The sequence below is a fragment of the Salvia splendens genome, chromosome 4 (assembly GCF_004379255.2).
Source record: "Salvia splendens isolate huo1 chromosome 4, SspV2, whole genome shotgun sequence".
NCBI classification, from domain to species: Eukaryota; Viridiplantae; Streptophyta; class Magnoliopsida; order Lamiales; family Lamiaceae; genus Salvia; species Salvia splendens.
The window spans coordinates 12,249,552-12,321,640 of record NC_056035.1 but is presented as its reverse complement, the minus strand read 5'-3'; the positions used below and the strand labels follow the sequence as shown (position 1 = coordinate 12,321,640).

Genomic DNA, 72,089 nt, shown 5'->3' with positions numbered 1-72,089 from the left:
ACTAAAATATATACGCTTTAGGTATCAATTAAACAGAAACACTATTCAAAATTCAAATGGAGTACATAAAAAGATAGGTTGATTTTTAGCATAAAATCAGATTATTAATTTTTAAAAAAAAGAGGTGATAAGAGTGAAATAAGTATGGCATCTTGCATCAACTGCTCCGGGCTGTATTCATAGTTTCATACCTACCTACGAAGTGCAGAAAATATCATTAGCATCTGCTGTCGTCTATTTATAGCTACGTGAATATATTAAATTCTTCTATTAATGCTCCAGGTGTTTATAAGGGTGTCTTCATTTATTTATAATACTCCATATTTTTGCAGAAATTATTAGAACTAAATTAAAGAGTAGTATTATGCAATAAAAAAATATTTAAAATTATTTTTTCACTGGGAATCAATATGGGCCGTAACTATTCGTGTGGAGAAGGAAATTGGAGAGAGGGATAAAATGAAAAAACAATGAAATGAGAGAGAGGGAGAGAATAAATATTGATAGTTAAGTTGGGAATGTAGAAATAATTATGAGTAGTTGCAATTTTAGAGAGAAGGAAATGGGAGAAAACTGAATAAACCAGGAAGGTGGGAGAAAACTGAATAAACCAGGAAGGTCATCCACAACGCTGGCTCTTATTCGTCTCTTAATCGTCTCATTTCTTCACTATTCATGGATCTCACGGTACTTTTCATCTCATCTCTTAACTAAGAGACAGCACCTGCAACCCTCCATCTTTTAACCATCTCATCCCTTAACTATTCATTCAATTTCATTTTTTATTTTTATTTCCAACAAATTCAATTAATAAAAACATAATTCATTAAATAAAATAAAATTACAACTTAAAATTTACAAAAAATAAAAAATCACATTAATAAAATCCTAAAAAAATGGATCCATGAATGGATTAAATTTGGGAGAAAAATGTAGAGTGTTTGAGTGAGAATAGAGAGTTTTTTTTTGTGGATTAATTTGCGGGAATGATTTGATATTTATAGAAGTGATTGAGGGCTTAAAAAATATATAAAAAATAAAAAATTTGTAAAAAACGGCTATAAACAGCTAGTATAATCTTGGAATATTTTTTTTTTTAATTTTTTTTAAAAAAATACATTTTCAACGGGAATAAACGACGCCTACTCGCGGGCCGGCGAGTGGGCGTCACGGACGAACCACAGCTCGCCACGTCGCCAACGCGCGTGGCGAGCTGTCTCGCGGACTGTCTCTCCGCGACGAGACACGCCACGGGATGGGGACGAGCTGGGGACGAGACGGTTCCCGCAACGCCGTCTCGTCTCTCCGAGACGAGAAAGGGACCGCTACGAGACGCGTTGCGAATGCCCTTATGAAACTGAAATACACGGACCTATAAATCCAATTCAGAATAACTGCAAGGATGCCTATGATTAATTAATTATTTATTTAATACTATTATTAAGTTAAATGAAATAAATTTATCAACGAATGCCAATGGAACGTGAATAAGGTACTACCAAAAACGCTTGTATTTGAATACTCTCTCCGACTATAAAAATAATTTCATATTTATATTTTAATATGTGCATCAAAATTAGTTTCATCTTTTAAATAAAAAGTTGCTTCCTTACTCTAAATATCAATATGTATTTCATTTTTTGTTTTATACTTTATCTATTTATCTTTTTCTTTCTTGTACTTCACCAATTTAGTAGTATTAAATTTGTTTTATACTTTATCCATTTATCTTTTTCTTTCTTGTACTATACCAATTTAGTAGTATTAAAACTCATATTATTTACTAATAGAATTTTTTAGTAGACGAATGGAATATAAAATTATCTATAACAAATTTATTAAGTAGTAGTATATAACTTGTATTCAGATCATATATAAATACCTTATATTATGACACAAATTTCCGCCGAAAGGAAATTGGTTGTGATGAAATATTTTGGATGAATTTATTTATCTTACTCTGTGTTTGAATAAATGTTTTTATTTATAAAATCTTGACCAATTCTATAAAAATGAATAATACGTAGTATTTAATTGAATTATGAATTCCGCTCAAATTCTAATTAATTCTATAAAAATTGAAAATAAAATGAGTATTAAATTATTACGTATAAAGTTTCAATTTTTTCAATTGTCATTTAATCATACAAAATGTCTTTCGTGAACCCTGGAAATGATGTTTATTGAATCTAATATATTTGTTTCTTCTTTTACAAAATGCATACTGTATTTGGCGAGAAAGAAGATTATCTTTGTAAAAATTTCATTCTAAGTGCTTTATATGATAGTGTGTACAATGTATACTCCGTTGTAACCACATTAAAAGAAATGTGGAAAAACCTAGAAAAGAAGTATAGTATCGACAATGCAGGTACTGAGAATTTTGTAGTAGCTAAATTTTTGGACTACAAAATGGTCGACTCTCGACCCGTCATGGAACAAGTTCAAGAGTTCCAAATGCTCATCCACACACTTGTGGCTGAAGGGATGACCTTGCCCGACAATTTCACAAGGTGCACGATCATTGAGAAGCTTCCTCCTAGTTGGAAGGACTTCAAGAGCTACCTCAAACACAAGCGAAAGAGGATGACTCTCGAAGACTTGATCGTGAAACTGCGCATTGAAGCTGATGTGCGCAAAAGCGATCAAAAGGCTAAGGGCTTTAGCCTACTTGAAGCAAAAGCCAACCTGTTGGAGCGGGGTGGTCCCTCCAACAAACGCCCTCACCCAAGTCAAAAGGACAAAGGGAAAGGAAAACAGCCTGCAAAGAAGTTTGAAGGCGATTGCTACAAATGTGACAAACCTGGCCACTTTGCCAAGGACTGCCGCAGTAATAAAAAGAAGCCGGCTGCCCACGTCGTTGAGAAGGAGTTCAAGGACTGGGATGAAAGTGACATCATTGTTGTGGTCACCGAATAAGTGAACCTTGTAGATAACAAGGGTGACTGGTACATTGACACTGGCGCTACTGCTCATGTCTGCTCCGACAAAATCAAGTTTGCCTCCTACACTGCTGTTGAAGGGAGGAAGATCAACATGTGGAAATTAAGTATCGTCCGAAGTCCTCGGCATTGGCAACATGATTCTCATAATGACGTCCGGGGTCTCAGTCACTTTGAAGAATGTGCTGCACGTCCCGGACATCCGCAAGAACCTAGTGTCAGGATCAATACTAGTTAAAAAGGGTTTAAACTTGTATTTGAGTGTAACAGGTTTGCATTGTACAAGTTCAGAAAGTCACTCAGAAAAGGTTATGTAACCGATGGACTTTTCAAGTTTAGTGTGGCTACACGCCTTGTCCCAAATCCATTGGCTAATAATAATAAAGCATCTACTTCCTCTTTTACTTAACTGAGTGTTCAAATTTATGGGACGAAAAATGAGATGCGAATGGATTGATCAAGTTATATGGAAGATAACCGATCGGATGGATCAGTTAGCAAATGTCGTTGCCACTTGATCAAGGCGTTCTCGCTCTCGCTCGCCACCAACGTAATTTATAACTCCCAAACTCGCACTACTTTAACAGTAAAGCGGCAAGAACGGGGTCGATCCCACAGAGAAACCGGTGTATCGAGTGTGTGAGTAGTGAACAGGGTTCGGCTGCTGCCACGCTTTAGTTTGGGAGTTTCTAAGCTACTGGATTTACGCTAGGAAAAATGTAAGCTATCTACTTGATCAAGCTACTTATCATGCTGACACAATTAATGGATCAAGTAAGCGACAGACGAATTAAGATCTTAACTACCTAAGCATGCTACGAAAAAAAACACAAACACTTTGTCATTCAATATAATAAAGATTCAGACAATTAATCGAAGACTTAAAAGCCAAACTAAACTGGAATAGTGAACAAGATGACGAAAACAAACAACTTCGACTTTTATAGCTCAGAACAGTGCGGTGAAGATGCGGAATACAAAAAGGTCGATTCTTTAACTACGGAATTAAACTAAGCTATCAACTTCGGAAAATAAGAAAGCGAGTAAGGCCGAGGGGCTCTCGGCTGGAAACTTGGGACGACGGCGAACAAATATTGAGTATTCTGTCGCGCTCCCTTCGGTCGCTCTCTCTCTCTAACTATTTCTTTAACTACGCTACCTTCGGAACTGGAGAGCTAAACTAAGGGAAAACTAAACTAAAAGTAGAAGGAAGAAGCTAAAAAGGAAGATCCTGATTATGGTGGCACATCGTCTATTTATAAGCTCGCGCCATGACCCCCAGCTGTATAACGATCTTGGAAGAGGATATTCGCTCACGCTGTGATCGAGCGTCTCATCGATTGATACGTGCCTTCCTTCTAGAATGACGCCGCTCCTCAATAACAGAATGATGACTCTGCCCCGTCCTTGCTTCTTGCGTTTCAGTACGTGTCTCATCCTAGAATGTCGTCCTTGATAACAGAATGATGATCACCATCCAGCTCATTAGCCTCACGTGTCCTTCTTTTAGAAACCAGTGGTCCCCGCCTTACTACTTGATCACCCCCTTTGTCATTTCACCCGATTTTTGGACTTTTTCGTCTTTTGTACCAACTTGATCAGCTTGGCCTTGTTGCCTTGGTCAAGTGGCATTCCTGCACAATTAACACTTGCTTTGTGCGATAAACTGATCAAGTAGCATATATTTTAACCCTAAACCGATGCATGAAATAGGCCTTATCAAGAATCAACTTGGTTGTAAAATCAAAACGATTCGAAGTGATAGAGGAGGCGAATATGTAGCCCCGTTTGAGAAGTTATGCAATGCAAGTGGTATAATTCATCAAACAACTGCTCCATACTCACTACAATCTAATGGTGTTGCAGAACGCAAAAATCGAACTCTAAAAGAGATGATTAATGCGCTGCTACTTAGTTCAGGATTGCCCCATAACATGTGGGGGGAGGCTATCTTGACAGCCAACTATATCCTAAACAAAATCCCACTCAAAGGAAATGACATCACTCCTTATGAGTTGTGGAAAGGAAGGAAACCATCCTACAAATACCTCAAAATGTGGGGGTGTTTGGCGAAGGTGATGGTTCCCCGCCCAAAGAAGTTACAATTAGCCCTAAAATAGTTGATTGTATCTTCATTAGATATGCACTTAACAGTAATGCATATCGATTTGTTGTTCACAAGTCTGAAATACCGACTATAACTGTAGGAACAACAATCGAGTCAAGGAATATCGTATTTCTTAAAAATACATTTCCTTGCAAAGACAAAGAAGAAGTCACAACCAATTCTGAGACAAGAATTGAAGATGAAGCCACTAATTCTAAATCAGTGGATGAAGAACTTGAATCACGCAAGCGTGCAAGGTCCGATCCAAATGATACAGTACTAAGACGTGGTAGTAGGGTCAGAACACCAAAAATATTTGGTCCCGACTACATTGCTGTTATGTTTGATGAAGAACCAACATCAATAAAAGTAGCATGTGATGGCCCAGATGGGCTACATTGGAGAGAAGTTGTTCAAAGCGAAATTGATTCAATTTTGCTAAACCACACTTGGGTGTTGGTTGATCTACCTGAAGGTGCGAAACCTTTAGGATGCAAATGAGTCCTTAAAAGGAAATTTAAGGTCGATGGAACAGTTGATAAGTATAAAACCCGACTTGTAGTAAAGGGTTTTAAACAAAAGGAATGACACGACTTCTTCGATACTTATTCACCTGTAATGAGCTATGAGAGAACTCATGGGATTAATTAAAAGTTAATTACCCCACATTGAAAGTAACAAGCTTATTAAACAAGTATTTAACAAGTGGAGGACTAAGATGGGCTGTAGAGCCCACACGCGCGCGCCGCCGCCCGCCACGCTGCGAGCCGCGTGCCGCGAGCCTCAAGCCCGAGCCTGAGCCCGTGCCTGTGTCCTTGTCCTTGGACTTGGACTTGGACTTGGATCTTGGCAATTGGTCTTTGGGTGGTCTTTGGACTGTTCTTTGGGCCTGGTCGTGGGGCTCGGTGCTTGGGTTTGACCCAAGGTTGGTTAGTGTAGTTCTTTTTAGAGCACCAACGTTTCCACGTCAGCGAGCCAAGCGGGATGACACCTCATCAATATGACTCGGTAAAGCCTACATGGCTGACACGTGATGAAGTCCACGTCGTGAACGAACCTAGACGCGCAGCGTGTCTCGATACGTCCGTCCAAGGTCAGCCTCTCCAGCTCTCGTAACGGTTTGTAACTCCTTGTAACGGTCGGCGGTTACAGCCATCATGGCTGGTTGACCCGTGCAGTGTACTGAGCCTATAAATAGGCTAGCCATTCCATGTATCTGTACACCAATTCACAAGCATACACAGCATAAGCTCTCTCCCTCTTTGCATTGTCTTTTTTGTCGAAGCTCTGCCCTCTCCTCCATCCAGTTCGCCAGAGCTCTACTGATAGCGGTGCTGCTTCACTAGAGACGTAGCCGTTTTATCTTTGGGGATGAAACGTCAGTCCGAGAGCACTACCAGGGCGTATCTCGTCTTGTGGAAAGAGGACTCCTCGACTCGGCTAACTACTGTTCACGGTTTAATTGTTTCGAATTTCATTGTAATTCAGTTTCAGTTTTCCATTATGTATTCCTTCTTTTGGGTTGTATTAAGCCCGGTTTATATCTTGTAATCTAGAAACCAACAAGAGGAATATTGAAATTGCGTGATTTGGTATTCTGTTCAGATTTCATGGAATTGACTAGAATTTGACCGAATTTCTATTTAATGATACTTTATTTTTGTTTTCATTTTTTTACTTTATCCATAGTGTTCTTCTTTTCTCCTTCACACTTTACCAAATGCAGACATCTATCAATGAAACTATTTTTTCATGTACGAATGCTATTCATTTCTCCCAATTCAAAATAACAAAATTTTTTTCCGAACGTTGCACTCAAATGGATACATTTCCTGAAATGGAATTACTACTCATATTTTATCTAATTTCTACTTTACTATATGTAAACTTGCAAAAAAGCATTACCTATATATGGAAAATGTCATGGTTTTGATATAGGCATAACTAATTCTTAGTGCCGAATCATTGAACCAAAACATAGTTCTTATTAGATAACACATAGTTCATTTTAAGATTATTTTAGTTCAGTCTTTTCGCAGTGAAGTAAAACGATCTAATATTTAATAATGAAGTTCACATAAATAAAGTAAAATAATCTAAGAATGATTCATTTGCTTGATTTATTTTATCCACTAGATTAGAAAAATGGATAGCTAAATGGATAGCTGATATTTAGCCTCTAATTCAGTTTTTAAAATTAGTTATGCAATGCTTTTTTGAAAGTTTTCAGGAATAAAGTTTTTTTTTTTCATCCGAGGAATAAAGTTTATTCAGCTAGAGTTAACGCAAGGAGTATTTTGGTGGCCAAAACATAAAATGTATTCACCTTGACATCTTATATAGTAGTAGTAACATATTTCTATATTGTTAAATTTTCATTTCAGAGTTTTTCCTCAACACTTAGGATCTGCTTGCTCATCGTTGTCACTGTCCACCGTCCCTTCCCTTCCCTTCTTGTTTCATCCACTGCACATCGTCACTTGCGCCTCAATCACCCTCCCATTTCATGTGTGGATATTGAGATTGATTTTATAATAAAATATGAGTATAATGAGTTAGGTGAATAATGAGTCTCCTTACCTAAAATAAAAAAAAAGGTAAATGAGACTTTAAATCACGGACATACGAAAAATAGCAAATTGAGACATTATTTCACAAACTGATGGAGTAATAATTTTTTGAATCATCTAATATTTTTTGAGAACATTGATAAGGCTTTTCATGCATTGGTTAGGAGGATAAACTCATGCATTTACGGGGTCTAACGCATTTTTTAAGCCAGGTGTGTGGAAGATATCGCCAGGCCAAGGAAGAAAGGAAGACAATTGCCTGACGAAGGAAATTTGGATATAAAGTGAGCATTATGAAGGAAAAATAGCCAGACGGAGGAGATCGCTAAGCTGAAGGGTAGAAAAGAGATTTCAAGTGAAGGCTTCTAGAATATCACCTCCGCATCTATATAAGAGAGAGCATGCAATTTACAAGGGAGGAAAATTTTTTCTTTTGGCTCTCAGCTCATTCGCACACACTTCTACACACTTGGGTTTCAGAATTTGAGAGGGGTTCGGGTTTCACTTTCGGTTTGATGTTGCGTACCACCGTCCTCACGTAGGGCGAAGAAACAATTTACTGTTTTCATTTCAGTTTCTGCTGTGAATTTCATCGACGGTGTCTTCGTTGTTCGAAGCTCGGCTTTTGCTGACTGTTGAAGTACTATTGATCCTTCTATGCAATTTCTATTTTCCGTTATGATGATGTTGATTTCGAGTATGGATGATGTTTATTTTTGAGTTTGTAGTTGTTTACTTGAATGGATGTTTTCCGCACTTGATCTGTTGAATTGGAGTAGAATCGTGGTTGGTTTGTCGTTGATCGGAGCAGATTTGTTGAATCGGTGTTTATGGAGTTGTTTTTGGTTGTAGTTGAGTCCGGATTGCTTGGATCCGGAGTGGATTGAGCGTCCGACGTGTGGATCTGAAGCATAGTTGTTTGATTGTGCATGAATTTGATGACTCGTTTATGTGTTTTTGTTTCCATTCGTCTAGTATATGTAGATCTTTTCTGTTTCCGGTTAATCGCCAGTTTCCGACGTCCGAATTATTATATTCTGTTTGAATCTAGTTATTTGCTATGTTTTCTCCATGTTCGTGTTTGAATCAGGTAACGAGATGCAGGTTGTTGTTAGTTAAATTCATAGTTGTTATCTGCAGCTTTTGATCCGTACTTTACCGTTTCTGGGAAATGGTCCCCACTGCATGTTTACTTTCTGTTTAGCCAAATTAGGTAGCAGTTTACTAGATCAAGGAAGTTTGTTCGAAGTATTGAAGTTAAGAATGTGTTCGATGTTTTCATGTTGTTCTCTGTTTCCTAGGTCTAGTGTTAGATTTTATTCCTAAGTCTAGTAATAGCTCTCCTCAACCCAAAATTTGCATTGCAGCAGCCAATCACTTTTCCAGAATCACCTAAATGCCTTCATACGCATCCATCTTCGTGGGATCGATCCCTACTTCCCTGTACTAATTTATAGTATAGCGGGTTGAGGGTTTTGAACGCGGAATTTGTGTGTCCGACGACCGAGACTTCCAGGATCCTCCGAGTTCCTAGACCTTGTGATCTAGCGGATTCTCTGGATTTGAGAAGCTTGACCTAGCACAAAAGTACACACAGTTCTTACGCACACACAGACAGTTCAAACATCTTAAACTATTTACACTAATTCAATTCCATTTTAATGTAAGTATTAATTTTACTTCAAACATTTATATTAAACTCAAACTTTAAAGTTTATTCTCTATTCATTTGTTCTTTTTTACTTATAAATTTGAAAAAAATATAAAAAAATGATTTGAATTTGTTTTAATGTAAATAAAAAAGTGAATGTATTTACGTAAAAAAACCTAAAACGATATGGATTTTGGAGTATCTATTGAAGCTATTTTCGAGTATCATTGGAGATGGTGTGGTATGTACTTCAGCCGTCCCATAAGAGTATGCGCTCTTTATTTTTTAGTTCATCTTATAAGACTTTGTTATAATCTCTACTTTATTCAATTTAACCATTTTTTTTAAAATTCTGTGTCACTTAAGAATGTGAATATCTTGATTGAGACGGAGAGAATAATCATATAGACTAGAACATATGAGTAACTTTAATCAAAACGAAGACTAACTTTGTGTTATTAAAATCTGCTATTCTACTTGAATTTACTTGAATGAAATCCCAAGAATTACATATCCAAAATTAGCATGTACAGACTGTCCAATAAAAACCCAACACGTAAACAAAGCGTAGTTTATTATCGTACGCCTTGTTTAGTTTGATTATCGTGGCTTATCCGGGATATGGGCCCACAATTAGGGACATCGTTGACTCTCCTACCTACTATCGTGCAGCTAAAATTACAACATTTTTTTATATTTATAGAGCATATATATTTCCAATTAATTACGATTAAAAAAAATTAAAATATTTAATATTTTTGTAATTGTACTTGATTGAGTACACTAAATGAAAATACATCTGAATTATTATGCTTTTACTCTATAATTAACAAAAAATAATTTTTTTGTTTTATATTCTCATAGCATTGCATGGACTTTTTTCTTAACTGTGATCCTCCTATGTTCACGATTGACGAATTAAATTAGTAAAAATTTAAATAAAATCTAGTATACTATCCTTTAGTGAATTGGTTAATTTTGAACTATTGCTAAAAGCAAATGGGTAGTAATAAACATCGAATAGGCAGTGATAAACGTACATAATTATATATATATATATATATATATATATAGGGTTTTGATCTATGCAAAACTAGATTTAAATACAGAAACGCAGAACAATATCATAATTAGGGCACTTTTAGGTCATAATTAGGTAATTTTTAGGTCATGCTAACAAAGCATGACCTAAAACGATCTTAGCATGACATTAAACACAAATATTATAATATGACCTAAAATTGCTTAATTATGACCTTCCGTGTTTTTGGTTAATTATTGACCATTAGATCATCTAATCCCAGGGCCAAGATTTGGTCTGCATTTCTGGATTTAAACACATACTTATTTTGATCATCTCCCTATATATAGGGTATATATATATATATATATATATATATATATATATATATATATATAGGTATTTGATCAAAACAAAAATGTACTTAAAACAAGAATTACAGACCAAATAATGTCCGTTGGATTATTAAATCTAATCTTAAGATGAGAGTAATTAACGGCCTGATTTATTGTTGAGATATTAATATTTTAATCATTTTTAATCGATGAAGGCTAAATAAGTAAATTTCATTTATAGGTAGTTATACTAAATCCTAATTTCATGCATCGTATTCTCTCCTCTAACTGCTCTCTTGTTGATTTTAATAGCCCTTAATTTATTATGCTTCAATACTCCGTTTAAACTGAATGTAGTTATGCATATTCTGTTCAGTTGAAGATTAGCAAAAATTCTTCGTCGATGTAATCATTTTGGCGTCGTCTTATTCATTGTCAACATTTTTGTCTCAAGTCCAAAAACTAGATGCTTGCCATTTCCTTTTAAATTGTTATCTTCCATTCAATTATTCAATTTGAGGTGCTTGTATCGCTGTGGAATATATACGGTGAGTTTTTGCAATCTACTTCAGTTGTGTAACTCATTTTTATTGTATGGTTGCAATTTTTATGTTGACGTATGAATTTATTTTTATGAAATTTCATTGATATTGTGTAATCTTTTAAGAATAAGTTTTGATATATTTTGTTACGATATAGACAGCCGGGAATGGATTATGAAACACCATCTACTTCGCATGTAGAAAATCAGTTACACGTAGATGACATTGTGGAGAATACAGGTTATCCTTTAAAACATCCTTTGAAGACTTATACTTTTAATCCTTCATTTTATTCTTGCTTATGTATCAATATTAGTAACGATGTAAACTTGGCGTGTGACTATGACATTTTAGTGCAGGCTGTTAGTATATAATTTGTATCAGCTGTTTATGATTTGCTTATAGGTGTGTTTAGTATGACCCATATATGTATATGATAGTTGTAGCACTTCTATGAAGCGATTTCAATCTATTATGACATATAATAATAGGAATTACCCTTTTGAATCTATACATTTAATTTATTATTTTCTTTATAGTAGTATCAATTATGAACCGTTTTTATTTTATTATTACCTATAAGCATACTAGTTCCAGTTAAGGATTATTGTAATTTTCTTATTGAATTTTTGGTATTTTCTCATTTTGAATTATTTCAGATTTAAATATTCCAGAATGCCCAATAGAATTTAAACCATTTGTTGGTCGTAGCTTCCCTACTTTGGACAACGCAATTGAGTTCTACGAGAACTATGGGCGACGCGTTGGATTTGATTCAAGGAAAAACGGTTCAAAGAAGGTTGATGATATCACCTTATGGTTTTACATGGTGTGTAACAGAGAGGGTGAACAGAAGTTTAATGATCAACAACCCAAACGACGACGAAAATCTAAAAAATGTGGATGTAATGCTTCTGTTGCTTTCAAATTTGATTCAGATCGTGGTTACGTAATTAAACATTTTAACGAAGAACACAACCATCCCATGGTTGAGGTACAACACCACAAGTTTATGAGGCTAAATCGTCGACTTGAACCAGTGCATCAAAAATTTATTTCAGATTGTGCTGGAGCTAATATCGGGCCATCTCTAACTTTCAAGCTGCTTACTGAGTTGATGGGCGGTTATGAGTCTGTTGGTTGTACTGTGTTGGACATTCGTAACTATACACGAGATATCAGAAGATACGCTGAAGGATGTGACGCCCAAATGATCATAGATGAGTTGAAGAATAAGAAGCAAAATTGTGATGCCTTCATGTACGAGTATGAAGTTGATTCTCAGAGTCGTTTGAATCATTTGTTTTGGTGCGATACTATAGCCAAGTTGAATTTCTTGCAATTTGGTGACATTGTTTCTTTCGATACTACGTACTCAACTAACAGGTAAATTTATGTAGGTATATTTTATGCTTTTTTTTGGTTTGTTATGACATGTTATGTTGATATACCAGTATGTTCGATTAAATCGTTTAATATCCCATTTTTTTTGCTCGAAGGTACTCCATGATATTTGCTCCGTTTACTGGTAAGGATAACCATGGTCGTGCAGTGTCATTTGGAGCTGGTTTGCTTTGTAGTGAGAGTGCGGATTCGTTCTCTTGGCTTTTTAATCAGTTTGTGAAATGCATGGGCAATCATCCGAAGTTGATAATTACTGATCAAGACTTGGGCATGAAAGTAGCTGTTGAAAAAGTTCTGGTGAATACTCGACACAGATGGTGTATGTGGCACATCATGGCAAAGGTAGCTGAAAAGGTTCCTAAGTCACTTCTTGGTAATAATGATTTCAAAAAGGATTTGAATTCATGCGTTTGGTCTGAGTTGATTGAACCTACTGAGTTTGAAGACAAGTGGAAGAATGTGATGGTGACTTATGATCTTGTTGACTCTGAATGGTTTGTCTCTATGTTTGAATCAAGAAGGTATTGGGTTCCAGCCTACTTTAGGGACTTTCCTAATAGTTCGTTGATAAAGACGACATCTGTTTCGGAGTCGCAGAATAGTTTTTTCAAGAGGTACACTCAGTCTAGGGCGAACCTGGTTGTTTTTTTAATGAATTTCAATAATGCAGTTGATGCCCAAAGAAACTATTCTGCAAAGCTGGATTATATGGATTTTAATACAACTGCAAAGTTGAAGACAGAATGGTCGATTGAGAAGCACGCATCCACAATATTTACTGATGGGGCGTTCATGGAAATTCAAGAACAGATTATGGAGGCTTATAACCATTGTAGTCTGGTTTCTATTTCCAATGACTCAAGTACAGAGATTTATAAGGTTTTAGATCATTTTTCAAACACCTGGACGGTCACATTATCTGCGCAGGATTCGATTTGTGTATGTGGTTGTAAGATGTTTTTGAGGACTGCTCTTGTATGCTGCCACATCTTCTTGGTGTTGAAGAACAAAAAATATCGATTGATTCCGGAGTATCTGATTGGTGGTCGATGGTTGAAATCTTCTTTGCTTAAGGCTGTTCATGGCGTCCAAAACTCAGATGTTGCCACCCATGTTTATGTTGATGAAAAGAAGAAGGCTCAAGCAATTTTATTGGGAGAGATGTTGGGTCTGTACCAAGCGGTGTCTGTTGATATTGACCAAATTCATGAGCTGACATTGATAGTGCGTGAAGCTCGACAACAAATTTTTGCCGATGGGGTTGTGACGTCTACAGCACAGAAGAAGAAAATAATGGAGGAATTTTATGGGGCTGAGGCACCTCAGGAAGTGGAGGTTCAACCACCTGAAGTTGTCAGCACCAAGGGATCCGGTAGTAGACTCCCTTCTAGAGTTGAGAAGGCTTTGAAGCTTAAGAACAAGCCTATGCGTCAATGCAAGAAATGTCAGGAGTGGGGTCACCATGATTCTAGGAATTGCGACAAATTTAAAGAGAAAGAAATGATGCGCTCCAGAAGAAATGCTGATGTTTGATACAAGTTTTTTAGTTTTTAAATGTGATGTTTGTTTAATTCATTTAGTTTGAACATTTCGTTTGCAAAGTTAAGATTATAGGAATGAAAGGGGTTTAATTTTTAAATTTTTGTGGCTTTCTTTTTTGGCCATAGGTATACGGTTTGGATAAATTTTGTAATTATTATGCTTAATGTTACATTATTATGATCATGACCTATTTTTTGTTTGTTATGACACATTAGAATACATTCATCTTTTGAGTTATAAAATATAATCATGTGTTACGATTTCAATGTAGTTATAGTTTCACCCTTTTTTAACATACTCTTGTTATGACACATAACATCACCTAATATGACCAAAATGGTTGTCTATTATTCTACATAATTTTTGTGGATTGCTTGACATCTTTTCCACTTAAAAAAATGCATGGTTGTTGTACTGCATTTGTTACACACCAAATTATTTTTGTGTTGATCGTACTGTTGTTTAGGTAAGTCGTTTGGGTCACAACAGTGTTAGATTTTGATTTATGGTGTTATTATTATTATGACACATTGTTTACTCCAATTGTTATGACCTTTTTATGCACTCTATTATGCCTTAATATATGGTTTACTGTTTACAGCCTTAAACGTTTCGAAAAAACAACCATTAATGAGAAGACCGTATGATGGAATTACTCTTAAGACACATTATATTACCATGACCTATTTTTTGTTTGTTATGACCCATTAGAAGATATTCATCTTTTTAGTTATAAAACATAATCATGTGTTATACATTGAATGTAGTTATAGGTTCACACTATTTTAACATACTCTTGTTATGACATATAACATTAATTAGTATGACCCAATTGGACGTCTATTATTCTACATAATTTTTGTGGATTACTTGAAATCTATTTCACTTAACAAAATGTATGGTTGTTGTACTGCATTTGTTACAAACCTGATTATTTTTACGCGGATCGTTCTGTTGTTTTGGTACTTCGTTTGGGTCATAATAGTGTTAGATATTGATTTATGGGGTTATTATTATTATGACACATTGTATACTACAAAAGTTATGACCTACTTATGCATTCTTTTATGTCTCAATATATGGTTTACTGTTTACAACACCACTTTCGAAAAAATACTTTTAATAAGAAAACCGCAAGAAGGAATTACTCTAAAAAAATTCATAACTTATAGGAGAACCAGACTGACGTTGTGTTTGATATCCGTGAGATGTGTAAAACACAATTCCAAAAAAAGGGTAACAGTGTCATCAAAGAAACGAACAAAATGAAAAACTTATTTAACCTACGAAATATACATTTGCACCGATCCGTAGTTCGCTATCATGTGTTCTACGTTGATCTTGGTTTTCTTGTTTTCCTTCGCATAATGTTTATATGCCGCTTCTTTATTGAGTAACGCGCTGTGATTAATTCCTGCCAACATCAACACACGGTTGTATTTAGCTCTTAAAAACTGTAGCACACCTTTGTTCTTTGTTGTTAGCCCACAATTCCATTGGCCCTCCCTTTCACCCATGTAGACTTCAAGGTGTCTAAGCAAATAAACGCCACTGTCTTCTGCATTGTCTCTTGTTCTCCAACTCATCTTCATCCTCTGAATAGGAGCATTTATAACTGATTTGCATTGATTGTGACATCCTATTCTTGATAAATACTTACAAAAGAATGTCCTCTGTAATGCATGTAAAGTGTTAGTTTCAGTAATTATGTTGTAGTAATGTGAGTTGTAATTTGAATTCGTACCAATGCCTCTGGAATACTTCCGTAGGTGAATCGCATGTCATTGTCTTCTCCATCTTTACAAGCATCTATAATCACCACTGATTTTCGTTTGAAACAAAAGCACACAGTGTAGTACCTTTTTGAAATGCAGAATGCAAAGAATACCTATTTTGTGTAATGTGTTAGTACTGAATGGTAGAATGAGTGATTTTTTTGTTCATAGTAACGTAGTAGAATGATTATGACTATGCAGCAACATACCATGTCTATGTCACCCCATGCGAAGTGTGGTATTTCGCTGACCTCTTTGTCAATGTTTGAGGCAAATTCATCTAGTTTGTCTGCATCATCATCCCGTCCATTACTCATAACAACCGTGTATAGCTGCACATATTTGTATCAGAAGTGTTAGTTTTTATGCTTAGGTTAAAAAAGCATCGAATGGGGTAACTCACGGCAGGGTAGGTTGTGAAAAATAGTCGTTTTGGAGAGGTGACAGATTTCAATGCTTCCATATGGTTCAGTACGGAGCAGAATGAGCTAATTACTCCACTTGAAACCTCATGATGTGGCAGTAGCGAACAGAACTCCAAAAGCATGACCTCAACTACTCGGTCATTGTAGATAATTTGTTCTCTGTACTTATTACAATTATATATTTGAATGAATTCAGGGTAAAAAAAAAACAAAATCCTTGAAGATATCAAAACGCTTACTCATTCCCGTGGTGAGTGGTCATCAACCAGTAATACATTACTCGTTCATCTGGTGTAAGCTTTCGTGACACAGACACTGCTCTCTCAAGAAATGGTGATCGCAGTGCATTAGAACATCTCATGTCTGTCTTGGTGCGAATGTTCATATTAAATGTTTGTTGCCTGTCATTTGGCTAACAGTAGAAGGTTTTAATCAGGGGTATATGATTTAGATACAATATGATTGGTTGGATTAGGAGGTATGCGTCATACCACATACGTCTACATTGCTAATTACAACAAAGCTTACTTTTTTGTTTGACTTGATTACCAAAGCTTCGCCCACTTTTGGTTCTGATTTATTAGTGAAAGGTGTGACAAAATCTGCATCATCCTCATCACATTCCATGTATGCTTCTACTGCAGATTTTACTATGGCCTCCACATCGAGTTCCTCACCCTACATAAAGTTAACAAATCCGTATATATTACGTAATATTAAATATCAACAAACATCATAATAATTTTGACAAGTCACATACATTAGTTTCATCATTTATCCTAAGCTGATTATCCAATCTTGGTGTCGTTTTCGTTGCTGATGCCTCCGTACAAAATTCGTCTGCAGCGTCATCACCACCGCCATCCATGTAGTCAGCCATTGCTGATTTTACAATCTCTTCAACATTGATAGTCACTTCCTGTTTATGTAGCAGTGTGTATTAGGCAGTGTAATAATATGCGGATGATGAATTTATGCCTGATATATTGTTAATAATGGGTCCATACAAGAATATGTAGCCATCTAGTTTGTACCTGTTCTTTACCCTTCTGCTTCGATGCAACGCTACTACCGTTAAACGATGTTCCAATCATGTTGTTGCGTTCCTGTGTATCACTCTGGGCGGAATAAATTTCAATACATAAATAGGAACTCAACAAGCTTTGCAGTTCACATAGTGTTCTAAATTCATTTTAAATTTGGATATTTACCTTTGATGAACACAAAAGTGCTTCTTCAGATCCAACACTTATAATTGTTTTTTCTGTATTCGAGCTCTGAATCATTCCCACAGATGTGAAGCTACTAATCTCCACGACAGACTACATTATATAATAATATTACTGGATGTGTATGTATGTCAATGATGTACAGAATCATTTGGTTAATATTATACGTACGGGTCAGCTTAGAAACAATTTTGTAGCATTAACCAATAAAGCCAAATGTTAGTACAATAGGATTACCTTGTTCACTCCATTATGTGGTGTAACATCACAATTTTGAATTACATTTACGTTTGTAATATCAACTTGTTTCACACCGCGTCTTCTTGCGATTCCACCCTGCAATTCATTATGGTCATAATAAGCTTTGAACACGTATTACAATATAATTAATTAAATGGATACGTCAGGGTATGAAAATGCAATAATCGAAGTTATAATAACATATGGATGTGGCCATAGTAAGTAGTAAAGTCGTCTGAGGCTTAATATAAATATTTAATTGATCACTGCTGGGTCGTAATAGTGATACAATATAAACATTTAAATGGACACGCCAGGGTTTGAAAATACAATAATCGAAGTCATAATAAATTGTGGATGTGGCCATAATAAGGAATTAAGTTGTTTAAGGCTTACAATATAAATATTTAATTGATCACCGCTGGGTCATAATAGTGAAACAACCGGAGTCATAATAACATATTCGGCCAGAACAAGCATTTACTTAGTAATGCATTTTTTGTATACACAATTTAACAACTAAATACATATCCACTACACGCTAGTTAAATGTATAATAAAATATAGTTAAAATTTTGGTCATTGTAAGCGTCTAATACGCCAGATGAGTAGTACAAATAATAGTTACATGAACACCTTAGGTAAGAATATGCAGTAATTTAGTTCATAATAATATATAGTCGAGTTTGGTCATGGTAAATTTTTATCAGCTCTTAAGATTAAAATATAGCTCGCGTATAAAAAAGGCATATTATTCGTCTTACTCGTATACCGTAAATACTTAAATGATCAGTTTTGTGTCATGTTATGCGCCATACCAAGTCATAATAACATGGTGTCAATCTTGGTCGTGGTTCGATTTTAATGTCATAATAATAAATAATAATAATAATAATATTACAATGAACATTTTAATGTCAAAATATACGCTAACATATGTCATAATAACGTATAAACACGATAGGTAACATTTAGCATGAAACTATTAATACGCTTATAATACACATGCTTCAATCTTGGTCATGGTACGATTTATATATGTCATATGAGTAAGTAATAATAATAATAATATTAAAATGGACACTTTGACTTCAAAATATGCGCTAATATATGTCATAATAACATATAACCATGTTAGTTCATAATAAGAATGAAACTATTAGTACGCTTATAATATACATGCTTCACTAAATAGATACATAACAATTTTTGGGATGTGGTTGTCGGAGTTGCTCAAGTCTATTGTGATCTAGCTCATAATGTAGAATAATAAACTAAATCAAACTCGAGCCTGGGTCATATTTATCACATAATTGGCTCATAGATAAAAAAAAGGTTATAGAATGTGACAATTAAGATGGTCCTGGGGTTCACAGTGTCAATTGTAGCAGTACAAATCACGCAGGTCTTGTGCACTAAACTGTCCAAAATTATAGTACAGACCAAAATCGTTCACCATCCTAAATAAGTTTCGGGTTTGAGTTAGCTTTTAACTTACATTCTTTTGTTGAAATGAAGGATGGATGTCGAAGGGTGGCCCTTCATCAGCGAGCTTTGTAAGCCTGGTTGTGACTTTGATCATGTTCTTCACAGCTTCTACAAGTTCGTGTGAATTGAATTTCTCCTTCGCCAACGCTGCCTCCAGAGATGTCACGGTTTCTTTCTCATCCACCGTCGTCTCAGTAATGACCCCAATCATATTGCATGCAGTTGAACCTGCAATCTTCATGGATTCAAAATTCTGGATCATGCATGTCAGATCAGTCATACTTAACATCAAATTTTGAAGGCCCCTCGCAGCATCTTCACTAGCTGTTGCAAAACCCTCGATTGCAACTTCCAATTTATCCTTTTCTGTTGTCTCTGTCTCTTTGAATACAATTATGGTCGAAGGACGAGGCAGCTTGTCAGGGTCACCTCTTTCTACTAAGCTTCCCCTCCCGAAATTATGTGACGATTGAAGCTCCATCTTCTCTCTTAGCCTTAGCTTCTCGCTTGTCCACCCAAAAACTGTTGGGAAAACGCGCGAAACCAACATTTTTTGGTGGAAAACCCGATCCACATAAAAGGCCTGATTTAGATGTTCAACAGATTAATAGTAAATGACAATGATGAAAGATGTGTAATATAATATGTAATTTTCGTACGTGTAATATAGAATTATATTAACATAATGCTTCCGTAAAGGTTTATGCATCGCTTACCACCAAGAATGATATGGGTCCTGTAAACGGTGTATTTTTGGAGGACCTCCAGCTCTTTACTGCAACAGATAGTGTCTCCAGCACATATGCACACCAGTTGTACTCCTTCACCACCGAAATATCTCTGAACAAATGGTCAATATGTGTCCTACACTTACCATCACCACAAGGATTGATGAGTACTGTGTCAACTATTAGGAGGAAAACCTTCCGAAACCACTCGCCCCCAGTTTTATACTTTAATGCCTCCTTCATCAGATCATCTGGTAGAATTCGCTCGACATGCTTCCCAACCCGTCGACCCACCTCATCAACGAATGGCTTCTTCTTTTGTCTGTTTATGCGGTTGATCAAAGTTCCACCGATAGGCAGCCCTAAAGTAACGTACACATCTTCTGGGTATATTGACAGAAGTTGGTTTTCCAACTGTAGTGTCCAATCTACGTCGTTGAATCTTTTCACCAGGTCATAAGCCAATTTCCCCGGGACCTCAGTTATTCCAAAATGTTGTAGCGCACCAAAACCCATATCAACCACTTCATTCAACTGTACTTCGTTAAGCGATTGAAACAACTCGATTATTTTCCTAGGGCTGGTTTTCAGCTTCAAAGCTCCATGTATGACATTTTCCTCATCTGTCTCTCCCTTCTCTACCCCCTCCCCTACTTTCTCCTTCTCTTTGTTCAACTTAACTTTGGCAACCTTCTTTGATGCAGCGACCTTTCTAGATTTTTCAGCAGGCTGTATTCCAGCTTGTTGGTCTGCTTCTGGTTCGTGTATTCCAGAAACAGATCCTTTCATGCGCTTCGACCCTGTAAAAATAAAACCAAATCTCATTATATTATGCATAAGTGGTAATATTAGTTGGTGTAGAGTATTGGCATACCTTTGGTCTTATCAGGCGTATTCTTAACTGCATCATTGTCTGGGACATGGCATGTATCTGCATTCACATTACCAGTCGTTTCCAGATTCATTCTTTTTAAGCTTTCCTGTGCACGGGCTCTTTTCCTAATAATCAGTTCATTGGCTTTGTTCAAGGACAATCCAGTCCTTCCTACAGCTAGACATTGTGATACATTTTCAAAAACATGATCAAGTTAGTTCTATTGTATTCCCCAATCATAACAAACATAGACAACGAAGTTTGAATATGAAATTGAGACATAAGCATCATAACAATTAAAATATTATATAACACAAATCACTTCAAATACTGCAAGACATCTTAAGTTTAGTATTGTTCTCACCTTTTCCAGATTGAGATACGGGTTCAGCCGTGTCTCCAGCATGTTTAACCAATACTGCAACGTTTTTGGGTGTAGTCCTAGCATCTGAAACTGTAATCATGATTAGTGCTAATTGTACATAAATATTCTGCCAACACTACATACAATGACATTCTTATAAACACATAGTATCCATCTCTGAAATCGCCAAATCAGAGTCAGTTACCAGGATTTGTTGGTTTTGCAACAGCCGCTTGCCCTTTTGTCGATAGAGGTGTTGTTTTGTGTTGCAATACAACCCCTGATACATAATCACAATAGCTGTGAACATTAAATTTTAAAATTCACATAACAAAAAACTAGGTACCCAAGCAATAATTTTTCTGTTCTGTATCTCTTTCTTTTGAATTTTTAAGAGTGAAGCGGCACAAAAATAAAACAATTTAAGCATAATAATATAGATTTATGTCATGCATACACTCACAGACCAATATGTTGTTGGGTTTGTTGCAGAATGGGGTTTTGGTTATGACAAATAACACAATTACATACGCTGCTTCCAAAATTGATATGTTATTAACGCATTAAATATACAAGAAGGGGAAAACAATTTACCTGTTTGAGATTTGGGGATCTGTGGTGGCTTATTTTTAGTGTTCCTCCGTTCATATACTAGTTGAACAAAAAATACTTTTAGTGTTGATGTATTTGAAAGCGGTATAGGCTATGGGATACTACAAACATCTAACCTTTTCCGTCGGTCGTTGCAGATCCAGAAGCTCGAGTATTCACCATTTTCGTGGCTGATTGTCTGATTTTCCCTGCGTTGCTTGGTGGTTCGGGAAAGATTGTATGTGCTGGAGCGTGTATTGTGGCTGGCTGATGTCGGTGAACTATCAGACGCCTCTTCGACTGACCCAAGAGTGGTGGGAGCTAGTAAATGCTGTGCCGCTTCAGAAATTCTAGAAGTAATGGTTGATTTTGGTGATTAGGGTTTTTTGTGGCGTTAGATATATTTTGGGGGGAGAGACGCAATGAATAGGCGGGAACCGAACAATCCGCGTAATGGCGTGTGGAGTGGTGATTCCATTAAATCCGCGAAGATAAACGGATCGTCTGGGTTTTATTTCCCATTTTTACCCTTTTATGCCTCCATTATACCTTATTATGACATACATTTATAATGTTCAAGAGCAAATCATGGCCGCCCATAGTCAGATCTAACGCTTCAGATTTAGTCTGTATTTTTGGACTTAAGGGTGTATTTTGGTAGATTAAGACCCTATATATATATATATATATATATATATATATATATAAAATTTGAACTTTTAAAAATATTTTACATTAAAAATCAATTTATAAATATTTATTAATTTAAAATAAATTACATACTAATCATGTTGCAACAATTTTAAAAAATTAAACTTTTAACTTAAGTATTTACATATTTAAGATTTGTTTTACTAAATACTCCGTATTATATAATTAATTCGAATCAAACTCGAAATCATATTAAGATTTAGCATAAAGTTTGTATGTCATTCCTTTCTTATTGCTAAATAATAATATACTCCCTTTGTCCGCGAATAGTAGTCCCGTTTTTCCATTTTAGTCCGTCCGCGAATAGGAGTCCCGGTTCACTTTTACCATAAATGGTAATAGGGTCTCACCTTGCACTAACTCATTCCACTCACATTTCATTTAAAATTAATATATACAAGTGGCCCCCTATTCCACTAACTTTTTTTCACCCACTTTTCTTAACATTTCTTAAAACCCGTGCCGCCCATAAATGGGACTCCTAATAGCGGACGGAGGGAGTAACAAATAATAAAATTAATCTTTAACTAAATTCAATTAAATCAAAGCAAATATATAAGTGTACTTTCAGTTATAAAATTTAGTTATAGAATACGTGTTTAGTATGAGTGTACTAATAGTGTTATTACTTTATGAAAATAGTTTGTTGAAAAACGAACTCTAAGTACCACACTTTCATACTTTAAGTTACTGGAAATATCACTTTTTATATACTAGTACTATTTTCTTATACAACTTCCGTCCTTCACTAATTGTTCACTTTTACTATTTTCGTTCGTTCCCCATTAATTGTTTATTTTTGTCATTTTCATATGTCCCCCATTAATTGTCCACTTTCACTTTTACCATAAACAAAAAATAGGCCTCATATTCCACTAACTCATTTCATTCATATTTTATTAGTATAAAACTAATATAAACTCATATTCTACTAATTTTTTCAACCCATTTTCCTTTACATTTCTTAACACCCATGTTGGAATCAAAGCGGACAATTATTGAGGTACGGAGTGAGTTAAACTAAAATTGCATAGTTATTTCAGTTTGTGAGATTTAATCATTTAACTCAGCTGAAGCTGATGAACCATGCGTGACTATGAATCATGCAAACAAGCTTTATTTGAAAATAAAACTATTTTTTCTAATGAATTCATTGAGTAGTATGCCGTCAGTTTTGTATATATTTCTAGTAAAATTTCCAATTTTAAAAGTCAATTCACTTATATAGATAAAAGGGTATTTCTGAAATTATATTAATGACAAAAAGACCCCTCTGGCTTATTCTTACTAGTTTTAAAAAGGAAAATAAAACGCAGACTGTTTAAATAAACATGCTACTATGAATTTATCTAATAGCTTGCACTTATCACTACTTTACTATGGTAGTCAATATAATTACTTTACTATGTTAATTAATGCCTTTATAACTTAATCTACCAAACTTAGACGAAAAAAGAAACTAAGAGATATGATATGGTTGCTCAAGTCAAGCGAGTAGTGGAGAAATATTGATGTTTAATAGTATTATCTAATGATACCACTAACACCATTATCCATTGAATAAACTCGGATTAAGATTCACACATTTACATGTGTGATTTGACTGTTAACTTTTACTCCCACTCACCCCCAAATCATTTTACCAACTTTTTATTCCATTCAAATGAATTGTGCCATGTATGATTGATTGATTGCATTTAGAAAGATACTAGTATTATACTAGTAGTTATTTTTAGCTGTTATGAATATGAGAATAATGTCTATATTGAAATCATAAGACTAAAATTAAATATCTTTAAATAGTGTGTACAAGTATTCACAAAGAACTCCACTAATATAAAAGTAGAACATGAATAGCAAATCATTCTTGAAAGTATGCCCCCTCAAAAAATGTTTTTTCCTCCTTGAGACTAAGCTAGAGAATTCGTTCTTGAGCCCAATTCTACAATTTCCAATCTCAATGCATGCATTTTCCAACGGAAAGATATCTTTTATTACAACAATTTAAATGAATAATTAGGAAAAAAGCAAGAATTTAACGTACTTTGAAGGCCAACAAATTACTTTTTGCATGCCATAAAGCATATAAAGGCAAATCTGCTTTTAGGGATCCGTTCAAGAAATTATTGATTTAACATATTTGCCTTTTATGATTATAACTATACACATACCAAATCCTCAACCCACCTCGAGTATACTATTAAGATGACATTATTAGGTCAAGTGAAAAATAGAAAATCAAATGGGAAGGGAGCTAGTTCAGTTATCTCACATTATTTAGGTTCAATACTTAGAATTTATAAAAAAAACATTTAATACTATTTTAAAAGGTTGTGTGGAAGAATAACTTATCATGCGACGTGAAGATTAATTTAGGATCCACACTCATATATCAGTGGCATTACAAATATGTCATTTAATTATAATTCTGTTACAAATCTTCATACATCTCATGGTAATTTATCTCATGGAGTATAAAAGATTCTCCATTTTTATACTATTATTTTAAATAAAAAGAAAAACCAAATTCTTATTGTGAATTAGGTTAGTCTTGGTCCTACCTCATCATGCCCTACCCCACACATGACACAAGACACAACAATCTTTCGATTTGAATTAGTGGAGTGGTGATTCGAGCTACACCCTCTTTTCTATTTACTTATTTATTTTCCATCATTTTTTTAATGTAAAACGGATGAAGCATTTTTATTTTTTTTCTTTCATAGAAATTTGAAATTTTGTACTGGATTTGTTATAGTTGATGCGTGTTTATTAAACTTGAAAAATGTTTTGGACTTAAAACTTGTGCTCTGTATACTCTAAATACATGTTCCAAACATTCAAGAATAATTAAGATTACCCAAAATGAAGTTCACAATTGTGATTGTGATCAGTATTATAGCTTCTAGAGATTCGTTTGATATTAGACATGTTTGAAGATATAGTAATTGTATAGTAGTAATAGACTAGTACATCATTTAGTTAGGATTGCCATGAATCATTCAAAACCCTAATTTGTGAGTCAAGAAGAGAGTGTGTGTGTGACAACACAGAGAGAGAGTGTTTTTTTCTTGTTTCACTTTACTAGTCATTCTGTGTGTCGCCCCACAATATTTCTGGGCAAAGAAAAGGACTTGATGATGCAAAATTCTTACATTTTAGGACAAATCAGACATGCAACTGTGTTTCTACAACACCACCTAAACATTTTGTCACACTTATTCAATCAAATCTGTACAAACTGACTATGACGTATTCCACTAAATTATGTTATAACTGCCTACACAATATCATCACCCACCAATCCAAAATTTGAATTTTAGCAACATTCAAATAACACCAAATCTTCAACTTCAAAAGACACTAACAAGTTTATTTTTCTGTTGAAACTAACATAGGTGATGGAAAAAGAGTAGTAATTGTTTTCTATGTCACCTTCCTTTCTTGGATGATTGTACATCCATTTGTCCTTTTCCACCAACCTCGGATATATCCGTTGCACAAAATGCAAACAACGTGAATGGAACCGCAAACACGGAAACTTAATTGATGCTTGCAAATGATGAGAAAAACAGAAAGGAAATAAGCGAACAAGTAAGTTAGAATGATCAATCAACATTTCCATAAGAATCAGCAAGTAGAAAATGAAAAATACCAGTAAACATCTTGTTATTTGATGGAGTATGTAAAATTTGATTTCAATCTGGAGAATAGGTGAAAAGCATAATCTAACCACAGCACAATATGTATAATGTATAATGTATAATGTATTAGTCTAGTAAGCTATGTCAACATCTGAACTAAAATCTTTTTGACAGAGTAAGTAAACTAAAATTACAAGAACAAGGTTCAGTTAGTGATTATGTAAGGCTCAGTTATTTACTGAATTAGAAAATAGTACTCCATCAAGTTGTTGCAGTTTTTTTTCACTTTGTATATTATTTGAGCTTTATGTATATAGTAAATTCACTATCTTATAGTATCCCTTCCCTAGTGCAAGACAATGCAATAACTCCACAATTCCTCAAACAAGGCATGCCAATCTCCTAAGATCAACAACCACAAAATCACCTAAACTGGTGTATGGTAAATTTATGAATCATGGTGAAGTAGTTTCTGAAAATTGAAGAATTTCAACTATATATTTAGAGAAGCTTGTTAACATTGACATCGCTGGTAAGTTTCGTTCTTAGTATTGAGTTACAACCAAATAAATGTCTGAGATGTGTGAAGAGTAATGCACATATAAATTGTACAACTACAAGGGTACTGCAGTTGTTGTCCAGTATTCGAGATAGCATCATGTTAAGTCACAACAAACAATTCATAGAGGACAGAACAACCATCAGTAATAGCAGGCATATATGAAGAATAAGCATATCAAACTTAAAATATAGTTGTACTAAGAATTTATCTAGCGTTACTTAAAACATTTGACTTTTTTTTACTATTGCCTAATCCTAAAATAACCATGAAATGACATGAATAAGAACAATGAAACTTCCACTTGACCCTCTAAAATCCACCTACACCAACACAATAGCACATTAAAAGCCCATCTTAGGTTCCCAGTTTCTTCTTTATCTAGTCCCTTTCCATACAAAATGACTCGCGCATACGGAAAAAAATCATGTAGCAGTCTGGAAGATAAGTATTGGGAGGGATTATGTGAACTTCAATGCAAATGATGCCTTCAGGTCCATTAGCCATCATAGTGAAGAAATTGAAGCAGTGACTTAATACATTCAGATTTTGCAGGAGAAAGGGTAACAGAATGTGTATCATGCAACTATTCACATGGTCCAAATTGATGTCAGGCAGGTAGAAGCATAGAAGTTGAGATATATAATTGGAATGCAAATTGTTAAGCAAGTGAAAATATGCAACTTAGCTTGCACAGAAAGTGGCCGAGTTCAGAATAACTTTTCTGATCGGAGATTATTTCATTCAAAAGAGAGTGAAGATGTGTTACTAATTCCCTTGTTAATGAATCATAAGTCATTAAATAATTTAATACTACAATTTATAATGTGTAATTAACATACATTAATTACTAATTTCAGCCTTAATTTCATAACAAAATTTGTTTAGATATAAAGCTCGGTACAATGCCAATTGCAAAACAACTAGTATCATAATAATATTAATATACAATGTAAATAATTGATAGTATTACTTTAAATAGGTACTATAGCTGAGTGCAACCAAACAGAAAAAAAAACATAAGAAAAGATGATGTTTCCTTAGATGTCAGCCTAACCAAACAGACCTGAAAGAATACAAGTCTTCAATGTCAACACACAAAAAAGACACCATCTCAAATGAAAGAAGAAAAAATTGCTTTTTCAGCAGTCGCAAATATGAAATGACCATAATTATGTCAAAGTCCAGTGTAATGTACTGTAATAAAAAACACAAAGAGGAACAAAAAATGCAAGTTTCGCAACCTACATGAGTGCAATCTTGTAATAATAATATAAAACACAGGTAATTCAAATCCCTAAAACATGCCAAATTTACTCCTCGCTCCTCATCTTACAAATGACATTCTCATAGTGACCTTGCTCCTAAATTCCAAAGTGCCGTGCTCGTGAAAGGCATCTCTTGTGGGGAAAACTGAGGCACGAGCGTCTAAGAATCAGGAGCCCTGCGAGCATAGCCCAACACCATCACAAAATCCCTAGCTGATGAGCCGATTGTGGCTTTCACTCTGTCTATACTAGCTGTTTTAAGCCACAGATCAACCAGATTGTTCAGCGTTAGCGTGGGGATGATGGTCTGCCCCATGCACTTGATGTCAACCTGGAGTTTGACAATATCACACAAACTGATCACAGCTGTAAACTCTTTTTTTTTTTTGCAATCTAAATGCTTGTTTGCGTTTGCGAGCATACTGAAGCTTCTCAAACTAGAATGCTAAGTCAAAGATATATAGTTCCATGCACATAGTTATACAAAAACGGGAAACTAGGCTCCAGCAGAAGTGAGTGTGAAATGACTATAGAAATGAGGTTACCTCAACATCATTTGTAAGATCTAACTTCCTCTTGAGGTACTTTTGAATGAATGAAACTGGTATGCTTCCGTCCCTGTGAAAAATAAGCTTCAGTTATTTGAGACACAACACAGAATAGAAATAATACGGTGAATTATGTACTACTCCTATTATGCAAGTATAACACCAGTGATCCGTTATAAATTATAAAATCTTCTGGCAGAGGGTAATTACTCAGAAGAAACAGCAATAAAATGAAAATGAAGACTGAAAATATTTGTAAGTTAAAGCACTACAAATTCTGCAGGCTGCTATCAACAATCAAACGTATCTTAATTCACTAGAGAAAATTAAGTCCAGAGCCCCCCAAATTATTTCAACTGTAATTTTCTACAGACTATGATAATAATTCAAGAAGGACCAATAACTATCAAATGTGATGCACCAGTCACACAATCAGCAGGTTTTTCATTGCACCAAGCATAAAATGACCACTGACATAGAGGATGAATGGGGAAAGAGGGTGCCCAGAAAAGCATTAGGATAAAGGCCAAGCATAGAGGGTGCACAAAAACACATGAGGAAATTACATGATTTGATGATTTGGTTTCAACATGGATATTGATAAAATAATGCAATCAGCAGATATTTCATGAGAGGTAAAGGCAACTTGTTGTACTGCATTTGTTACAAACCTGATTATTTTTACGCGGATCGTTCTGTTGTTTTGGTACTTCGTTTGGGTCATAATAGTGTTAGATATTGATTTATGGGGTTATTATTATTATGACACATTGTATACTACAAAAGTTATGACCTACTTATGCATTCTTTTATGTCTCAATATATGGTTTACTGTTTACAACACCACTTTCGAAAAAATACTTTTAATAAGAAAACCGCAAGAAGGAATTACTCTAAAAAAATTCATAACTTATAGGAGAACCAGACTGACGTTGTGTTTGATATCCGTGAGATGTGTAAAACACAATTCCAAAAAAAGGGTAACAGTGTCATCAAAGAAACGAACAAAATGAAAAACTTATTTAACCTACGAAATATACATTTGCACCGATCCGTAGTTCGCTATCATGTGTTCTACGTTGATCTTGGTTTTCTTGTTTTCCTTCGCATAATGTTTATATGCCGCTTCTTTATTGAGTAACGCGCTGTGATTAATTCCTGCCAACATCAACACACGGTTGTATTTAGCTCTTAAAAACTGTAGCACACCTTTGTTCTTTGTTGTTAGCCCACAATTCCATTGGCCCTCCCTTTCACCCATGTAGACTTCAAGGTGTCTAAGCAAATAAACGCCACTGTCTTCTGCATTGTCTCTTGTTCTCCAACTCATCTTCATCCTCTGAATAGGAGCATTTATAACTGATTTGCATTGATTGTGACATCCTATTCTTGATAAATACTTACAAAAGAATGTCCTCTGTAATGCATGTAAAGTGTTAGTTTCAGTAATTATGTTGTAGTAATGTGAGTTGTAATTTGAATTCGTACCAATGCCTCTGGAATACTTCCGTAGGTGAATCGCATGTCATTGTCTTCTCCATCTTTACAAGCATCTATAATCACCACTGATTTTCGTTTGAAACAAAAGCACACAGTGTAGTACCTTTTTGAAATGCAGAATGCAAAGAATACCTATTTTGTGTAATGTGTTAGTACTGAATGGTAGAATGAGTGATTTTTTTGTTCATAGTAACGTAGTAGAATGATTATGACTATGCAGCAACATACCATGTCTATGTCACCCCATGCGAAGTGTGGTATTTCGCTGACCTCTTTGTCAATGTTTGAGGCAAATTCATCTAGTTTGTCTGCATCATCATCCCGTCCATTACTCATAACAACCGTGTATAGCTGCACATATTTGTATCAGAAGTGTTAGTTTTTATGCTTAGGTTAAAAAAGCATCGAATGGGGTAACTCACGGCAGGGTAGGTTGTGAAAAATAGTCGTTTTGGAGAGGTGACAGATTTCAATGCTTCCATATGGTTCAGTACGGAGCAGAATGAGCTAATTACTCCACTTGAAACCTCATGATGTGGCAGTAGCGAACAGAACTCCAAAAGCATGACCTCAACTACTCGGTCATTGTAGATAATTTGTTCTCTGTACTTATTACAATTATATATTTGAATGAATTCAGGGTAAAAAAAAACAAAATCCTTGAAGATATCAAAACGCTTACTCATTCCCGTGGTGAGTGGTCATCAACCAGTAATACATTACTCGTTCATCTGGTGTAAGCTTTCGTGACACAGACACTGCTCTCTCAAGAAATGGTGATCGCAGTGCATTAGAACATCTCATGTCTGTCTTGGTGCGAATGTTCATATTAAATGTTTGTTGCCTGTCATTTGGCTAACAGTAGAAGGTTTTAATCAGGGGTATATGATTTAGATACAATATGATTGGTTGGATTAGGAGGTATGCGTCATACCACATACGTCTACATTGCTAATTACAACAAAGCTTACTTTTTTGTTTGACTTGATTACCAAAGCTTCGCCCACTTTTGGTTCTGATTTATTAGTGAAAGGTGTGACAAAATCTGCATCATCCTCATCACATTCCATGTATGCTTCTACTGCAGATTTTACTATGGCCTCCACATCGAGTTCCTCACCCTACATAAAGTTAACAAATCCGTATATATTACGTAATATTAAATATCAACAAACATCATAATAATTTTGACAAGTCACATACATTAGTTTCATCATTTATCCTAAGCTGATTATCCAATCTTGGTGTCGTTTTCGTTGCTGATGCCTCCGTACAAAATTCGTCTGCAGCGTCATCACCACCGCCATCCATGTAGTCAGCCATTGCTGATTTTACAATCTCTTCAACATTGATAGTCACTTCCTGTTTATGTAGCAGTGTGTATTAGGCAGTGTAATAATATGCGGATGATGAATTTATGCCTGATATATTGTTAATAATGGGTCCATACAAGAATATGTAGCCATCTAGTTTGTACCTGTTCTTTACCCTTCTGCTTCGATGCAACGCTACTACCGTTAAACGATGTTCCAATCATGTTGTTGCGTTCCTGTGTATCACTCTGGGCGGAATAAATTTCAATACATAAATAGGAACTCAACAAGCTTTGCAGTTCACATAGTGTTCTAAATTCATTTTAAATTTGGATATTTACCTTTGATGAACACAAAAGTGCTTCTTCAGATCCAACACTTATAATTGTTTTTTCTGTATTCGAGCTCTGAATCATTCCCACAGATGTGAAGCTACTAATCTCCACGACAGACTACATTATATAATAATATTACTGGATGTGTATGTATGTCAATGATGTACAGAATCATTTGGTTAATATTATACGTACGGGTCAGCTTAGAAACAATTTTGTAGCATTAACCAATAAAGCCAAATGTTAGTACAATAGGATTACCTTGTTCACTCCATTATGTGGTGTAACATCACAATTTTGAATTACATTTACGTTTGTAATATCAACTTGTTTCACACCGCGTCTTCTTGCGATTCCACCCTGCAATTCATTATGGTCATAATAAGCTTTGAACACGTATTACAATATAATTAATTAAATGGATACGTCAGGGTATGAAAATGCAATAATCGAAGTTATAATAACATATGGATGTGGCCATAGTAAGTAGTAAAGTCGTCTGAGGCTTAATATAAATATTTAATTGATCACTGCTGGGTCGTAATAGTGATACAATATAAACATTTAAATGGACACGCCAGGGTTTGAAAATACAATAATCGAAGTCATAATAAATTGTGGATGTGGCCATAATAAGGAATTAAGTTGTTTAAGGCTTACAATATAAATATTTAATTGATCACCGCTGGGTCATAATAGTGAAACAACCGGAGTCATAATAACATATTCGGCCAGAACAAGCATTTACTTAGTAATGCATTTTTTGTATACACAATTTAACAACTAAATACATATCCACTACACGCTAGTTAAATGTATAATAAAATATAGTTAAAATTTTGGTCATTGTAAGCGTCTAATACGCCAGATGAGTAGTACAAATAATAGTTACATGAACACCTTAGGTAAGAATATGCAGTAATTTAGTTCATAATAATATATAGTCGAGTTTGGTCATGGTAAATTTTTATCAGCTCTTAAGATTAAAATATAGCTCGCGTATAAAAAAGGCATATTATTCGTCTTACTCGTATACCGTAAATACTTAAATGATCAGTTTTGTGTCATGTTATGCGCCATACCAAGTCATAATAACATGGTGTCAATCTTGGTCGTGGTTCGATTTTAATGTCATAATAATAAATAATAATAATAATAATATTACAATGAACATTTTAATGTCAAAATATACGCTAACATATGTCATAATAACGTATAAACACGATAGGTAACATTTAGCATGAAACTATTAATACGCTTATAATACACATGCTTCAATCTTGGTCATGGTACGATTTATATATGTCATATGAGTAAGTAATAATAATAATAATATTAAAATGGACACTTTGACTTCAAAATATGCGCTAATATATGTCATAATAACATATAACCATGTTAGTTCATAATAAGAATGAAACTATTAGTACGCTTATAATATACATGCTTCACTAAATAGATACATAACAATTTTTGGGATGTGGTTGTCGGAGTTGCTCAAGTCTATTGTGATCTAGCTCATAATGTAGAATAATAAACTAAATCAAACTCGAGCCTGGGTCATATTTATCACATAATTGGCTCATAGATAAAAAAAAGGTTATAGAATGTGACAATTAAGATGGTCCTGGGGTTCACAGTGTCAATTGTAGCAGTACAAATCACGCAGGTCTTGTGCACTAAACTGTCCAAAATTATAGTACAGACCAAAATCGTTCACCATCCTAAATAAGTTTCGGGTTTGAGTTAGCTTTTAACTTACATTCTTTTGTTGAAATGAAGGATGGATGTCGAAGGGTGGCCCTTCATCAGCGAGCTTTGTAAGCCTGGTTGTGACTTTGATCATGTTCTTCACAGCTTCTACAAGTTCGTGTGAATTGAATTTCTCCTTCGCCAACGCTGCCTCCAGAGATGTCACGGTTTCTTTCTCATCCACCGTCGTCTCAGTAATGACCCCAATCATATTGCATGCAGTTGAACCTGCAATCTTCATGGATTCAAAATTCTGGATCATGCATGTCAGATCAGTCATACTTAACATCAAATTTTGAAGGCCCCTCGCAGCATCTTCACTAGCTGTTGCAAAACCCTCGATTGCAACTTCCAATTTATCCTTTTCTGTTGTCTCTGTCTCTTTGAATACAATTATGGTCGAAGGACGAGGCAGCTTGTCAGGGTCACCTCTTTCTACTAAGCTTCCCCTCCCGAAATTATGTGACGATTGAAGCTCCATCTTCTCTCTTAGCCTTAGCTTCTCGCTTGTCCACCCAAAAACTGTTGGGAAAACGCGCGAAACCAACATTTTTTGGTGGAAAACCCGATCCACATAAAAGGCCTGATTTAGATGTTCAACAGATTAATAGTAAATGACAATGATGAAAGATGTGTAATATAATATGTAATTTTCGTACGTGTAATATAGAATTATATTAACATAATGCTTCCGTAAAGGTTTATGCATCGCTTACCACCAAGAATGATATGGGTCCTGTAAACGGTGTATTTTTGGAGGACCTCCAGCTCTTTACTGCAACAGATAGTGTCTCCAGCACATATGCACACCAGTTGTACTCCTTCACCACCGAAATATCTCTGAACAAATGGTCAATATGTGTCCTACACTTACCATCACCACAAGGATTGATGAGTACTGTGTCAACTATTAGGAGGAAAACCTTCCGAAACCACTCGCCCCCAGTTTTATACTTTAATGCCTCCTTCATCAGATCATCTGGTAGAATTCGCTCGACATGCTTCCCAACCCGTCGACCCACCTCATCAACGAATGGCTTCTTCTTTTGTCTGTTTATGCGGTTGATCAAAGTTCCACCGATAGGCAGCCCTAAAGTAACGTACACATCTTCTGGGTATATTGACAGAAGTTGGTTTTCCAACTGTAGTGTCCAATCTACGTCGTTGAATCTTTTCACCAGGTCATAAGCCAATTTCCCCGGGACCTCAGTTATTCCAAAATGTTGTAGCGCACCAAAACCCATATCAACCACTTCATTCAACTGTACTTCGTTAAGCGATTGAAACAACTCGATTATTTTCCTAGGGCTGGTTTTCAGCTTCAAAGCTCCATGTATGACATTTTCCTCATCTGTCTCTCCCTTCTCTACCCCCTCCCCTACTTTCTCCTTCTCTTTGTTCAACTTAACTTTGGCAACCTTCTTTGATGCAGCGACCTTTCTAGATTTTTTAGCAGGCTGTATTCCAGCTTGTTGGTCTGCTTCTGGTTCGTGTATTCCAGAAACAGATCCTTTCATGCGCTTCGACCCTGTAAAAATAAAACCAAATCTCATTATATTATGCATAAGTGGTAATATTAGTTGGTGTAGAGTATTGGCATACCTTTGGTCTTATCAGGCGTATTCTTAACTGCATCATTGTCTGGGACATGGCATGTATCTGCATTCACATTACCAGTCGTTTCCAGATTCATTCTTTTTAAGCTTTCCTGTGCACGGGCTCTTTTCCTAATAATCAGTTCATTGGCTTTGTTCAAGGACAATCCAGTCCTTCCTACAGCTAGACATTGTGATACATTTTCAAAAACATGATCAAGTTAGTTCTATTGTATTCCCCAATCATAACAAACATAGACAACGAAGTTTGAATATGAAATTGAGACATAAGCATCATAACAATTAAAATATTATATAACACAAATCACTTCAAATACTGCAAGACATCTTAAGTTTAGTATTGTTCTCACCTTTTCCAGATTGAGATACGGGTTCAGCCGTGTCTCCAGCATGTTTAACCAATACTGCAACGTTTTTGGGTGTAGTCCTAGCATCTGAAACTGTAATCATGATTAGTGCTAATTGTACATAAATATTCTGCCAACACTACATACAATGACATTCTTATAAACACATAGTATCCATCTCTGAAATCGCCAAATCAGAGTCAGTTACCAGGATTTGTTGGTTTTGCAACAGCCGCTTGCCCTTTTGTCGATAGAGGTGTTGTTTTGTGTTGCAATACAACCCCTGATACATAATCACAATAGCTGTGAACATTAAATTTTAAAATTCACATAACAAAAAACTAGGTACCCAAGCAATAATTTTTCTGTTCTGTATCTCTTTCTTTTGAATTTTTAAGAGTGAAGCGGCACAAAAATAAAACAATTTAAGCATAATAATATAGATTTATGTCATGCATACACTCACAGACCAATATGTTGTTGGGTTTGTTGCAGAATGGGGTTTTGGTTATGACAAATAACACAATTACATACGCTGCTTCCAAAATTGATATGTTATTAACGCATTAAATATACAAGAAGGGGAAAACAATTTACCTGTTTGAGATTTGGGGATCTGTGGTGGCTTATTTTTAGTGTTCCTCCGTTCATATACTAGTTGAACAAAAAATACTTTTAGTGTTGATGTATTTGAAAGCGGTATAGGCTATGGGATACTACAAACATCTAACCTTTTCCGTCGGTCGTTGCAGATCCAGAAGCTCGAGTATTCACCATTTTCGTGGCTGATTGTCTGATTTTCCCTGCGTTGCTTGGTGGTTCGGGAAAGATTGTATGTGCTGGAGCGTGTATTGTGGCTGGCTGATGTCGGTGAACTATCAGACGCCTCTTCGACTGACCCAAGAGTGGTGGGAGCTAGTAAATGCTGTGCCGCTTCAGAAATTCTAGAAGTAATGGTTGATTTTGGTGATTAGGGTTTTTTGTGGCGTTAGATATATTTTGGGGGGAGAGACGCAATGAATAGGCGGGAACCGAACAATCCGCGTAATGGCGTGTGGAGTGGTGATTCCATTAAATCCGCGAAGATAAACGGATCGTCTGGGTTTTATTTCCCATTTTTACCCTTTTATGCCTCCATTATACCTTATTATGACATACATTTATAATGTTCAAGAGCAAATCATGGCCGCCCATAGTCAGATCTAACGCTTCAGATTTAGTCTGTATTTTTGAACTTAAGGGTGTATTTTGGTAGATTAAGACCCTATATATATATATATATATATATATATATATATATATATATATATATAAAATTTGAACTTTTAAAAATATTTTACATTAAAAATCAATTTATAAATATTTATTAATTTAAAATAAATTACATACTAATCATGTTGCAACAATTTTAAAAAATTAAACTTTTAACTTAAGTATTTACATATTTAAGATTTGTTTTACTAAATACTCCGTATTATATAATTAATTCGAATCAAACTCGAAATCATATTAAGATTTAGCATAAAGTTTGTATGTCATTCCTTTCTTATTGCTAAATAATAATATACTCCCTTTGTCCGCGAATAGTAGTCCCGTTTTTCCATTTTAGTCCGTCCGCGAATAGGAGTCCCGGTTCACTTTTACCATAAATGGTAATAGGGTCTCACCTTGCACTAACTCATTCCACTCACATTTCATTTAAAATTAATATATACAAGTGGCCCCCTATTCCACTAACTTTTTTTCACCCACTTTTCTTAACATTTCTTAAAACCCGTGCCGCCCATAAATGGGACTCCTAATAGCGGACGGAGGGAGTAACAAATAATAAAATTAATCTTTAACTAAATTCAATTAAATCAAAGCAAATATATAAGTGTACTTTCAGTTATAAAATTTAGTTATAGAATACGTGTTTAGTATGAGTGTACTAATAGTGTTATTACTTTATGAAAATAGTTTGTTGAAAAACGAACTCTAAGTACCACACTTTCATACTTTAAGTTACTGGAAATATCACTTTTTATATACTAGTACTATTTTCTTATACAACTTCCGTCCTTCACTAATTGTTCACTTTTACTATTTTCGTTCGTTCCCCATTAATTGTTTATTTTTGTCATTTTCATATGTCCCCCATTAATTGTCCACTTTCACTTTTACCATAAACAAAAAATAGGCCTCATATTCCACTAACTCATTTCATTCATATTTTATTAGTATAAAACTAATATAAACTCATATTCTACTAATTTTTTCAACCCATTTTCCTTTACATTTCTTAACACCCATGTTGGAATCAAAGCGGACAATTATTGAGGTACGGAGTGAGTTAAACTAAAATTGCATAGTTATTTCAGTTTGTGAGATTTAATCATTTAACTCAGCTGAAGCTGATGAACCATGCGTGACTATGAATCATGCAAACAAGCTTTATTTGAAAATAAAACTATTTTTTCTAATGAATTCATTGAGTAGTATGCCGTCAGTTTTGTATATATTTCTAGTAAAATTTCCAATTTTAAAAGTCAATTCACTTATATAGATAAAAGGGTATTTCTGAAATTATATTAATGACAAAAAGACCCCTCTGGCTTATTCTTACTAGTTTTAAAAAGGAAAATAAAACGCAGACTGTTTAAATAAACATGCTACTATGAATTTATCTAATAGCTTGCACTTATCACTACTTTACTATGGTAGTCAATATAATTACTTTACTATGTTAATTAATGCCTTTATAACTTAATCTACCAAACTTAGACGAAAAAAGAAACTAAGAGATATGATATGGTTGCTCAAGTCAAGCGAGTAGTGGAGAAATATTGATGTTTAATAGTATTATCTAATGATACCACTAACACCATTATCCATTGAATAAACTCGGATTAAGATTCACACATTTACATGTGTGATTTGACTGTTAACTTTTACTCCCACTCACCCCCAAATCATTTTACCAACTTTTTATTCCATTCAAATGAATTGTGCCATGTATGATTGATTGATTGCATTTAGAAAGATACTAGTATTATACTAGTAGTTATTTTTAGCTGTTATGAATATGAGAATAATGTCTATATTGAAATCATAAGACTAAAATTAAATATCTTTAAATAGTGTGTACAAGTATTCACAAAGAACTCCACTAATATAAAAGTAGAACATGAATAGCAAATCATTCTTGAAAGTATGCCCCCTCAAAAAATGTTTTTTCCTCCTTGAGACTAAGCTAGAGAATTCGTTCTTGAGCCCAATTCTACAATTTCCAATCTCAATGCATGCATTTTCCAACGGAAAGATATCTTTTATTACAACAATTTAAATGAATAATTAGGAAAAAAGCAAGAATTTAACGTACTTTGAAGGCCAACAAATTACTTTTTGCATGCCATAAAGCATATAAAGGCAAATCTGCTTTTAGGGATCCGTTCAAGAAATTATTGATTTAACATATTTGCCTTTTATGATTATAACTATACACATACCAAATCCTCAACCCACCTCGAGTATACTATTAAGATGACATTATTAGGTCAAGTGAAAAATAGAAAATCAAATGGGAAGGGAGCTAGTTCAGTTATCTCACATTATTTAGGTTCAATACTTAGAATTTATAAAAAAAACATTTAATACTATTTTAAAAGGTTGTGTGGAAGAATAACTTATCATGCGACGTGAAGATTAATTTAGGATCCACACTCATATATCAGTGGCATTACAAATATGTCATTTAATTATAATTCTGTTACAAATCTTCATACATCTCATGGTAATTTATCTCATGGAGTATAAAAGATTCTCCATTTTTATACTATTATTTTAAATAAAAAGAAAAACCAAATTCTTATTGTGAATTAGGTTAGTCTTGGTCCTACCTCATCATGCCCTACCCCACACATGACACAAGACACAACAATCTTTCGATTTGAATTAGTGGAGTGGTGATTCGAGCTACACCCTCTTTTCTATTTACTTATTTATTTTCCATCATTTTTTTAATGTAAAACGGATGAAGCATTTTTATTTTTTTTCTTTCATAGAAATTTGAAATTTTGTACTGGATTTGTTATAGTTGATGCGTGTTTATTAAACTTGAAAAATGTTTTGGACTTAAAACTTGTGCTCTGTATACTCTAAATACATGTTCCAAACATTCAAGAATAATTAAGATTACCCAAAATGAAGTTCACAATTGTGATTGTGATCAGTATTATAGCTTCTAGAGATTCGTTTGATATTAGACATGTTTGAAGATATAGTAATTGTATAGTAGTAATAGACTAGTACATCATTTAGTTAGGATTGCCATGAATCATTCAAAACCCTAATTTGTGAGTCAAGAAGAGAGTGTGTGTGTGACAACACAGAGAGAGAGTGTTTTTTTCTTGTTTCACTTTACTAGTCATTCTGTGTGTCGCCCCACAATATTTCTGGGCAAAGAAAAGGACTTGATGATGCAAAATTCTTACATTTTAGGACAAATCAGACATGCAACTGTGTTTCTACAACACCACCTAAACATTTTGTCACACTTATTCAATCAAATCTGTACAAACTGACTATGACGTATTCCACTAAATTATGTTATAACTGCCTACACAATATCATCACCCACCAATCCAAATTTGAATTTTAGCAACATTCAAATAACACCAAATCTTCAACTTCAAAAGACACTAACAAGTTTATTTTTCTGTTGAAACTAACATAGGTGATGGAAAAAGAGTAGTAATTGTTTTCTATGTCACCTTCCTTTCTTGGATGATTGTACATCCATTTGTCCTTTTCCACCAACCTCGGATATATCCGTTGCACAAAATGCAAACAACGTGAATGGAACCGCAAACACGGAAACTTAATTGATGCTTGCAAATGATGAGAAAAACAGAAAGGAAATAAGCGAACAAGTAAGTTAGAATGATCAATCAACATTTCCATAAGAATCAGCAAGTAGAAAATGAAAAATACCAGTAAACATCTTGTTATTTGATGGAGTATGTAAAATTTGATTTCAATCTGGAGAATAGGTGAAAAGCATAATCTAACCACAGCACAATATGTATAATGTATAATGTATAATGTATTAGTCTAGTAAGCTATGTCAACATCTGAACTAAAATCTTTTTGACAGAGTAAGTAAACTAAAATTACAAGAACAAGGTTCAGTTAGTGATTATGTAAGGCTCAGTTATTTACTGAATTAGAAAATAGTACTCCATCAAGTTGTTGCAGTTTTTTTTCACTTTGTATATTATTTGAGCTTTATGTATATAGTAAATTCACTATCTTATAGTATCCCTTCCCTAGTGCAAGACAATGCAATAACTCCACAATTCCTCAAACAAGGCATGCCAATCTCCTAAGATCAACAACCACAAAATCACCTAAACTGGTGTATGGTAAATTTATGAATCATGGTGAAGTAGTTTCTGAAAATTGAAGAATTTCAACTATATATTTAGAGAAGCTTGTTAACATTGACATCGCTGGTAAGTTTCGTTCTTAGTATTGAGTTACAACCAAATAAATGTCTGAGATGTGTGAAGAGTAATGCACATATAAATTGTACAACTACAAGGGTACTGCAGTTGTTGTCCAGTATTCGAGATAGCATCATGTTAAGTCACAACAAACAATTCATAGAGGACAGAACAACCATCAGTAATAGCAGGCATATATGAAGAATAAGCATATCAAACTTAAAATATAGTTGTACTAAGAATTTATCTAGCGTTACTTAAAACATTTGACTTTTTTTTACTATTGCCTAATCCTAAAATAACCATGAAATGACATGAATAAGAACAATGAAACTTCCACTTGACCCTCTAAAATCCACCTACACCAACACAATAGCACATTAAAAGCCCATCTTAGGTTCCCAGTTTCTTCTTTATCTAGTCCCTTTCCATACAAAATGACTCGCGCATACGGAAAAAAATCATGTAGCAGTCTGGAAGATAAGTATTGGGAGGGATTATGTGAACTTCAATGCAAATGATGCCTTCAGGTCCATTAGCCATCATAGTGAAGAAATTGAAGCAGTGACTTAATACATTCAGATTTTGCAGGAGAAAGGGTAACAGAATGTGTATCATGCAACTATTCACATGGTCCAAATTGATGTCAGGCAGGTAGAAGCATAGAAGTTGAGATATATAATTGGAATGCAAATTGTTAAGCAAGTGAAAATATGCAACTTAGCTTGCACAGAAAGTGGCCGAGTTCAGAATAACTTTTCTGATCGGAGATTATTTCATTCAAAAGAGAGTGAAGATGTGTTACTAATTCCCTTGTTAATGAATCATAAGTCATTAAATAATTTAATACTACAATTTATAATGTGTAATTAACATACATTAATTACTAATTTCAGCCTTAATTTCATAACAAAATTTGTTTAGATATAAAGCTCGGTACAATGCCAATTGCAAAACAACTAGTATCATAATAATATTAATATACAATGTAAATAATTGATAGTATTACTTTAAATAGGTACTATAGCTGAGTGCAACCAAACAGAAAAAAAAACATAAGAAAAGATGATGTTTCCTTAGATGTCAGCCTAACCAAACAGACCTGAAAGAATACAAGTCTTCAATGTCAACACACAAAAAAGACACCATCTCAAATGAAAGAAGAAAAAATTGCTTTTTCAGCAGTCGCAAATATGAAATGACCATAATTATGTCAAAGTCCAGTGTAATGTACTGTAATAAAAAACACAAAGAGGAACAAAAAATGCAAGTTTCGCAACCTACATGAGTGCAATCTTGTAATAATAATATAAAACACAGGTAATTCAAATCCCTAAAACATGCCAAATTTACTCCTCGCTCCTCATCTTACAAATGACATTCTCATAGTGACCTTGCTCCTAAATTCCAAAGTGCCGTGCTCGTGAAAGGCATCTCTTGTGGGGAAAACTGAGGCACGAGCGTCTAAGAATCAGGAGCCCTGCGAGCATAGCCCAACACCATCACAAAATCCCTAGCTGATGAGCCGATTGTGGCTTTCACTCTGTCTATACTAGCTGTTTTAAGCCACAGATCAACCAGATTGTTCAGCGTTAGCGTGGGGATGATGGTCTGCCCCATGCACTTGATGTCAACCTGGAGTTTGACAATATCACACAAACTGATCACAGCTGTAAACTCTTTTTTTTTTTTGCAATCTAAATGCTTGTTTGCGTTTGCGAGCATACTGAAGCTTCTCAAACTAGAATGCTAAGTCAAAGATATATAGTTCCATGCACATAGTTATACAAAAACGGGAAACTAGGCTCCAGCAGAAGTGAGTGTGAAATGACTATAGAAATGAGGTTACCTCAACATCATTTGTAAGATCTAACTTCCTCTTGAGGTACTTTTGAATGAATGAAACTGGTATGCTTCCGTCCCTGTGAAAAATAAGCTTCAGTTATTTGAGACACAACACAGAATAGAAATAATACGGTGAATTATGTACTACTCCTATTATGCAAGTATAACACCAGTGATCCGTTATAAATTATAAAATCTTCTGGCAGAGGGTAATTACTCAGAAGAAACAGCAATAAAATGAAAATGAAGACTGAAAATATTTGTAAGTTAAAGCACTACAAATTCTGCAGGCTGCTATCAACAATCAAACGTATCTTAATTCACTAGAGAAAATTAAGTCCAGAGCCCCCCAAATTATTTCAACTGTAATTTTCTACAGACTATGATAATAATTCAAGAAGGACCAATAACTATCAAATGTGATGCACCAGTCACACAATCAGCAGGTTTTTCATTGCACCAAGCATAAAATGACCACTGACATAGAGGATGAATGGGGAAAGAGGGTGCCCAGAAAAGCATTAGGATAAAGGCCAAGCATAGAGGGTGCACAAAAACACATGAGGAAATTACATGATTTGATGATTTGGTTTCAACATGGATATTGATAAAATAATGCAATCAGCAGATATTTCATGAGAGGTAAAGGCAACTTGATTAACAACCATCCTACTATAAACCACAGGAAAATAAACAATGAATTTTATCTCAGCTCAAAGTTCAACCTTCACTCTCTGCAAATAGCTAATTTATCATAAGTTGAAGTATTTATTTTGTACTATGATGTTATTGTTTACATTAAAAAACTGTCAGTTCCCTCTCACAATAAAAAAGACCATGGTATTGATGTGACTAAAAAATACGTATGATACGTTAATTTAGCAAATTCGGATATAAGCTACTACAACCCAACAGTTTTAATTAAAACGAACATCAACACACGCATTGTGTGCATTTACACATTCATAGAAATATCACTCATACCATCAAGTTATCACATTACCATGCCCCGTTAGATTGGGATTTTCACGCATTTAGAGAGAGATAATTAATTGTAGAAATCAACTTAATCAGAGAAAAATTGCCGGACAAAGAAACTATCTACGAGGATCCAAGCAAAATAAATGTGCGCAAAATCTTAACATACTTGATGCAGCTTCATAAGAAATCATTAACGAAAACCTATAGTTCTGTTAAGCAAATTCTTTCACATGTAGGCTTCCAAAAGCAGATTAAAACGGTTAAAAGCTGATGATATTTGTTAAGATTGTTTCAGATAGACTACATAATGTGTCATAACAGATTCATGAGATAAAGGGTCAAATATGCAGTAACACAAGTAATATACATGCATGATTTCACTAGTTTCCACACTTGTCATCCAAGATAACTACAACAAGGTTGACAGACACTTATCACCAACCATATGGATGTACATTTACAATGGCTTCAACTTTGTAAAAGAAAGAAATATCATAATTAATTGATCAGAACAGTTAATGAAAAGCTAATTAATAAGCACTTTATTATCAAACTGACACAGGAATATGATAGTGCAAATTTCAAAAAGAAAAATAAGTTTAATATTCAAGCACTGATTTCTTATTTTCCACAAATGATATGTCTTGATTTTCTCCTCCCTCTATATATGATGTCATAAGACAAAAAATGAATATCTTATTGGTTATGCCAAAGCAGAACACTACATTTAATAGCCAAAACAGCAAACCATTGTAAGAGCTTACTTTATTCTTAAGTAACTTGCCGAAATCTGAGGCAAGGGAAATGCATCTCCATCCCTGAAAGTTATTTTATAAACCAGATGCATCAGTAAATAAGTCTTATCATTCAGAATTTCCAGTCCTCATGAAGCTGGAGATGAGCTACTTACACTTCATTGGAGGCAACTAAAGAAAACCAAATGGGACAGTTTCTTCTGTCAAATTTAGCACCCGCAGCATCAAGCACAACCTGAGGCGGAACCCTGAAGTTCCCAAAATTTTGGGCTTTCTGCCGGACTCTGCGTAGCTTCCTGGGCCTCTCAATTTCCGGAGGGTTATGGTCGCTAGAATTTTTCTCTTCTTTCAATTTGGGTTTCTTCCTCTGTTCCTTATTTTTGGTTTTTTTGAGAAGAACCTCCTCCTCATAAGGATTCTGCTCTTCGGATTTGACATGAGAATATTGTGTGTTGGACTTAGAGGATTTACTTCGATTTGCTGCTTCAACCAAGCAAGTTAAAGGCTTCCACAGATCAAATTTTCCTTCCCATTGCTCAGAGCAATTCTCTCTTTCTTTATCAGGACTATGATTAGATGGCTCACCAGCAGAGGAGTTCTGCAGCAATAGCAGTAAGCATGCAGATTGGTACATGGAATGACAAAAGAGCTGATGTCGGATGTTCAAAATCTTCTAAACTACACATACCTGTCTATTATTGGGAGTAGATTTGTTCAGCATCTCTTGTGAGCTAGAGCTTTCAGCTTGGTCCTCAACAGAATTCACAACAGGCTTTTCTATGGTAAAACTGGATCCCCTTGATGCTTTTCTAGTAATAGATTTTGATCTTCTCCCAGTCATGCCGACCTGTGCTGATACTCGTGGGGTACTGACGACCAATGATGAAAGAGATCTTTCCTTCCGCTTAGCAGGCAATGCAACAGGCGTCACTACCTCAGGGGACTTAACTTTAATCCTCTTATGTGGAAAAATTTTTGCCCGCACGTCTTGCAAATTATGATCCGGCCTGATCAGGAACGATACCAAGTTTTTAGTGAAATAATGAAAAGACCCTTCTAATTTGCATCCAAATCCAGAAATGTCCATGAATTACTAGCTAGGAACACATAACAACAATAGAAAAGAGTAAAACATAAGAGTTAACTTTGACAGAACTTTCAGAGTATAGCCAAGAATAAATTGCCACCCTGACTATCTAACTTAGAAACTTAACCATAAAACTCCATTTAACTTGACTGGTATACATGCTTTTCTATGTGCAACAAAGGGGAATAGAGACTGCATAAAATCTTGTTTTTGACAGGTTGTGTGCTTTTGCAAAGGTTGTATCCTTGTTTGTAGCAAAGCAAACAGATGTCACAATATCAAGTAAATCAAATCAATACAGTTGAACTGACCTCAACTTCTCCAATGGTACGCATCCCAAGTCGATATTACATATTGGACAGCATTCCATTTCCTCATCTGAAAGCTTCTTGTATATGCATTTCCTGCAAACTATATAGCATCATAGAAAGGAGAATATCAGGTAATGCAACAAATATTTAAACAAAGATGTACAAACACGCAGAGCAAATTACCGGATATTTAGGGACAAGAAAAGCAATGCATCATCAATTTCACCAATTATGCATAGATGGCATCAAAACAATGAGTACTCTTTGAATAAAACGTAGCAAATTTACATTTCCTGACTAATCATATGATTGGCCACATGTTGTGGAACAAGCAAAAAACTTAAAACGGTTACTGTCGAATTCAAATTAGTCGTTCAAAGATGTTATTGATTAGCTTTATAGTGATAAACAACAGTAAACCGCACAGGCACGCATGGCTAATTGGTACATCCATGTTTAGGGCATTTGGTGAGAAATTTTTTACACTTGTCATTAGCTTTTGAATCTTAATTAGCGTGTGGTTAAGCATATCTCCCATTTAAATCCGAGATTCTTAAATCACAATAACTTTCGTGAATAAAACATGAGAATAAAGGACATTAATCCAATATAATTTCATTCAATTCACCAGCATTCACATTGCACATATCACCACTAAACACAACAATTTGTTACGCGAGGAGCAACAAATTCAGTAAACAAAAGACAAATTCCCAGATAAAGAAGCTCGTAAAACGAAAAATCAAAAGCAAACCACAAACGCATCTAAATACCCAGATCAATCAAACGCAATCCACGCGACGAAAACCCAGATTCCAACCGAAAAACCCAGGTCAAAAAGGGCAGGCTTGGAACTCAAATTCGAAATCAAAATCAAAATCCCAATAACCATCCACGATCTACGAGTAAATCAGAAATCGAACATAATCGGATTTAAAAAAGAGAGAGAGAGAGAGAGATGAGAAGCAGCGGCAGCTCACAGGTGTGGAGGCATTCGATAATCGTGGTGGCGTCGCGGAAGAGCTTATGGCAGAGAGGGCATGTCATGCATGGCGCCAGCGCCTCTCTCCTGACCTGAACCACCTGATGTGACATCGTGTTATCCAATTCACTCAATTCGACGGAACAACACCACCGCGCTCGAACCCACGTTATCTTATGCGGTGCATGCTATGCCCCCAACCGGATTTACGTCCGTTTTCTTTCTCTCTCTCTACTGCGCCTGCATTAAACCCATGACCAAAACCACAAAACTATCAGCAGAAAAGCATGAGGTTCAGAAAACAAGAGACATGGAGTGTGTGAGTGAGATTTGATGTGAATTGTTGGTTAGCAGTGATAGAAACCTGCAAATCGAGGATTTATTCGGGTAGGGGTGATTTGGGGGAAACGGGAACGTGGGCTCACGGTGTGCCGCTTCGTGGATGATCTCTGGGCCTATGCGAGTGCGTGTTGTGCTTTGTGTGTGCGCGGGGGAGAAGTCGAAATCGAGAGAGAGAGAGAGAGAGAGAGGATAGAGTGAGAGGGTTTGTGTTTTGTTGTTACAATCAGCATGAACCGAAATATAAAGCCCTTTTTAAATGTTGTGTATTTACTATTCTAAGACTTGAAAACTCACCCAATTTGAATCATTCACAAATCATCTCACTTTTTTTTAAATTTGGGCGAAACAATGTTCATGTGTCAGATTAGGCTTTGCCAAGCAAATTACTAAATGGAGTAGGATTAAATTTTGGTTGATTTCACTCAAAAATAAAACTATAAACTACTCCAGTAAGGTTGAAAATTATTATAATCATCTCATCTTTTTTAATTTAGACAAAACTGAGGCTAGTGCATCAACCAAAACTATCTATGTAAACGATGATTTTGGTAAGATACTGATGCAAAAAAAACAATGTACTATGTTACTAAAATAAGTTTTTTTCTAATTGTTTTCTTTTTTATTTTATTTGTCTTTACTCTTCTTTTTTTTAATTCATCTTCTATGCCTTTTTATCTCTCACCTCATTTTCCTTTCTTCCATGTCAATGATATTGATTGATAGTGAACAAACTGTTTGAGGTAATAAAAAGAAAAGTTTAAAATACCTACTTTGATGAAACAACGTCATTTTGAGTATACTAGAAGACGTTTTATGTGAGGATGAGACAATTGAGAAAAATTGAAACTTTCGTGATTTTGTATTATATTTCAAAAATCTTATGGGACATATATACTTGAATTTGTCAATACTCATGATTTAAAAATGGTCATTAGTTAGTATACGTGTATACGCTATATCATTTAATCGATATACATTTATGTCATATCATTAAAATTTGTACACATAGGCCAACGGGAAACTTTTGAATGAGATAGCTGCCACATTTTCAAATTATTTCATTTTTAAAAAGTATAGGGCCGACCAGAATTATACTAAACTCCGTGATTAATTTGTTTGACAATTTTCCTATTGTATTTGTAAATAAGGAAATAATTGATTTTGCTAAAAAAATATTTATTGTCGTAAATTTTATTCAGAGCATTAATTTATACTCCTGGTAGAAACGGTACCATGCATTATTGTATTCCACCCCATTTCTGAATCCTGGATATATTACTTTCCATGAGTGTGTACGACGCATGAAAATTTTTCAACGGAAGTGATTGCGTCCCTAATTTTGCATTTATAGAAAATACTATATTTATTGTAGTGTCATGGTTAAAAAAATTGATTCATGGAATATTGAATACGTGAGAGCGAGAATGTTGTATCGGTAGGGATCAGACCACCATGATACTAGTTACTAGGACCTCTTTTGTTTTACACCGCTTACTGAGTTGGCTAGACTCAGAAAGAACAAGCCACAATATAAAAGATTGTTACACAATTTATCTAACTAGTAACAAATTACAATCGAGAAACCCTAACTAGAACTGGATCCTCGTCAGGCTCCAGACCCCTAGATTAGGTCGATTTCACCACCTGCACACTAAGTAGAAGAGTTCGTATAACAAGAAAATAATCCCTAAGGATCTAAGCAATTGCTAAACGAAACAGAACAAAATCAGAGAATCCGGTCACAAATGGCTCAGGTCACAGCAATGACTGCACTAGGCTTCAGACCTCCCAAATCCTCACAGCAAGTCACAAAGACGAGCACCGCTGAACGGACCACCCAATCTGAGATCAGTGAAACCCAAGATCTCACCGATTCTCGTACACCACGGCCTTCTCAACACATAGATCCACAAACACCCTTCGAACACAACCTTGCTCACAAGAAACTCCCACACAACACTTTCAAGCACACAGAGGATCAGTCACCGGAGAAGACCGAAACCCTAGTTTTGAGAAGGGAACCGAAGAAGTGACCTAACTCACAAACTACATCGATACATCTCTTTAGAACTGAGAATCGTCGGTGGAAACGAGAGCTTGAAGGAAATTGTCTGCTAAAACCGCCGAAAAACTAGAGAGAAGTTAGAGAGAGGGTGGAGGAACTTTCGAGAGTGAGAGAGAGAGAAAAAAATATCTGAATGACTAAGAGAGGAGAGTGACTGTCTCCTAAACAAGCACAAAAAAATAAATCGGACGACCCATATGCAAGATCCGTGTGGAGGTGCCAGGTGTCGGCCATCCGGCGCATCAGGTAAGTGAGACGCCTGAACTTGGGCCACCAGGGATTAGGCCCCAATAATAAATCCTATTGGGCCCTCATAATATTGGCCCATGCTAATATTAATAACAACCCACAACTAGAAGTGGTCCAATTTCAACATTCTTTAACACAAGTCAGGCACATATCTCACATCTTTCAAATTTAGCACATAGCCATTACTGAATTTCAAACACACAGAACCAATGCTAAGAATTTGACACAAAAATTTTCAACATGTTTGAAATCAGAAAACAAGTCTTTGAAATGAGAGATATGAAAGGTGCATCCTGAATCAACACAACACTTAACCTTACTAGCACAGATAGTGGACTTAAACAAAGAAGCCACAGAGAGTCCACCAAGAACAGATATGCAGGGATTTTTCATGCAAGAAAACACATTGATTCAAGTTACAGCAGACACACACACAGAGACAACAGTCTCAAAGTGATCTTAGACACACAGATCAAGTCCAAATTGAGTTCCCCCCTATCTGTCACGTGTACCCCGGCAAGAGGATTTCTTAGTTCGCAAACACCCAATGACTGGGGGTGCAGGGGGTCACTCAAGGCGGTTAAGGCACATGGTGGATAGGTAATTAACTCAAGACACAGAGCTAAAGCTATGAGATACACACTTTGAGAAAAAACCGACAAAGATAGCAGAGAGCAACGGAAGCATGAGAAGCTGTAACAGAAACAAAGATCATGCAAGAAAACAAGAGCACATAAGCTTAATACCGCGACCAGCGACAACTACCAGAAAAAACTGCCCACGCCTAAAACTAAAAAACTGTAAAAGTTGTAGGGTTTCAAGCCAAAATACCAAAGCAGGGTCCTAGATCAAGAATACTCGACTTACCTCCGAGCCTATACCGGAGGCTGAGCTTTACTCTGACGAGCTCACCTCCTTAATTTTTTGACCTAGCGTGCCACAGTGATCCCCTGATACCACTGTAGGGATCAGACCACCATGACACTAGTTACTAGGACCTCTTTTGTTTTACACCGCTTATAGAGTTAGCTAAACTCAGAAAGAACAAGTCACAATACAAAAGATTGTTACACAATTTATCTAACTAGTAACAGATTACAATCGAGAAACCCTAACTAGAACTGGATGAATGTTGAAATTGGACCACTTCTAGTTGTGGGTTGTTATTAATATTAGCATGGACCAATATTATGAGGAGCCCAACTGGATTTATTATTGGGGCCCAATCCCTAGTGGCCCAAGTTCAGGCGTCTCACTTACCTGATGCGCCGGATAGCCGACACCTGGCACCTCCACATGGATCCTGCATCTGGGTCATCCGATTTATTTGTTTGTGCTTGTTTAGGAGACGGTCATTCTCCTCTCTCAGTCATTCAGATATTTTCTCTCTCTCTCTCTCTCTTGAAAGTTCCTCCACCTTCTCTCTAACTTCTCTCTAGTTTTCCGGCAGTTTTAGCCAGCGATTTCCTTCAAGCTCTCGTTTCCACCGACGATTCTCAGTTCTAAAAAGATGTATCATTGTAGTTTGTGAGTTAGGTCACTTCTTCGGTTCCCTTCTCAAAACTAGCGTTTCGGTCTTCTCCGGTGACCGATCCTCCGTGTGCTTGAAAGTGTTGTGTGGGAGTTTCTTGTGAGCAAGGCTGTGTTCGAAGGGTGTTTGTGGATCCGTGTGTTGAGAAGGCCGTGGTGTACGGGAATCAGTGAAATCTAGGGTTTCACTGATCTCAACTGAAATTTAAATTTTTAATAGAGATAAGACAATAAATTCGTTCTTGATAGTTGAAACAATAAATAAATGTATATACTAGCTGGCTGGAACCATAACGTAATGATGAGCACAGAGTTTGGATATGATAATTGATAGATTGATAATTATTGTTTTATTTAGAAAGTGTTTGCAAGAAATAGTTACAAACTCATTCATTGTTTGAAATTTGAATGAACTAAACAACTTTTAAAAAGTACTACTACTCCATTTGATTTATTAAGTGAGTATACCTCAAAACAATGGCATTTAAGGTTGGTGTGAAATAATAAAGTTGCAGTTGCACCAACTCTGCTTTATAAATGAGGTGAAAGATCCAAACCACAAAACTGAAGGACTAACTCATTCCATCGCCATTAACAACGATTGACCAAATTAAAGGATCTAAATTTTTGGTGGTGCATTTCAGACCTTAATTAATACTATTAGCATATAAAAAAATACTCCACATATTGATAGGGTAAATGTAATAAAAAGTTTTACTAATCAAGATTCAAGAACCAACAAGACCCTTATGTCGAGCATAAGAGATCATCCACAGAAAAAGGAATCCACAAACAAGTAGAGTAACCATCACAACCTGCATCACACACATTTACAAGTTAATTTTCTTTAGTTAGTACTATGAAAAATATTTAAATTTTTATGATTACCCATTTGAATAGGAAGCCATGGTTTTCCCTCCATGGATATCGAATATTCATTCCAAAAATAGCTGCTGCTAAAGAATACACAGCCAAACACACTGTGCCTGAACTCAGAAACAGCTCCAGCTGCACAAAGAAAACAAGTTTATGGTTTCGATCATATGCGCCCCCGCCTCAATGCACGTGTATTGGTGAAATGAAATATACGAGATAAAAAAAATACTAGTAAACCTGAATTAGCTGATTCCGATGATTATCCAACTGCATCAAACACGATCAAATTGTCAAGAGCATAATATGAACGGCTTGGATAGAAAATTCGGAGAAATTCCTATTTCATTGCCAAAACGGGATCATATAGTGCAAAATGTCACAGCAGTAGTTTTGAAACAATCATATTCATATCATTACCTGAATATTAATGTAATCTTCTGTATCATCAATATACTCTCTCAACTACATAAGAAACAAAAATTCAAAAATAAAAATCAGGGTAACAAGATGTGAAAATCTTGGAAAAGCTACAAGAATTGACAAACCGTAGTCAGCTTGTTCATAGTGCTTTCAATTTGCATAAAATAAGCCTGCAAAATTACAACAGTATAAAACATTTAATTCATCCAAGTGTTCAAAACGTTAAGATTAAATAATGTTGAGAAAACCTCAAGTAGCATCTCAAGTTCATCAACATTATTCTCTTCTTGAGTAGTGGTTACTGCACTTCCCTTGCTACTGCTGCTTCTGCTTCTGCTTGTATAAAATCTTGATTCTGTTTTCAGAGATTCAGTGGAGACGGAAGCTGACATAGCCATCTTCCTTGAGAGATAGAGATCAGCCATGTCATCGTCGTCATCCAGTAGTTGCTCTAGTTCATCCCTCACCTACAAAACAAACACCCAAATGAAGAACAACGCGAAAGAGCTAGGGGGGAGTTCCCATCTCAAGAGCCTAAAACTGGGCTTACTTTTTGAACCCGGCTTGTCAATCTTGTCATAGAACTCTTGATCTTGCGCACACGGTCCAAGTTTGTGCTGTTTGTCTGCAAAATCAGCAACACGACTATAGTGTGCATATGGATTTCTCAGACTACATGTTGAAGAATCAGAGTTTATGAAGGAAAATGAAGAAACACAAAATCGAGTCAATGTATCTTGCCTTAGCCGTGAGCTCATCCAATGCAGGATAAGCAGAAATCTCGAGTTCTCTAGTTTGTGCATCGAGGGAGCTGCACACGCCTTCCAATGCTACTTCTAGTGCTCGGAATTCAAACGGGAAATCTAGCATAGTTTCAGCAACAAAGCAAGTAAAAGCAGAGCACCGAGATTATAAAAGAAATGTAGGAATTGTTTTGAGATGAAACCTGTTACTAGTTCATTAGAGTCTACTTCACCACTGCGTGCTTCAAGCAGCTCCTCTTCTTCTCCTTCACCGCGACCAATGCCAAGAGGCAGCCGCCTCTGCAGCTCCTCAACAATTGGGGCCACATTCTCATCAAGAGGATCCCTCAACAACACCTACAGAGAAAGAGAGAGAGCGAGAGAGAGCGAGAGCAAACACATTCACCTTCTATTTGGAAGATTCACTAATATTCATACCAAGATTTGCACAAAGATCCAATTACACACACACATTTTGCATTCAACTTGGAAGTTTCATATTCAACTTCATTGAGATATGAACACAAATCCAATAACACGGCAAACACATTCACATTCTAGTTGGAAGATTGATATAGATAGTGATATAAAGATTTGCATAAAAACCAGTAAAACATAGAGAGGGAAGCCAAATAAGAATTGTATAAACTGACCTCATCTGTGGTTATAATCGCCTTGATATGCTGCAAAACAATAAAATTAAGGAGAGGAGAGTAAATACTAAATAGGGAGAGAAATAAAAAGAGAAAAAGGACCTCCAAATTGAGGACAATGGCGGTATCTCTGACAAGAATAGCAGAAGGGTAAGAGAGGAGAGGATCAAGAATTCGAAGGTCTCTGGCATTAATGGGGAGGCGTCTCATGATATCAAACTTATCCCAATCGACAATCATCCCCTCACCGCAGCTGTCCACCACCATCCAATTCCTCGGAACCGCAGCTTTCTTCTTGAACGACATCTCAATTGCCGCACCCAATTCATCACTACTCTGCTCCATCATCAACAAAGCTATCTTTTTTGTTTTCTTTTGCAGCCAAAAACAAACTCACTACTTGAGTGGTGGAAAAGCTCAATCAATTCTTGATAGTATAGTAGTAATATTATTTGTGTGTGGGGTTTGATGAAATTAACTGATTGTGAGAGTGGAGGGGCCATCTTGATCTATCTAGTGTGTGCGTTTGCTTGCTGCAGTTTGCATGGCTGTCTACTCACCATGCCAATTGTTTCTTGCTTTGGATTTTTGTCATTATAGTAATTGTTTTTGTTACTTTCTACAGTTATGGTCCACTTTCTTTATCCAACATACTTTTTTATCTTCTTGATCTAATTTTTCAGACAAAACTAGTAGTATTAATTCCTAAGAGAAACAAAACAACATATGATTAGTGATGCTTACATACACATTTCTATTCTTATTTCTACTTGTAATGAAATTTAAAATGTTCTAAAATTCGAAAATAAATCAAAAACAGAATACTTGGACCACTCACGTGCAGATCTATCAATATATTTCGGTCCAATGAAAACCTAAGCGAAGCTAATGACATATCTATGTTAGATATGGAATTAATTTTGAAATATAAATAAAAATAAAAGTACTTTTTATTGAAAACAAAAAAATATATAGCAATTGGGGGCGATGAGGTAGGCCACGATTATACTAGAAAGCAGGCGGTGCAATTGTCCATTCGGTGCCGTGTCTCTTTCTCAATGTCGTGCAATTATTGTGAATCACATTTCTCATACCTAAAACTGCCCCCAAATTAGTTTTATTGCACCTAAGATATTTGTAAATAAGCTACAAACGGATGCAAGTGAAATAACTGAGTCCACACATAACAAGCTGATGGCATATGAGCTTACTATCAAATATCAATGGCACACATAATCAACTTTCTATGCCAATTAGGGTTATGAAAAATAAACGTTCATCTTTATTAGAAGAAATACAAAACATTGTATAACAAACATAACTGATCATGTCAATAAATGGCATCCATTGTATTAGGACTTAGGATGAGGACAGTTTGAGAAACAAAACAATTAAAGAAAGGATATGAACCAGCCTCATGCTATTCTTCTCCATGCTGTGGGCTGCGGAGGTAGTTGAATTTCTTATAAAATAAGGCTTCCAAATTTTGGGCTAAAATGAGATTCCTAAGTTTGGGCTTATGATTCATTAGAATTATATAAATATTTTTGTGGACTTCACTTTTTTTAGGAAAAATTGATTATTAAAAGCCATGTGTAATCCAAGAAATATGTTTATATTTATCTTTATCATAAAATATGAGTAATTTTTATAAATATGTAGTACATGTTTTAAAAAAAATCTTTTATCCCGTCAGAGGATATGAAATGACTGCAGTTTGAATTTGAGTAGGGAAACCCATAAACACCTTTCCATATTAAGAAATAATGAAATTGAAGAAATAAATTAATATTGCTCGAAATAAAAATGTCAAAGATATTTTGTAGCCATAGTGAATTGGTGATGTCTCGTGTGTAACGCGCACATTATTCCGTTGCCCAAACTCATTTTGATTTGGCTCGGAATCGATTTTGATTGTTAAATGAAATTTTTTTAGTGTTGCTCAAGTCATAATTTATTAACTGTGATCCTTTGTTCTTTTAATCAGGAACTTTAAGTATGTATTCTGTATATTAGGGGTAACAACTCTGTATATTAGGGGTAACAACTCACGTAGATTGAATTCCTTACTAAGTTAACCTGATAATGACTCAATCTTATACGACCTATCTCGAACCAACATGCATGTTAAAGGAAACTTTCATTCCAAACTTGAACTCGACCCGATATATTATGTACTCCCTCCGTTTCATAGTAGTAGAGTCATTTTTTCATTTTGATACGTTCCATAGTAGTGAAGTCATTTCCATTTTTAGTAAAAGTCAACAAAATTCTTTTCAGTCTCACCAACTTCTCTCTCTCTTATTTTTTCTCTCTACTTTTCCTCTCTCATACTTTATTATCTTTCTATTTAATATATTACACAACTTTTTCTTAATCTCCGTGCCAGAAGAAATGTCTTTAATACTATGGAACAGAGAGAGTAATATGGATTGATATGATATGATACGATAATAACGTAATAACAACTCAAACCTGATTTAAATGATTAACACATGATACTATCAATAAAAATATAAAAGTACACAATTAGACCTGACTAAAAGTAAAATATACAGTACTATATTTTAAAAAGAATAAATTCTTATCCAAACCCAACTCAAAATTATCAAGTTCCAAATGAGTCAGAAGACTTAGATTCAAATTCTTTAATATTTTGCATATTCGTGTCCGATTTTGATCCCAACGTTATATACATATCCAAACCCCGGCTTTGATAGGGACTGACGACTTCATCACATCCAAGTAAAAATGTTTGTGTTCATGAGAAAGAACATTTAGTATCATTATATACCAACAAATGAATCAAATAGATATTTAACGTCCAATCCAATCATACAAATCTGCAGCACACGTACGCATGCACGCACACGTGTGTGGTGTGTGCGCGCTACACACCAGTAGTAGGGCAAAACGACACTAAACCAGCAAGAAATTAAGTAAGTCGGGCCTGCTTAATGGGCCCAGTTTGAGCCGAAAAGTCCAACTCCAAAATCATAACACGTGTGTGAGGCCCACATTAAGTGAGAATTGGATTTAACATACAATTCAAAATGACTCATCTTACAAACTACTCGTACATGCAAAAATATAGAATATAATTACATACATAAATCTATTTGTGAATTCAAATACTTAGCGAGTTTATGCTTGCGTAATTTGTATTTATGAACTCTCACGCTAATATTGAGCCCTTCAATCATAGATTTATCAACTTGTTTGAATGAATTCATGATTTTGGACAAATTTCTAAAGATGATATTATGCATAGTCAATAAGTGTGTATGTATCTAAAACTATACTACCATTTCACATTTTTCAGCCACTTAATCATTATTATTGATGAATCTCTCTAAATAAATCAGTTTTAAAATATCAATTCGAACATGAAACCATTCACTCTACTAACTTAAATAGCTTGCATTAATACTAATTTCAATCCATTTAAATTAGTTTAAAGCATGAAAGGTTTCTTAACAATATAAACATTTTTCATAAAAATAAATGGGTTGAATGGTCACTAGTATATTCTAGAACCATGAGTTTTTTCATTCATTTTTCTACGTTCTTATCGTTTCCTTTTAACAAAAAGAAAATGGAATTGGATTCCAATCACCGTCTATATAGTTTAGATTAACAATGTGTGACCAGAACTGGGAATAAATGATATGCATATATTAAGAAAAATGAAAAGGCATATTCCATGCATATCAAAGAACAAATGTATCTTAATTACATGATATTCCCTAGAGAAAATATATATTTTACGACGAGAATGTGGTAAAATATACTCCCTTCATCTATAATGTCTCGTTTTGATTTGGTGCAAAATCTGAGAACAACCGCGATCATAATAATTCAGTGGAATCAATGTGATTACTTATTGACAAATGATAAGAAGTAAATAAATTTTTTTACCGAATTGACAAAATTAAATATTATCTCTTCATGTTTATATTCGATGTTATATTACATGCACTTCAATATTATCAACTCTCTGAGATAGGAATATCATCGTATTGACATTTGTTACATTGATTGACGCATATTTGATTGCATGTTGAACATCATCTCTTGGCCCCTTGATTGTTTGTGTTTTTGATGAGACAGTCCATTGTTAGAATAGAGTGTTATGACTGTTGTTTGTTGATAGACAAATGTTGATTAATCGATTGTTTATGTTCTTGAATTTGTTGTTGGTTTCTAAACTGTAGACTAAAAGGAAGTTGTGTGATGGTTTGGCGAATTTTTGATGGTGATGAATGCTGGAAAATACAGATCACGACACAGAGATTTACGTGGTTCGATTTACTGAGGTAAATCTACGTCCACGGGAAGAAAAGAGGGCAGAGTTGTATTGCTTGATCTGTTTTCTACAGCTTACAATACAGACCTGCTATTTGATCTTTGATCTCTAGAGAACTCAACCTCAGCCTATCTGATCTAAGTTCTATTTATACATTGAACTAAGATCGTGGCTTGCATCACCACTAATGATGGTTGTGGATGTCGTGGAAGTCATGGAGATCCTGCATGGGTCCACTACCTCTTTGTTTGGTCCGCTTATCCCGCATGAGATCCTGCATGATTTGACACCACTAAATAGATCGTGTAGTGGTCATGAGATCCTGCATGGGTCCACTATCTCCCAGTTCGGTCGAATACTGAGACCGAACTGCTGAACTATTGCTGAGCAGCTTTTGCCGATCTGAGAGTAGAGCTTGATTGGTCGACTTTTACCGAGCCGTAGGCTGGGGCCGAACTCTTTGGTAATGCCGAACTGATTGGTCGGCTTTTACCGAGCTGTAGGCTAGGGCCGAACTCTTTGGTAATGCCGAACTGATACTCTTCCTTGGGCTTTGGGTTGATGGGCCGTCACTGCTATTGGGCTTGTTTAGTACGTACTCCATCACTACCCCCCCCGAAAAGCGAAGTGAATCACTTCGGCGAAGGGAGTCACTTCGGCATTCTGGATAAAGGTACGGGGGAGGCTGACGTCAGGGGACGTGCCTTGCGCGTGACTGCATTAAATGCGACAGTAAAATCCGGCCGTTGAATCCTGAAAAGGTGGGATTCGAAACGGTGCGATGATTTTGAAATCTTCTCCGAATCTGATAAATACGTCCTTTCTTCATCAGTTGAACACTTTTGCTATTGCTTCTTCTGCAATCTCTCTCTTTTGCGTAAAAATTTCCTTCCGCTTTCAAGAATTTCTTCAGAATTTCTTCAGATTTTGCAAAGAGTAAGAACCATGTCTTCTTCTTCTTCTTCTGAGTTAGGTAGCGGTAGGAAAGGGGGTAAGGGGTCTTCTAGCCGGAAAGAATCCGGGGAGAAGACCGTAGAGCATTTTCACAGCATCTTGAGTAAGGATACTGTGATATCCCTACACGAAAAATATTTTTTTCCTGGGGGGAAGGTTGCGATTCCCGACGACCTTCATAGGGCTGACTCGCCGCCGGAGGGTTACGCCACCGTTTATGAAGCCAGCTTGGAATGCGGGCTTCGTTTCCCTCTTCCCCCTGCCTTTGTAGAGCTGCTAGATTTTTTTCAACTCCCTTTAGGTCAGGTGACTCCGAACTCTTGGAGGCACTTATCGGCCTTTGCTGCCGAACTGCGTAGGCTAGATAAGGATCTGTCTCTGAGGGCAATCCTTAATTTCTTCCAGTTTAAGAGGAAGGGATCTTGGTTTTACTTGATCCCTTTACAGCCCTTTAGGGCCTTCTGCAAAACCAAATGGCCGAAATGGCAAAATCGCTTCTTTTTTTATAATAGGACTTCGGCTTCGGACTTTTCCTGGAGAGGGCCGAAGTCCGTTATTCCTCATCCTCGGGTAGAACCGTTGGACGAGCTCGAGGCCGAGCTCAATAAGATTCCTATGATTAGGAAGCAGTACCTGGAGTCTGAGCTCGTCAAGGGCGACTTCGTGTTCGACTCCTCGTCTTCGGACGAAGAGACTGAGGGTGAGGAATTCTTTTTTATGCATTACTGCCTTGACGACGAAAACTAACCTTGTTTTCTTGCTTTTTGGCAGTGTATATGCTGAATAAGATTAGCCGCAAATCCTCTGAGTCCAAGGAGCCGGAGAGGCCGAAAACCACCAGCTCGGCGTCTGATGCCGAGAAGAATCCGAAGAGGCAGAAGACCTCTTCGGATCCAAAGAAGCCGGAGTCGACTTCGGCAAGTAGGAAGGGGAAGACCCAGAAGCCCCCGAGAGCGCCAGAGAAAGACGTGGTCTTGGTGCCTCCTTCGGAACATATCTGTGAGCCCTTTTTATGGCCCACGGACTTCGCCGAGGTGAATTCTCTTCTTGATTTTCTGGCCTTGCTTTTCTGTATTTTTTGTGGCCCCTCTGTTGACTTTTTGCTTTTTCCATTTTCAGAGAAACGATATGCTCTCCAAGCTCGTCGCCGTCGAACTCTCCAAAGCGTCCAACGACTATGCTGAGATGCAGAGGAAATTGGCGGCTGCTTGTCACCGGGCCGAGCAGGCTGAGGCAAACTTTGAGAAAGCCAGAGCTGCTAGGATTTTTTTCAACTCCCTTTAGGTCAGGTGACTCCGAACTCTTGGAGGCACTTATCGGCCTTTGCTGCCGAACTGCGTAGGCTAGATAAGGATCTGTCTCTGAGGGCAATCCTTAATACGCAGTCCCCGAACTCTAAATTTCTCCTCAGAAATGAATGATGACGGGCTGAGAGCCGAACTAGATCTGGCCGAAGAAAGAAGAGAATTGGCCTGCATAAAAGCAGCCAAGTACAAGGAGCAAGTAGCCCGGTATTATAACCAAAGGGTGAAAAAGCTGCAATTACAAGTGGGAGATCTCGTCTTGAGAAACAACGAAGTAAGCCGAGCAGAAAAGCTGGGCAAACTCGAACCCACATGGGAAGGTCCATATCGGGTGTCAGAAGTCCTCGGCAAAGGGTCTTACAAATTGACTCACATGTCAGGAGAACAAGTACCCCGAACGTGGCACATTTCCAACCTCAAGAAGTTCCATTTGTAAGAGACAGTCCGGTCAGTTAGTCTTGTGTCTAGTTCGGTCCTAGAGGTATGTGCTTTCTTTGTGCTTGTTCGTCCTTTTTTGTCTATGTGCTTTTTGTGTCTATGTGCGTCTCGTTCGTTTATGTGCGTCTTGCTTGTCTAGGTGTGTTTTGTCTGTCTATGTGCGTGTCGTCTCTTACAAATGTTACTAAGGTATCTTGTTCTTCAAAGGCTGATCCCCTTTTTAGAACATATATAAGCCCACGATTGTGAGTCCAAGCTTCTAAGGAGGATACAAGACCACAATTCAGCTTAAAAAACAAGCAGTTCGTCTGAAACGAACTGCAACAATAAGCCAACGATTGTGAGTCCAAGCTTCTGAAGAAGATACAAGACCACAATTCGGCTTAAAAAACAAGCAATTCGTCTGAAACGAACTGCAACAAATGGATAGTCCGATCCACGCGATAAAACTCGCCGAATTAGGACAAGGGAAAGTCCGATCCAAGCGATAAAACTCGCCAAATTAAGACACAAGCTTAGTCCGGTCAAAGAAATTTATTTCATCAGACCAAAGACGAGTCCGGTCAAAGATGTTTATTTCATCAGACCAAAGACGAGTCCGGTCAAAGATGTTTATTTCATCAGACCAAAGACGAGTCCGGTCAAAGATGTTTATTTCATCAGACCAAAGACGAGTCCGGTCAAAGATGTTTATTTCATCAGACCAAAGACGAGTCCGGTCAAAGATGTTTATTTCATCAGACCAAAGACGAGTCCGGTCAAAGAAGTTTATTTCATAAGACCAAGGACCAAGTCCGGTCAAAGAAGTTTACTTCATAAGACCGAGGACAAGTACGATGAAATTTTTTCGCTAAGCTGTAAATACACAGTGTTAGAAGCGAAAACAAAATTTCATTTTTCAAATCTTGTTCGGCACACAACTCCGCTACCCTACGAGATGGCGTTACGCTATTACAAAGGACTATTCTACTGTCCGGGGTTGCTAAAGTTGAGCCACCTATTCACAAAATCCTCGTGAAGCCGAGTTCGGGCGTTCTCGGCAGCTGAAGAATAAGCAGGTCGACGAGATGCTCTAATCGACCTACCGCCTCTTCCCTGAGCCCGGGAAGCTCTAGCACCTCGGCGGCGAAGAGTCTCTTCACGAAGCATTTGTTGATCTTGCTCACTCATAATCACAGCTCCTCTACGAACTTCAGTCCGTCCTTGTCTTGACGTTTCCGGTTGCTCCTGAGTCCGTTCTCGTCTTGACGTTTCCGGCTGTTCCTGAGTTCGTTGCTGACTTGGAGTAAGATTTTGAGCAAGTGAATCAGGGGTTTGAGCTGGAGTGTGACCATCTGTTGACGGGACATGCCTAAGGAATCTCTCGATTGAGGGACGCCGGGAAAGAATGATGTCGTACCGAGAAGCCCAGCGCCGCAATGATTTCACGACTTGTTGGCAAGTCGAGCTCTCCAGCGCATTGTTCCTCCGGAGTACATGATATTCCTCCCACAGTTCGTCAACTCGTTCCTGAACTTCAGAGATGGTCATTCCCCCGCGCCTGCAGATGAAATCCTCATACGCAGTCCTCTCAGCGACGGCGGTATTCAGCTCGGCCTCCAGATCTTTCTTTTCGGACTCTAAGTCCTTATTGTCGGCCTCCAGCTTCATTGAACGAGCCAAGAGTTCGTCATTCTTCACCTGGTCAGCTATGGCTCTTTTCTCAGCTTCGTCTAAAGCCGAAGAGTACAGCCGCTTCCAGTGAAGTACCTCCAGCTCCTTAAGAGTTCACAATATAAAGCAGCTATGTCAGTTCGGCATTTCAGATTACTGAGCAGGTAGTAAACCACAACAGGAGTAAAAGAGAGTATGAAAGGCTATACGAAGACACAAGAGCGGAAAGAAAAAATTTTTCATTCATAAGAAAAAAATTTTTCTACACAAGGGCTTCAAGGCCGTTTTACAAGAAGGAAGAAACTAAACTAAGAGAAGGGAGACGAAATCATACTCCGCCAGCTTTGTCTCCGCCTTCTCGCTGAGGTTCAGCTTCCTTCTCCTTGTCTGCTTCAGCTTCAGCCTCGGCCTCCCTGCTCTCCCCAGCCTGCTCGGCGCCACCGTAGCCGATCTGCTGCGCCTCCTGCTCGGCCTGCTCATCGCCGGTCTGCCGCTCATGCTGCTCGGTCTCACCCTCTCCATGGAAAATTGGAGCGGGTGAAACTGACCCTATGGAGGCAAAAATAGCCTCCATATTCTCATCGCGGTCAGCTCGGCAACTACGAACTTGGTCCGCAGAAAGCAGGACCGAGGACGAAGCAAGCTCCTCAAGCACCGGCAGACTCTGGAGCCGAGCTGCTATCTCCCGGCCGTACAGCGGCAGGATGACTTCGGGACCCTGCTCGGCTTTATCGGTCATCAGTTTCAGCAGATCACCGACAAAGGCTGAAAATTGGTTGCTCAGAAAGAGTTTCTCCGCGAAAGCACGGAGAACCTCCCCTTGGGCAACCACGGCAGCAGCATCCCTCCGTTTCGTCTGCTCTCGCTGGATGACGAGCTGGTTTTTGGCAAACTGAGCTTCATCCTGGGCCGAAATCCTAGCAGCTCTGGCCTTCTCAAAGTTGGCCTCAGCCTGTTCGGCCCGATGACAAGCAGCCGCCAACTTCCTCTGCATCTCAGCATAGTCATTGGACGCTTTGGAGAGTTCGACGGCGACGAGCTTGGAGAGTATATCGTTCCTCTGAAAATGGATAAAGAAAAAAGTCAACAGAGGGCACCAAAAATACAGGAAAGAAGCAAAGCCAAAGAATCAAGAAGACAATTCACCTCGGCGAAGTCCGTGGGCCATGCAAAAGGCTCACAGACATTTTCCGAAGGGGGCCCCATGACGATGTCTCTCTCCGACGCTCTTGGGGGCTTCTGGGCCTTCCCCTTCCCCTTTGCCGAAGTCGACTCCGGCTTCTTCGGATCCGAAGAGGTTTTTTGCCTCTTCGGAGTCCTCTCGGCATCAGACGCCGAGCTGGTGGTTTTCGGCCTCTCCGGCTCCTTGGACTCCGAAGATTTGCGGCTCAGCTTATTCAATATGTTCACTACCGAAAAACAGGGAAACAAGGTTAGTTTTCGCCGCTAAAGCAGTAAGGCATAAAAAAGAAATCCTCACCCTCAGTCTCTTCGTCCGAAGACGAGATATTGAACACGAGGTCACCCTTGACGAGCTCAGTTTCCGAGTATTGTTTCCTAATCATAGGAATCTTATTGAGCTCGCCCTCGAGCTCGGCCAACGGTTCTAACCGAGGATGGGGAATCACGGACTTCGGCCCTCTCCAAGGAAAGCCCGGAGCCGAAGTCCTATTATAAAAAAAGAAACGGTTTTGCCATTTCGGCCACTTGGTTTTGCAGAAGGCCCTAAAAGGCTGTAAGGGGATCAAGTAAAACCAAGATCCCTTCCTTTTAAACTGGAAAAAATTAAGGATTGCCCGCAGAGACAGATCCTTATCTAGCCTACGGAGTTCGGCAGCAAAAGCCGACAAGTGCCTCCAAGAATTCGGAGTCACCTGACCTAAAGGGAGTTGAAAAAAATCAAGAAGCTCTACAAAAGGTGGGGGAAGAGGGAAACGAAGCCCGCATTCTAAGCAGGCTTCGTAAACGGTGGCATAACCCTCCGGCGGGTCGTTAGCCCTATGATCATCGTCGGGAACCACCGCCTTCCCCCCGGGAAGAAGATATTTTTCGTGTAGAGATATCACGGTGTCCTTACTCAAGACGCTGTGAAAGTATTCTACAGTCTTCTCCCCGGACTCTTTCCGGCTAGAAGACCCCTTGCCCCCTTTCCTACCGCTACCTAACTCAGACGAAGAAGAAGAAGACATGGTTCTTACTCTTTGCAAAATCTGAAGAAATTCTGAAGAAATTCTTGAAAGCGGAAGGAAATTTTTACGCAAAAGAGACAGAGTGCAGAAGAAGCAATAGCAAAAGTATTCAACTGATGAAGAAAGGACGTATTTATCAGATTCGGAGAAGATTTCAAAATCATCGCACCGTTTCGAATCCCACCTTTTCAGGATTCAACGGCCGGATTTTACTGTCGCATTTAATGCAGTCACGCGCAAGGCACGTCCCCTGACGTCAGCCTTCCCCGTACCTTTATCCAGAATGCCGAAGTGACTCGCTTCGCCGAAGTGATTCACTTCGCTTTTCGGGGGGGGTAGTGATGGGGTACGGACTAAACAAGCCCAACAGCAGTGACGGCCCATCAGCCCAAAGCCCAAGGAAGAGTATCAGTTCGGCATTACCAAAGAGTTCGGCCCTAGCCTACAGCTCGGTAAAAGCCGACCAGTCAAGCTCTACTCTCAGATCGGCTAAAGCTGCTCGGCAATAGTTCAGCAGTTCGGTCTCAGTATTCGACCGAACTGGAAGATAGTCAACTCATGCAAGATAGTGGACCAAGTACAGAGATAGTGGACTCATGCAGGATCTCATGCAAGATAGTGGACCCATGCAGGATCTCCATGACCTCCACGACATCCACAACCATCATTAGTGGTGATGCAAGCCACGATCTTAGTTCAATGTATAAATAGAACTCAGATCAGATAAAGAAGGGTTAAGTTCTCTAGACATAAAAGATCATATAGCAAGTTTGTATTGTAAGCTGTAGAAAACAGATCAAGCAATACAACTCTGCCCTCTTTTCTTCCCGTGGACGTAGATTTACCTCAGTAAATCGAACCACGTAAATCTCTGTGTCGTGATCTGCATTTTCCTGCATTCATCACCATCAAAAATTCGCCCAAACTGAGGGTTCGTTTCCCACAGACGGCGCCAGTGATGGTTTGGCGAATTTTTGATGGTGATGAATGCTGGAAAATACAGATCACGACACAGAGATTTACGTGGTTCGATTTACTGAGGTAAATCTACGTCCACGGGAAGAAAAGAGGGCAGAGTTGTATTGCTTGATCTGTTTTCTACAGCTTACAATACAGACCTGCTATTTGATCTTTGATCTCTAGAGAACTCAACCTCAGCCTATCTGATCTAAGTTCTATTTATACATTGAACTAAGATCGTGGCTTGCATCACCACTAATGATGGTTGTGGATGTCGTGGAAGTCATGGAGATCCTGCATGGGTCCACTACCTCTTTGTTTGGTCCGCTTATCCCGCATGAGATCCTGCATGATTTGACACCACTAAATAGATCGTGTAGTGGTCATGAGATCCTGCATGGGTCCACTATCTCCCAGTTCGGTCGAATACTGAGACCGAACTGCTGAACTATTGCTGAGCAGCTTTTGCCGATCTGAGAGTAGAGCTTGATTGGTCGACTTTTACCGAGCCGTAGGCTGGGGCCGAACTCTTTGGTAATGCCGAACTGATTGGTCGGCTTTTACCGAGCTGTAGGCTAGGGCCGAACTCTTTGGTAATGCCGAACTGATACTCTTCCTTGGGCTTTGGGTTGATGGGCCGTCACTGCTATTGGGCTTGTTTAGTACGTACTCCATCATTGTGGATGAAATTGTGGGCGAAGGAGACATGCAACAATGGTGGTGCTCGATGATGGACAAAAACAACATTTTGCAGTTAAATGTAAACAAAATAATTTAGACTGCGAAACACCTCATTTTATCTCTAGTTAGTTTTATCTAACTAAAGACAACGTATAATAATATTCCTTCGTCATGTAAAAATATGTGTATCTTTTAATTTCGTCCATCCCATAAAGTTATGAGCATTCTATTTATGGAAAGTTGTCCCAATTTATTACTCATATATATTAAGTTATTTACAACTTATACAATTATCAAAACACTAATAATAATGTGGGTCTCAGTATCCATTAACACTACTTTACTTATCATTCTCATCTTCTCTATTATTTTACCAATTTTATCTTAATTCTCGTGCTATATCATATGCCTATATTTTAATGAGACAGAAGGAGTATAATGTTTTTTTATCTATGCAGTTTACTTTTACAGTTTAATCTAGATTTATCGTAGCAATGTACCAAAAAATAATACTACTATTAGTATTAATAGTAGGGAGTACTAAATTATGCTAATATATTGGTGGCATTATATACATAAACATAATACTCCAATGATGAATTCGAAAGTGGATCTTTTTAAACAGTCTTCCAGTGGAAGTGTTCCCTAAATTTTAATATCTTTAAGTTCGTTTAAGAATTTATTTTCAATTCATTTTTACCAACACATTATATTATCGATTACTTAGTCAAAATTGATGGCGCAAAAATTCAAAAAATATTGTGTCGTTTATTCGTGGACAGCAAAAAAAGTTTGATCAAATCAACCTTAATAAGTGGAGTAGTGGACCATCTTCTGTCTGTATTAAGCACATCCACAATGGGACGGATGTCTCGACAGACATCCCGACAAACTTTCTGAAAACATCTCATGTCTCGTCGTAAGGACATTCCACTCCACTGCCACGTCATAATGACATCCCACTACACAATGACAGACATCCTCAAGGACATCCCGATGGACATCCACAAAAAATAATAAAAAATCGGGACGTCCGTCGTGTCAATGCAATGGCGAACGTCCCGACGGACATCCTGACGGATGTCCCCAAAAGCCGCAGAACTCCGGTGTCCGCAGCGGACGTCCGTATCCGTATGCATACTGCCTAATGGCAGACGTCTGGCACGCCGATCCGACGTCCACCGGGACATCCGCCATTGTGGATGCTCTAATAAAAAAGCAATTAGTTGGCTTTCGTCCTTTCTTGGAGGATTTAGCCGGTAAATTCAAACTTTTGACGGTTTATAATTCATGGGATTATAATAAAAAAATATACTCATACTCTCTCCGTCCTCCCTTTATAATCATATTTTCAATTGATATTGATTTTATGAAATTGTTCTGACTCTATGAAAAAATAAAATTGGTAGAATATGAACTTCATTTTATATATAGGTTTTAAAATATTAGTGTAAAATGGGAAAAAAATTGATAATAATGTAACATTTTTTTACAAATGGAAAGAGTAGTTTTTAATTTTTTTTTAATCATGAGTTTGAATATTCCTTCTTGCATTTATAAATCTAATTTCTATAAAGTTATACTCCATATATTAGTTGTACTTTTGAAACGGAAGTCCAATTTACAAATTATTACAGCTTAAGAGTTAAATATTTTACCAATTAAATTGTAACATCAACAAAAATATACATCTAACTTTTTGTGAGTATATATTCTCATATTTTTGAATTATGTATATTGAGAGTATTAGACTAAGAGAAAGTAAATTTTTGGGGGTTATTTATGTATGCCTATGCAGAGTGTTAAAATCTAACATGCGTATTATGTATACTTCCGATTGTTTTTTAATTACATCGAATTAATTCTTTAGCTCGATTAATTCGGAGCGAACCCTCGACAAAATTTAACAAGTAACAACTCTAGACAACTTGGCAATAAGAATTCGCACTTTTTGTCTTCCAATTTTATTTAATTAGTAGTCAGTTAGTTAGTTAAGTGTAAACATTGCAACCCCAACTAATATCATGAAAGACAAATCAAAATTCCCAAACTCGTTTCTCACTCCAACTTCTGAATTAGAAGACACTTAAATTAAATTACTGAATTCTCTGCTTAGTCAACTAAATTGTTTCCAACAATTTAAGTTTTGTGCTCAGAACATGCCTATTAATCAATTTTCAAATGCTTAGTATATTAGTAAAAATTTAAAACAGAATGTTGACAATATATCCAGATTCAAGATTGCGACGTCATCCATACATGAAAGATTTATACTAATCATTTTTGTGGCGCAGATAGTACATTGAACGTGGAGAGGAGTTCAACAATTAAGCTTTGACCCAAGCTAATTAATTAAAAGCTTTGACTACAGTATTTCATGATTTCGTGAACAATATTTATATATTCTGAGTAACAGATTAAAGAATATGAGCGAATGAATCATGAATGGCAGTGCTAAATATAAGGGTTCTGAATTGAATAATACTAATGCGAAAATGGAGTTAATACTCCAAATTTTAAGCATTATATTAGTTCCAGTTTACTTGACATAGTATGCAACATGTTAATTACATGCATTAATACTACATCACACTGAATAGAATATCCAGAACTGCAAGATTTTGTAGCTACTACATCCACACATGCCCAGTTTCCAGTGGGACCCACTAATGAAATGCCCACATGGGTCTGTCTGTCTACCGACAACATCCGGACCCGCCTCACATGCACTTGTTCATTCCACTTTTCCGTCATTCATTTCCACCCAATTTTCTAATAGCATCGGGAAGGAAAAAAAAAAAAAAAAAAAAATTCTAATAGCATCTACAGTGATTTCCGCCCAGCCATAGCCTAGTCACAAACTCCTCATGCCACATCATCAGCACTAAAAATCCTCCTGCCACATCATCAAAATAAGCAAATAGCCCAGCCATAGCCCAACCACATCACTCAAAATTATATAAAATAAATAATGAACAATCACACAAAATACGGAATTAAATTTACGCCACAGATACGGGAAAATGCAACAATTTTATTTAAATTTTAAATAAATTACATTTTAAAAAATTACATAAATAAAAAAACTAACTCCGAGTAGTCCTCCGCGCCCATAACTCTTCAATTAAATCCTTTTGGAGTCGAATATGAGCTTCCGTTTGGCGCATGTCGGCATGTGCTTGGAGGAGGCCGGCTTCATCGTGAGGTACCCCACTCCGTGCGTTGGGGACGGCCACGCCGTGGCTTGGACCGGCTTCATTATCGTCGTTGGCCCAATCCGTCAGTTGTACACCTTCATCTTCGACAATCATGTTGTGCATGATAATACAAGCGTATATTATATCATCAATGCAGTCGACATGCCACAAACGCGTTGGACCCCTAACCGCCGCCCATCGAGACTGGAGCACACCAAATGCGCGCTCCACGTCCTTGCGCGCCGACTTCTGTCGTGCCGCAAAGTAGGCCTTCCTCTCATCTGATGTGCATCGGATCGTCTTCACAAACACGGGCCACCTATGGTATATCCCATCGGCCAAGTAGTAGCCCATATCATGCCGGTTGCCGTTGGCGACAAAACTGATGGCCTGCCCGACGCCCTGGCACTGCTCGTTGAAAAGGGGCGACGAGTTGAGGACGTTGTTCGACCCGGCTATCCCAAAATACGCATGCCAAATCCACAGCCGGTAATCAGCTACGACCTCGAGGATCATCGTGGGATTCTTTCCCTTATAGCCGGTCGTGTATAACCCCTTCCAGGAAGTGGGACAGTTCTTCCACTCCCAATGCATACAATCTATGCTGCCTAACATTCCCGGGAACCTATGCTTCTCCCCGTGCATCTGCATAAGATCCTGACAGTCTTGGGGGGTAGGGCTTCGAAGGTACTGATCACTAAATATTTCAATCACGCCCTCACAGAAATATTTCATACATTCCAGGGAAGTCGTCTCACCGATGTGGAGGTACTCGTCCCACATGTCTGCCGTGCCTCCGTAGGCCAACTGCCGGATTGCCGCAGTGCACTTTTGAATAGGTGTGTGGCCGGGTCTGCCAGCCGCATCGTGCCTGAAGCGGAAATACATATATCGCTACTACAAGGCGTTAACAATACACATAAACATGGCTCTGCTCATCCTAAAACGTCGCCTGAAAAGGTTGGCGTTGAACCGCGGCTCCTCTGTGAAGTAGTCTTCGTATAGGCGCTGATGTGCAGCTACGTGATCACGATCAATCGCTTGTCGGCGATGGACAACTGGCCGAGGTCGAGGTACCGCCGGCTGCAAGGCTCTTTGCATCCATTGGTGTATCCCGTTGTTGGTATATGCCTCAAACGCTTCGGCCATTCGACGTTCGTACTCCTCAGCGTCCCCCCACTACCTCCACTACTACCACCCGCGTTACTCATTTCTCGGTGTTGATCTTGTACAGAAATTAAGATAGAGAGAGTACTCGTTAATACAAGTGGTGCGAATGAAAATGAAGTGCAAATAGCGTATATATAGTGTTTCGAAAATTAAAAAAAAAACCACTGGGCTATGCGCTGGGCGATCCGGGCGCTGCAATGGCGCCGAGCGGATCGCCCAGCGCATAGCCCAGCGGATTTTGACCGCCTAGCGCTAGGCGAAATTCATTTCCGAAAAACCGCTCGGCGGTTTTCGGCTCCTGCAATGGTTCGCCTAGTGACCGCCTAGCGCCGGCGCTCGGCTAGGCGGTGCGCTAGGCGCCATTGTGGATGCTCTAAGAGCATCTCCAATGGCGGCGAGCGAGCCGGCTGGCCGATTTCCGGCGCTTGCCGGTCCGCTCGCCGAACCATTGGAACCGGCGAGCGCCATTTCGGCGAAAAAATCGGCGAGCTCTGGCCGATTCGCGAGCGCTCGCCGGTCTGCTCACCGCCATTGCAGGCTCAGGACCAGCGAGCAATCGGCGAGCGAATTTAATATATTTTTTAAAATTTTCGAAACACTATATATACGCGATTTGCACGTCATTTTCATTCGCACCACTTGTTTTAACTAGTACTCTCTCTATCTTAATTTCTGTACAAGATCAACAACGGGATATAATGAAGCCGGTCCAAGCCACGGCATAGCCGCCCCCAACGTACGAAATGGGGTCCCGCACGATGAAGCCGGCCTCCTCCAAGCACATGCCGACATGCGCCAAACGGATGCTCATATTCGACTCCAAAAGGATTTAATTGAAGAGTTGTGGGCGCGGAGGAATGCACGGCGTTAGTTTTTTTAATTATGTAATTTTTTTAAATGTACTTTTTTTAAAATTTAAATAAAATAATTGGATTTTCCCGTATCTGTGTCGTAAATTTAATTCCGTATTTTGTGTGATTGTCAATTGTTTATTTTATATAATTAGGGGTGATGTGGCTAGGCTATTGCTGGGCTATTTGCTTGTCCGGATGATGTGGCAGGAGGATTTTTAGTGCTGATGATATGGCAGAAGAAGTTTGTGGCTAGGCTATTGATGGGCGAAAGACACTGGATATGCCCTAATCCCTACATTCCATATAAATAGATTTATACTACTCCCCGTGGGGTTATTATCCTAAGCTCAAATGTCTAACAAGGTTCGCGTCATTCAGGTTTAAGCTGTTAAATTTAAATTCATTTACTCATTAAAAAAAAGGAAATATGTTACTCTATTCGTTTCATAAAAATAGAAACTCTTTCCTTTTTTGAATGTTTCCTAAAATTAGAAACACTCTAAAACGAGATTTATTTTCCATTAACACATTTTTTCTTTATCTTTCTTACTTTATTAATTTTAAATTAAAACTTGTGTCGTTTACAAAATTCCTATTTTTAAGAAACAGATGTAGTATAAATTTTAATGTGAGTGTAATT

General features: G+C 37.0%; 4 protein-coding genes across 9 annotated transcripts; 1 reads left to right on the top strand and 3 right to left on the bottom strand.

The window, feature by feature from the left end:
- Positions 1-2,586: 2,586 nt before the first annotated feature.
- LOC121800667 (protein FAR1-RELATED SEQUENCE 5-like) lies at positions 2,587-14,105 on the top strand. The gene is made up of 5 exons (XM_042200187.1): positions 2,587-2,830; positions 2,933-3,038; positions 11,326-11,408; positions 11,828-12,554; positions 12,668-14,105. The coding sequence occupies exons 1-5, from the start codon at positions 2,587-2,589 to the stop codon at positions 14,103-14,105; spliced, it is 2,598 nt and encodes an 865-aa protein (XP_042056121.1).
- Positions 14,106-27,856: 13,751 nt separating this feature from the next.
- LOC121798619 (E3 ubiquitin protein ligase DRIP2-like) lies at positions 27,857-29,190 on the bottom strand. 4 transcript variants are annotated; one of them, XR_006050076.1, is made up of 3 exons: positions 28,963-29,135; positions 28,556-28,628; positions 27,857-28,341 (listed from the first exon to the last, which is right to left on the bottom strand). XR_006050076.1 is itself a non-coding variant. In XM_042197700.1 (3 exons), exons 1-3 carry the CDS (start codon positions 29,111-29,113, stop codon positions 28,171-28,173), a joined length of 324 nt encoding a protein of 107 aa, XP_042053634.1. In that variant the 5' UTR covers positions 29,114-29,190; the 3' UTR covers positions 27,857-28,170. The 4 variants fall into 4 exon arrangements, 2 of the variants coding, with proteins under 2 accessions (XP_042053634.1, XP_042053635.1); XR_006050077.1 differs by having other exon boundaries at positions 28,980-29,127; XM_042197700.1 differs by having other exon boundaries at positions 29,034-29,190.
- Positions 29,191-42,054: 12,864 nt separating this feature from the next.
- On the bottom strand, positions 42,055-47,413 carry LOC121798618 (E3 ubiquitin protein ligase DRIP2-like). The gene is made up of 8 exons (XM_042197699.1): positions 47,230-47,413; positions 46,864-47,105; positions 45,884-45,983; positions 45,174-45,492; positions 44,641-45,083; positions 44,495-44,548; positions 42,754-42,826; positions 42,055-42,539 (listed from the first exon to the last, which is right to left on the bottom strand). Exons 2-8 carry the CDS (start codon positions 46,976-46,978, stop codon positions 42,369-42,371), a joined length of 1,275 nt encoding a protein of 424 aa, XP_042053633.1. The 5' UTR covers positions 46,979-47,105; positions 47,230-47,413; the 3' UTR covers positions 42,055-42,368.
- A 4,276-nt stretch (positions 47,414-51,689) lies between these two features.
- On the bottom strand, positions 51,690-54,297 carry LOC121798617 (magnesium transporter MRS2-I-like). 3 transcript variants are annotated; one of them, XM_042197697.1, is made up of 11 exons: positions 53,846-54,297; positions 53,744-53,773; positions 53,294-53,447; positions 53,089-53,210; positions 52,898-52,972; positions 52,596-52,814; positions 52,473-52,517; positions 52,345-52,389; positions 52,165-52,194; positions 51,940-52,059; positions 51,690-51,866 (listed from the first exon to the last, which is right to left on the bottom strand). In XM_042197697.1, exons 1-11 carry the CDS (start codon positions 54,089-54,091, stop codon positions 51,780-51,782), a joined length of 1,173 nt encoding a protein of 390 aa, XP_042053631.1. In that variant the 5' UTR covers positions 54,092-54,297; the 3' UTR covers positions 51,690-51,779. The 3 variants fall into 3 exon arrangements, with proteins under 3 accessions (XP_042053631.1, XP_042053630.1, XP_042053632.1); XM_042197696.1 differs by having other exon boundaries at positions 53,744-54,297; XM_042197698.1 differs by lacking the exon at positions 51,690-51,866 and having other exon boundaries at positions 51,941-52,059; positions 52,165-52,264; positions 53,744-54,297.
- Between the last annotated feature and the right edge of the window lie 17,792 nt (positions 54,298-72,089).

Excerpts from the sequence above, each read along its gene's own strand:
- LOC121798618 (XM_042197699.1), bottom strand. The coding sequence starts at position 46,978 with ATGTCACATCAGGTGGTTCAGGTCAGGAGAGAGGCGCTGGCGCCATGC. Across the intron at positions 45,493-45,883 it reads GTACCATTGGAGAAGTTGAG|GCCGGATCATAATTTGCAAG; the intron begins GTCAGTTCAACT and ends GTTCCTGATCAG. Across the intron at positions 42,540-42,753 it reads ATCTTACAAATGATGTTGAG|GTTGACATCAAGTGCATGGG; the intron begins GTAACCTCATTT and ends GTCAAACTCCAG.
- LOC121798617 (XM_042197696.1), bottom strand. The coding sequence starts at position 54,091 with ATGATGGAGCAGAGTAGTGATGAATTGGGTGCGGCAATTGAGATGTCG. Across the intron at positions 52,518-52,595 it reads AACTTGAGATGCTACTTGAG|GCTTATTTTATGCAAATTGA; the intron begins GTTTTCTCAACA and ends GTAATTTTGCAG. Across the intron at positions 52,195-52,344 it reads AAGATTACATTAATATTCAG|TTGGATAATCATCGGAATCA; the intron begins GTAATGATATGA and ends TGTTTGATGCAG.
- LOC121800667 (XM_042200187.1), top strand. The coding sequence starts at position 2,587 with ATGACTCTCGAAGACTTGATCGTGAAACTGCGCATTGAAGCTGATGTG. Across the intron at positions 3,039-11,325 it reads GAAGGGAGGAAGATCAACAT|ACAGCCGGGAATGGATTATG; the intron begins GTGGAAATTAAG and ends GTTACGATATAG. Across the intron at positions 11,409-11,827 it reads TGACATTGTGGAGAATACAG|ATTTAAATATTCCAGAATGC; the intron begins GTTATCCTTTAA and ends GAATTATTTCAG.
- LOC121798619 (XM_042197700.1), bottom strand. The coding sequence starts at position 29,113 with ATGTGTTTTTGTGCACCCTCTATGCTTGGCCTTTATCCTAATGCTTTT. Across the intron at positions 28,629-29,033 it reads TTTCCCCATTCATCCTCTAT|GGACGGAAGCATACCAGTTT; the intron begins GTCAGTGGTCAT and ends TATTTTTCACAG. Across the intron at positions 28,342-28,555 it reads ATCTTACAAATGATGTTGAG|GTTGACATCAAGTGCATGGG; the intron begins GTAACCTCATTT and ends GTCAAACTCCAG.